The sequence below is a fragment of the Triticum aestivum genome, chromosome 5B (genome assembly GCF_018294505.1).
Source record: "Triticum aestivum cultivar Chinese Spring chromosome 5B, IWGSC CS RefSeq v2.1, whole genome shotgun sequence".
NCBI classification, from domain to species: domain Eukaryota; kingdom Viridiplantae; phylum Streptophyta; class Magnoliopsida; order Poales; family Poaceae; genus Triticum; species Triticum aestivum.
The window spans coordinates 4,513,151-4,585,239 of NC_057807.1; the positions used below are offsets into that span (position 1 = coordinate 4,513,151).

The window sequence follows — 72,089 nt, forward strand, 5'->3', positions numbered from 1 at the left end:
CCTCATGCTAGCTCTCATGTGAAAAAACTTTGTGTTTTTGTCCCACAAAGTCATCCATTCTAGTCTCGACCGCTGGCGGCACATCAGGTCCTCCCGGTGGTAAATCTCAACCAACTTTTCATTGATTTTAAGCTCCGGATGGGATGGTCCAACCCTGGCCGGATCACTTTGCAGTCTTCTAATTCGGAAGTTAGTTGTTTTATTTCTTTGCGCACACTTCCAAAGGTGTCTCTGTTCCAACAACCGGGATTAGTTCATATGTCCTTAAGCTTTGATTGCAGCTCTTGCACACTTGAAAGTGGCTGACCATCCGTCCAACACCGAGCAATTGTATCCTGCCACTGCGCATGCACTTCCCACATGACCTCATACCGGAAAGGCGGCTTAGCTGGTAATGTCTACTACGCAACCTTCTTCTTGTAGACGTTGTTGGGCCTCCAAGTGCAGAGGTTTGTAGGATAGTAGAAAAAATTCCTCAAGTGGATGACCTAAGGTTTATCAATCCGTGGGAGGCGTAGGATGAAGACGGTCTCTCTCAAACATCCCTGCAACCAAATAACAAAGAGTCTCTTGTGTCCCCAACACACCCAATATAATGGTAAATTGTATAGGTGCACTAGTTCGGCGAAGAGATGGTGATACAAGTGCAATATGGATGGTAGATATAGGTTTTCGTAATCTGAAAATGTAAAAACAGCAAGGTAGCAAGTGGTAAAAGTGAGCGAAAACGGTATAGCATGCTTCGAAACAAGGCCTAAGGTTCATACTTTCACTAGTGCAAGTTCTCTCAACAATGATAACATAATTAGGTCATATAACAATCCCTCAACGTGCAACAAAGAGTCACTCCAAAGTCACTAATAGCTGAGAACAAACGAAGAGATTGTTGTAGGATATGAAACCACCTCAAAGTTATTCTTTTCGATCAATCCATTGGGCTATTCTTATAAGTGTCACAAACATCCCTAGAGTTCATAGTAAAATAACACCTTAAGACACACATCAGCCAAAACCCTAATGTCACCTAGATACTCCAATGTCACATCAAGTATCCACGGATTTGATTATATGATATGCATCACACAATCTCAGATTCATCTATTCAAACCAACACAAAGAACTTCAAAGAGTGCCCCAAAGTTTCTACCAGAGAGTCAAGATGGAAACATGTGCCAACCCCTATGCATAGATTCCCAAGGTCACGGAACCCGCAAGTTGATCACCAAAACATACATCAAGTGGATCAATAGAATACCCCATTGTCACCACGGGTATCCCACGCAAGACATACATCAAGTGTTCTCAAATCCTTAAAGACTCAATCCAATAAGATAACTTCAAAGGGAAAACTCAATCCATTACAAGAAGGTAGAGGGGGAGAAACATCATAAGATCCAACTATAATAGTAAAGCTCGTGATACATCAAGATCGTGCCAAATCAAGAACACGACAAAGAGAGAGTGTGAGAGAGAGAGAGAGATCAAATACATAGCTACTGGTACATACCCTCAGCCCCGAGGGTGAACTACTCCCTCCTCGTCATGGAGAGCGTCGGGATGATGAAGATGGCCACCGGTGATGGATTCTCCCCTTCGGCAGGGTGTCGAAATAGGGTCCCAATTGGTTTTTGGTGGCTACAGAGGCTTGCAGCGGTGGAACTCCCTATCTAGGTTATGTTCTAGAAGTTTGGGGCTATATAAGAGGTGTTGGCGTCGAGAACAAGTCAGGGGGTCCACGAGGCAGCCACGAGGTAGGGGGGCGCGCCCAGGAGGGTAGGGCGCGCCCTTCACCCTCATACTTGACTCGGGACTCTTCTGGTCCATCTCCGATGCTCCGTGGGCTTCTTCTGGTCCAAAAATAATCTTCGTAAATTTTCAGGTCAATTGGACTCCGTTTGATATTCCTTTTCTATAAAACTCAAAAATAAGGAAAAACAGAAACTGGCATTGGGCTCTTGGTTAATAGGTTAATCCAAAAAATCATATAAAATAGCATATAAATGCATATAAAACATCCAAGGCGGATAATATAATAACATGAATACTTCATAAATTATAGATACGTTGGAGACGTATCAGCATCCCCAAGCTTAATTCCTTCTCATCCTTGAGTAGGTAAATGATAAAAGAAATAATTTATGAAGTGTGAATGCTAGCAAGTGCACAAGTTTGATCAATGATAATTTCAATCACTTTTTCTAGCATCTCATGATCAATGATAATATATATCATAACAGTAGCTCATATCATAGAGAGCTTCTCATGATCAAGTAACAAGCTATTCACAAGTTAAAGCATAGACCATAAACTTTCTTGAAAACTAACAAACTATGCTCAATCACCAAACAATTGCAATTCATCTTATTTTCAGGAAGGGTCTATGTAAGAGCTTTGATTTAGCAAATCCCACATACTCAACTATCATATAGTCTTCCATTATTGCTACCACTCAAAGCATATTTTTAGAACAAATAGCATCCATCGAACATAGAGAAAGTTAGGGGCTTAATGTTTCGCCTCCCAACTTACTTATCATACAGATAATTGTCAACAAAAATAATTCATGATCAAATATGAATGGCCATATATGCTTAGATCTTTCCCCATCACATGATGCTTGCCAACTAAAGAGTAGGTTGGAATGAGAAGGAACACTACTGACTGTTGCATAAAAGTAAAAGATAGGCCCTTCGCAGAGGGAAGCAGGGATTTGTAGAGGTGCCAGAGCTCGAAGCTTTTAAAACAGAGATGAAAATAATTTTGACAGGTATGCTTTCATTGTCAACATAACAACCAAGAGTTCCCAATATCTTCCATACTATATACATTATAGGCGGTTCCCAAACATAATGGTAAAGTTTTCACTCCCACCACCAACAAGCACATTCCACGGTCAGTCCGAAACAATGGGTACTGTCCAACTATCAACAATCCTGGGGGAGTTTTGCTTAAATATTTGCGATTTTGTTTTTGATCTTTTGATCATAGGACTGGGCATCCCAATTACCAACCACTCTCGTGAATGATGAGCGGAATCCACTCATCGTGAGAATAACCCACCTATCATGGAAGATACTGACAGCCCCTAGTCGCTACATGAGTGATTCGGGCATACAAAACAGATTATTATTTGAAGGTTTAGAGTTTGGCACATGCAAATTTACTTGGAACGACACGTAAATACCGCACAAAAGTAGATATGGTGGACACTCATGGCAGAAACTTGGTTCAAGGATTTTGGATGCACAAGCAGTATTCCCGCTTAGTACAGAAATTTTGGCTAGCAAAGGATTCTAAATAGCAAGCACCACATGTTGGAGGATCTAAACAATATAACTTCTATACAAATATACCCAAACATAACTCATTAAGTTGTCTTCCTTGTCCAACTTCAACTAATTTGATCAAGTTCGAAAATAATTAATGGGGCTCACAATCATAGAAGATGTCCAAGATAGTATATTTATATGTGAAACCTCTCTTCCTTCAATATTATTTCATGAATTGTTCAGGTGACCAATACTATGTTTGCTAACTTTCAATAGATTTACCACCGGATGAACTTTCTTTGGCCATGTTATTTTAAGAAGACATGATTGCTTTGTTAGTATGCTTAAAGTATTATTATTTTTATGTCAATATTAAACTTTTGTCTTGAATCTTTCGGATATGAACATTCATGCCACAATAAAGAAAATTACATTGATAAATATGTTAGGTAACATTCCACATCAAAAAAATCCGTTTTTATCATTTACCTACTCGAGGACGAGCAGGAATTAAGCTTGGGGATGCTTGATATGTCTCCACCGTATCTATAATTTTTGATTGTTTCATGCTATTATATTATCTGTTTTGGATGTTTAATGGGCTTTAATATGCTCTTTTATATTATTTTGGGACTAACCTATTAACCGAGGGGCCAGTGCCAGTTTCTGTTTTTTTGCCTATTTTAGAGTTTTGCAGAAAAGGAATAACAAACGGAGTTCAAACGGAATGAAACCTTCGCGATGATCTTTCTTGGACTGAAAGCAAACCAGAAGACTTGGAGAAGAAGTCAGAGACGTAACGAGAAGGCCAAACCCGAGTCCGCCCCCTGCCGCCTACAACCGCGCAAGCAGGCCAAGCCAGACTCCTGACCCCATTTCCTATCCTATTTTCCCCTTCCTCTCTCTAATCTCACATGTTTTCTCCAAGGAGCCTGCCATGGAGACGCCACCTCTCCGTCTCGATCCGTCCGCCGGCATGGGCCGGATCTGCCGGCCGCTGCTGGTGTCCTCCAAGGAGCCCACCATGGAGATCGCCGCCTCTCCCTCTCATCCTTCCACTGCTGGTTTCCTTCAGGGACCCGCCATGGAGGTTGCCGCCTCTCCCATCTCGATCCGTCCGTCGCCGGATCCACGGCGGAGCATCCGAGATCCGCTGCCCAAACAAGCGCCCATCGATGCCGCTGTTGTCCCTTGGTCTTTGCTTCTTTTAATTATTTTTTTATTTTATTTCTCAAGGGTAAATATGTAGTGCGGGTTGAATAACATAAACTATAGGGTTTTTTTGCAAAAAGGCGTGACGTACGGGCAGAAACCCAGTTCTCTTTATTATTAGGGTTTCCCACGCCGCTCGTCATGCCTGCTCAGCCTCGCTCACTCCCTGGGCAGGGAGTAGGAACCTCTCCGGTCGGCAATCGATTCTGGTTGTTGGCCGGCGAGGGATCCGATGAGGAGGTCGAGGCCTCATTGGAGAGAGAAGGTAATTCTGGAAATCTCTATAAATAATTACTTTCCCCAAATTCTAGAAGGAGGGGGTAAACATATAAAAGATAGAGAGAAGAAGCACAAGGATCTAGGAGTGGAAATAATCAAAAATGCACTTCCCTCGATTGTGTAGGGGAATGTAGCATGCAATTTCAAAATTTGCCTACGCTAACGCAAGATCTATCTAGGAGATGCATAGCAACGAGGGGGAAAAGTGTGTCTACTTACCCTCGTAGACCGTAACCGGAAGCGTTTCACAATGTGATTGTTGTAGTCGAACTTTCTTCACGATCCACCGATCGAGTACCAAACGTGCGGCACCTCCGAGTTCTGCACACGTTCAGCTCGGTGACGTCCCTCGCCTTCTTGATCCAGCAAGACGTCGATGTAGTAGATGAGTTCCATCAGCACGACGGCATGGTGACGGTGATGGTGAAGTGATCTCCACAGGGCTTCGCATAAGCACTACGAAAATATGACCGAGAAAGTAAACGGTGGAGGGGGGCGCTGCACACGGCTAGGCAATTGTCTCATTGTGCTAGGCGCCCCCATCCCACATATGTATAGGTGGGGAAGGAGGGAGCATCCAGGAGGGCGCGCCAAGTAGGCCGAATCCTACTTGGGGTTCTTCCCCAATTCGGTCCCTACCATATTTGCCGGAAGGGAAAAGGAAGAGAGGCCAGAGGAAAGGAAGGGAGAGGCTGACTCCCCCCGCTTCCCTTCTCCCACTTGGCCGGCGGCCTAGGAGGGGTGCGCCAACCCCTTCTGGGCTGGTGTGCCCCTTCCCCTTTGGCCCATGTGGCCCATTAACCTCTCGGGGTGTCCGGTAACCCCTCCGGTACTCCGATAAATACCCGATACCCTCCAGAACACTTCCGGTGTCTGAATACTATCATCCTATATATCAATCTTTACCTCTTGACCATTTTGACACTCCACGTCAAGTCCGTGATCACATCCGGGACTCCGAACAACATTTGGTCACCAAATCATATAACTCATATAACACTATATCGTCAACGAACATTAAGCATGCGGACCCTACGGGTTCGAGAACTACGTAGACATGACCAAGACACCTCTCCGATCAATAACTAATAGCAGAACCTGGATTCTCATATTGGCTCCCACATATTCTACGAATATCTTTATTAGTCGAACCGTTATGACAATATACGTTATTCCTTTTGTCCATCGGTATGTTACTTGCCCGAGATTCGATAGCAGTATCTTCATACCTAGTTCAATCTTGTTACCGGCAAGTCTCTTTACTCGTTCCGTAATACATCGTCCTGCAACTAACTCATTAGTCACTTTTCTTGCAAGGCTTCTTGTGATGTGTATTACTGAGAGGGCCTAGAGAAACCTCTCCGATACTCGGAGTGACAAATCCTAATCTCGATCTATGCCAACCCAACAAACACCTTCATAGATACCTATAGAGCATATTTATGATCAGCCAGTTACGTTGTGATGTTTAATAGCACACAAGGTATTCCTGTGGTATTCGGGAGATGCATAATCTCATAGTCGAAGGAATATGTATTTGACATCAAGAAAGCGATAGCAATAAACTGAACGACCAATATGCTAAGCTAACAGATGGGTCTTGTCCATCACATCATTCTCCTAATGATGTGATCCCGTTCATCAAATGACAACACATGTCTATGGTTAGGAAACTTAACCATCTTTGATTAATGAGCTGGTCTAGTAGAGGCTTACTAGGGACACGGTGTTTTGTCTATGTATCCACACATGTATCAAGTTTCCGGTTAATACAATTCTAGCATGAATAATAAACATTTATCATGAAATAAGGAAATATAAAATAACAACTTTATTATTGCCTCTAGGGCATATTTCCTTCAGTCTCCCACTTGCACTAGAGTCAATAATCTAGATTACATTGTAATGAATCTAACACCCATGAAGTCTTGGTGCTGATCATATTTTGCTCGCGGAAGAGGCTTAGTTAACGGGTCTGCCACATTCAGATCCGTATGTGGGGAAACTCAGGAAGATAGTATCCTGGTTTGTGGAAGAGCGAGATCCGAAGGAGGCGGCGTGGGCGGCGTACAAGAAGCTCACAGAGACGGAGGATCTCCGCCTCACCCTAACGGGCGAGCCAGTGGGAGCACTCAGGATGCTGCTTTGGGTGATGGAGGAGGCTGCGTCAGATGACCCTAGGCAGGCCATAAACGGGAAGGCATTCCGCCCGCGCTGTCGTGCTCTGACCGGAGCATCGGAGTTTGTGGACGGGGCGGTGATGGGTCTCCCTGCACCAAATCAAACGGCGAAGCAGAAGGAGCATGCAGATCTGGAGATACCTGGGCAGAAGAAGTACAAGGAGGAGATGAAGCCTGGTTCAAAGGAGAAGATGAAGATGCCGTTGGTGCTGAGGATGTCTCTTCATTTCACACGCCGCTCGCCACGCCTGCTCAACCTCGCTCGCTCCCTGCGCAGGGAGTAGGGACCTCACCGACCGGCAATCGATTCTGGTTGTTGGCCGGTGAGGGACCCGATGAGGAGGCCGGTGCCTCATTGGAGACAAAAGGTAATTCTGCAAATCTCTATAAATATTTACTTTCCCCAAATTCTAGGAAGGAGGGGGGGTAAACATAGAAAGGATAGAGAGAAGAAGCACAAAGGATCTAGGAGTGAAAACAATCAAAAATGCACTTCCCTCGATTGGCGGAGTGTCATGAGATAGATTATGTTGTGGTGAATGGGGATAAATCAAAATGTGATGGAATAGTTATTCAGAACTAGATGGGAAAGAGACAGTTATCGCTAATCCCTGATTTCTGGTCTGACGAAGATATGGAGATTGGAGATTTAGTGTGTACTTATTGCATAGTAGATAGTGAGAAAATGGATATCTCTAATGATATTCTTAAAGGAGACAAATACCGGTATCAACTGAAAATCCCCGAGCGTGTTTCGACACAGGTGGGAAAAAGTAGATCGGAGAGGGGGCTGGATGAAAAATGGTGAAGGCATATTCGAGTGATGCGCTTTCCCTTTCCTTCACTGGTATAAATGAGCGGGTGGGTTTGATGGGGGTTGGGGAGCTTGATGTCTATGAAGAGTTAGGGTTTCCCCCTCTGCCGCCACCCAGAGAAGAAGAGATGAACATGAACTTTGGTGCCTTTCGTGGCGCAGGTAGATCCAATAGAGGGGGGAGGGAAATATTTTAGCATAGAAGAAGATAGGAAGATTTTGACAGGTATGAAGACGGGAGAAGAAACTTTGTTAGAAGAGATCTGGATCAGAGGGCTTTTGAGGGGGGAGAAGAACAGTTGGAAAAGGAGAGCAAGAACAGCACCATGATGAGAAGCAAGACAGGAGCAGTGTATCAAGACCCGCCTCAACAAAAATAAGGTGATCTGAGTGTCTCTGTTGTGCACCAGGGGGTGATGGAGGTGGCTATACCTCCTCAAACCCTGATGTGGACATTCCCCAACAGCAGCAGTGGTTTGGTGCGTTTCTTGAACAAATCGGCTAGGGGAGCCAGACTCAAAATTCTGCCTCCCATAGCAGTGAACTAACTGGAGTGCAATCGAATCTGAGCAAGGCTGAAGAGATTGCCAGGGGTAAGCTAGCTACATAGCCTATGCCTGCTGGTAATGGAATTGGTTGTGGTGGGAAGAGTGAACAAGCCATCAGAAGTGTTGTGGACCTGGGACAGAATCAAAATCTAAGCTATGCTAGAGAGAGTGCTAAGGGAAGCAGAGGGGGCATGGTTACTGAAATATTCTGCAACGAATGTAAGGATCATAGGCACTTGACTAGAGACTGCAAGCTGGGAAACTGTGTCATCTGTGGAAAAAATTCCCACGTCACTGAAGAATGTGCTTGGTTGAAACAAATGAAGCCAGTCCCCAAATTTGTAGGATATGCAGCAAGAGGATTAGGGGTCCTGGTAGTTCAGAATTTGAAGGATGTGCTCAATATTGAACAGGCCAACCCTATGGGGATTACTAGAGTGGTTTCTGGGGATATAAATGAGACACAATTTCTGAAAGGCTTCAAATATATGTTTAGCTGGAATTGGCAGTGGAGATGCAAGAAACATGGGGAAAATGCATACCTGATGAGATTCCCAAACAAAGGGAGACTTATGGAACTACAAAAGTTTGATGACTTTAATCTGCTGGGAACTAAAGCAATTATCAATGTTAAAACTGGGCCTATGACACCCAAGCAATTGGAAAATTACACACTGTGATGGTGAGGTTTGGACATGTGCCTGAGGGATTTAGACGTTTCTTTGGAATGTGTTAGGTGGCTGCCACTTTAGGATCTGTGTTGGAGATTGATATGAGCAGCATTACATAAGAAAAGATTAGAGCTAAAGCTGGGGTCAGAAACTTTGCAAAGATACCTACTCATATTGAAGTTACTAACAAGGATTTGATGATATACAAGATATCTGTTGAGTTAGAGGAGGTGTTGGAACATTGGGGGTATGATGAGAGTAGATGTGAGGCTATGGAAAAAGGAGATCATGGAATATATGATGATGAACTAAGGAGGAAACTGAGAAAGACAACAGAAGGGGCTAAAGATGCAAGAGAACATATTTCCTTGGGAAGTTTGAGCCTAGCATAGTTTGAAGAGATGAAAAAGAAAAGTGAGGAACTGACAAAACCTCAGAATGAACAAATTTCTGCATTGGGAAATAGGAAGGAAGTGGAAGAAGATCTAGGTGCTATCACTGAGAAAATTAGAGAATTGGAAGAGGATAGAGTTAGGCAAAGTGCTATGAGGACCTAGGAAAAGAGGAAGATAGATGTTTTGGAATAGGAAAATGAACTGTGGTGGAAATGGTCAATAAACAACAAGAACTGATCACCAGATGCATGCACAAGAACAGATGGAGGCGAGGAAAAAAGAAATGGAAGATGTGGCTGCAGAGGAATTTTAGAATCTGGAACATCTGAGCAAGACAGAAGTTACTAATGCTTATGTTGAACTTGTGGATTATGGAGGCAGTAAGAGTTTGTAGAACCCTTTGGAACAAAGGTTGGAGTGACTAAAAAAGGCGGAGACAAACAGGATCAGCAGGGAGAAGGTCCATCCAGAAAAAGTGACAGGAACTTGGACAAGAAAGATGCTAGGATTGAAGACCTGGCTAAAGAAAGAGTTGCTAAGAAGGACAACTATGGTAATCTCAAAAACCTTTCCCTTGAAAAAAAGCTTTACTTTCTATGTGTGAGCTTATTGGGGTGGATTTGGGATGCTCCATTGATATGATGGATCAAAATTTGGACCTGATTGCCAAAATGGAGTTGACCAGGAAAGACATGTACTTACAGAATATTGCTATTAAGAATGAAAAGAAGGAAGACAGCTCTCCAGGTCCTATTGACACCGGAGATGCTCTGTTACAAGAATTATGCTCAGATGAAGATCATTCTGATGCTGAGATAGAAACTGATCATTATGGGCACTTGAAGAAAATTTTCTCAAGTAGCTTTAAAAAGAAAAGAGGGACCCCTCGTAAAACCAGTGGGAGATAACCTGTCTCTATAGGGGGGTTGGGGAAAAACTAAAAGGAAATCATGATTGGCATGTTTTGGAACATGAGGGGGATAGGGCAGGACATTAAGAAAAGATTTATTAGGGAGATGATTGTGGAAAACAAACTTGATTTCATTGGGTTGCAGGAGAATATTAAATCTAATTTTCTAACTCAGAATTACAAAATCTGATTGGTGGGAAAAAAAATCTTTGGGAATGGAGGCCACCTGGAGGGAAGCCTAGTAGGCTCGTGGTGGGTGTAACTCTGATATTTTGATATTGAGCAGTAGAAAAGGGGGGTTTATTGTATTAGAATTCAGTTGTATGACAAAATGGCAAAATTCCATTAGAATTTAGTTACTATATATGGTGATGCCTAGAATGATGGGAAAGCAACATACTTAGCTGAACTTTCCAGGGTATATCAAGATAATCCTTTACCGTGTGTGGTGGGAGGTGATTTTAATATTCTTAGATCCGGCTCTGATAGAAATCCAAGGAGCCTGATCATTGGAGCTTTTTGTTTAATGCAATTATAGATCATGCAAGGCTTAGGGAATTACCACTAAATGGCAGGAATTTCACTTGGGCCAACTGCCAAGCAGACCCCACATTTGAAAATTAGATAGGGTGCTTATATTTGTCCAGATTGGGAGGACAAATACCCTCTAGCTATGGTTACTGCACTGGAAAGAGAAGTGTCTAATCATACTCCCCTGATCTTAGACACTGGGGAGCAAGCCTCCTCACAGCCAATTTTCAGATTTGAAAATGCTTGGATGTTGAGAGAGGGGTTCATAGAATTTGTAGAAAAAACTAGGGGAGAAAATGTCTGGCTCAAGTGTTGACATATGGCAGAAAAAGATGAGAAAAATTAGGCAGAAAATTAGAGGATGGACCCTCAACACAGATGCTTTATATAGGAAGAAGAAATGGGATTTGCTAGACAAACTGAATGAGATTGATAAAAATGTTTAAATGGACTTTCTGCCCATGATAGAAATCTACAAAAACAAATGAAGAGTGAATTAAATGAACTACTTAAACAAGAGGAGATGAAATGGCTACAGAGATATAAAGATAAAGAAATCAAAGAAGGAGACCAGAATTCTAGATATTATCATGCAAAGGCAAATAGAAGGTGAATTAAAAACTGGATCATTTCTTTGGAGCATAATGATGGATTAATTGAGGGAGAGGAGAATTTAATGAAATACATTACTATTTTTATAAAACTCTCTTTGGGCAAGCTGAGAAATCTGACATCACTCTGAATATCTAGAATGCTGATTGCATATCACCAAAAGAGATAGATGATATTACCAAACCATTTTCTCTTGAGGAAGTCAAACATGTGGTATTCTCCATGGAAAAAATAAAGGCACTGGACCTGATGGTTTCCCAATTGATTTCTATCAATTTTTCTGGAAAATGATTAAAGAGGATCTTATGAATACGATTAATAATTTTCATAAGGGGACTCTGGACATATCTAGAATTAATTATGCGATCATAACTTTGGTCCCAAAAACCATGGATGCTAGGTAGATACAAAAATTTAGGCCAATCTGTCTACTCAATGTTAGTTTCAAGATTATCACTAAAGTGCTGATGAATAGACTTAGCAAAGTAGTAAATCCAACTATCTCTCCTGTCTAGACTGATTTTATTAAAGGTAGATACATCATGTAGGGTGTGGTAATTTTGCATGAAGCTTTGAATATCATCCACACTAAAAAACAGAATGCTCTTCTTTTTGAAGTAGATTTTGAAAAAGCATATGATAAGATCAAGTGGTCGTTTGTATATAAAATGCTAAAACTCAAAAAATCCCTGACCATTGGTGTCACTGGATTATGCAAACCATGATGGGGGGCATGTTGGAGTTAAGGTCAATGACCAAGTTGGTCCATATTTCGAAACGTACAAAGGATTGAGACATGGGGATTCCTTGTCTCCACTCCTATTTGATCTAGCCGTAGATGCTCTGGCTATTATCATGGACAATGCCAGAAGATAGGGCTTTGTGAAAGGGGTACTTAATGAAACTTATGCAACTAGGGTTAATATGCTGATGATACAATTTTTCTTTTGCAAGATGATAAGGAGAGTGCTACAAATCTAACATTTATCTTAACTGCCTTTGAACAAATGTCGGGGCTAAGTTTTAATTTCGACAAGAATGATATATATCTGTTTGGAGAGGTTGTGGATAAAACTGACTTGTATCAGAAAATTTTCACATGTGCCCTAGGGAAAATGCCTTTAAAATACCTGGAACTGCCTGTCTCTGACAAAAGGATTAGGAATAAAATGTGGAAAATGTTACTGAAAAGATAGAAAGGAGGTGTGCTTGTTCGCAAGGGAGGCTGCTGAACATAGCAGGGAGAATTATCTTGGTACAATCATGCCTAACTAACATACCCATTTACATGATGTCTTTCTACCCGCTCCGGGTTGGGGTAAGGAAAAGGATATACTTCTTCAGAGCCGGATTAATCTTGCAAGCTGATGAACATAAGAAGAAATGTCACCCGCTGAATTGGAAAACTTGTTGCTTATCCAAATCACCGGGGGAGGGGGGGTTATAAATTTGGATTGCTTTAATAAAGCTTTATTGGCCAAGTGGTTGTGGAAAATTGAAAATGATTCTGGATTATGGCAAGATATATTGTGGAGAAAGTATATCTAGGACAAATGCATCTCTAGGATCAAACATAAGCCCGGAGATTCCCAGTTCTGGTACAACATACTTGGGATCAGAGAGATCTATTATAAATACATAAAGAAAAATATTGGTGATGGCAAAAATACTAGATTCTAGGAAGATTTTGTCGGTAGGTGATAAACCACTTAAAGAGGCATGCCTAAATCTTTATTTCATTAACATGAATCATAATATTTTGGTGGCTGGCGTGCTTACTAAAGGATGGTCGGTGTTTTCTTTTAGAAGATCAATGAATGTAGAGGTAGCTGGTCTTTGGGAGAACCTTAAATCTAGATGTGAAGAGGTGGATGTATATGGGGGCAGAGAAGGTCTTTGTGGATGCTGAATGCAAACAGAGTTTTCTCTGTTAAATCCCTGTACCTCGCCCTGATCAAAAATGAAATTGGTTTTCCACAAAAATTTCTTTGGAAGGTCAAGGTACCTGCCAAAATTAAGATATTTCTCTGGTTAATGAATAAAAGAAATGTTCTAACCAAAGACAACCTTTTAAAAAGAGGATGGAAAAGGGAAATTTTGCATTTTCTATGGGTGTGATGAGACAATAGATCAGCTTTTCTTTCCATGTTCCGTGGCCAGACTGATTTGGAATTTACTTAAATGTTCCTTGTGATTTCTTTTGACACCTGTCACCCTAGATGACTGTTTTGGCAGATGGACTCTGACCTTTGCCAAGTCAGATAGGGGATTGATGCTTGTTGGGGTCTCTGCTATTTTATGGACTATTTTGGAAATGTCATAATGATGTGATTTTTGAAAAAAAAAAGAATAAATGACCCTTTGGGTGTGGTGAAACTAATATGCAATTGGATATTTGACTGGTCTATTTTGCAGATCAAGGGCCCAGAGAGAAGAATCTTGCAGCTGGGAGCAAAGATGGTCGAGCGGGTAGCAAATGAGGTCTTCAGAGCGTCGCAGGGATGGCGTCTAGGGGTGCCGAGGTTGGAAAACTGACAGCAACCCCGGCCGATTCAGTTCCTCACGGGCTTTCACTTCACTTCGCTGGCCGGATGCGCTCTTCGCTTTTGCCTTAGTTTGCTGTCTTTTGCTTTCTGTTATCCCGAATGTTGCTAGATTTCCGTTTGTGCTCACTAGCTGAGTGCTGGGATATGAAATCGGAGAGGGCAAGACTCTCTTCTGCTATAAAAAAAAAATCAGTCGTGATGCTCTGAATTTTGTCATGTTTTTTACTTTTGAGGCACAACTCTATTTCTTAGCTACTAATCGTATGAGAAATTCTTATTTCTAAATCAATCAATGATATTCAAAACTATGTATTCAAACCTTGTACAACCTTAGTACAACAAACAAAATGCCAATTCTAACAAAATATTCGGGACCCTTCTTAATTAAACAAGATTATTTTTTTTGAATACCGCAGGACGCAGACTCTTGTACATGCGCACACACTCACTTCTATGAACCACACACGCACACCTTACTCCTATGAGCAACTCTGAGTAACTGAGCCGGCACGTCATCTTGAGATTGACGGGGACATCGTCTCCCACTGATCGCACATCACCGGAAGGTTAAAATAAATTCAAAAAAATGCGAGCATCAACGTCAAGTTTAGGAGTTGAACTTTGATGGACTTGGGATATCACTATTCTCCTAATCATCTAAGCACAAGTTGATTCGCCTAATTAAACAAGATGGGAGATCGATATTCGCAATAGCATAGAATTAATTTTATTTCTCGATGGACGATCATGGATTATGTATCCAACATTAATAATTGGAGGCTGCACATTTTGCAACGGAGAATACAAATTACTTTTACCCCTCAACTATCTACTGACTGCTCAAATGATGCTCACTTGAGCACCTCCTACCTCTTTATTAAAGTTTGAGTTGCTTACCACATGTACTATATCTAGAACATGTATTTTTTTATTTTTCATTATGCGTTTTTCCTTGTTTGATTGTCTTTCAATGGATACTGCATGCATGTAATGTGCAGCTCCAGAAGTTGAGATGGGCTTCTTGATAATGTTCAAGTTACTCGATTTGAAATATATATGGCCCAACACGTTTTTTGAGGTTGTCTTTGACCATGTGCTAGAGCAATAGTATATAACATGCATGACACAAATCATGTTGTTAATTTCCCATGGGAAAGGAGTTTCAATTGATATAGATTTTCATTACATCTCATATATTATTAAAAAGTAATAGTCAAAGGTGGGCTCAAAAAACTTTTTAGGTCATATATATTTGGACGGGCGAGAATGAATCCAGACTCTAAAATACGTCTATATACATCCGTATGTGATCTATATTAAAATATCTAGAAAGACTTATAGTTAGGAACAGAGGGAGTACATCTCATATATTATTAAAAAGTAATAGTCAAAGGTGGGCTCAGAACGCCGATAACGCCCACACTTGTGGACGTTAAAGGATCTGGCCACACGTTTTGTGTGGTGTCTAAAAGGACCAGCCCACACGCCTACATGTGGGCAAAACAACTAGCGCCCACACGCCTTTTTTTCCTTGTGGTCCCTCTCACACGCCTATGTGTGGGCAAAATGGATAACGCCCACACGACCTCTCTCACATCTACCTCACGGTCCCACATGCCCCGCGTGACAGTCACCACGCGTCCCCGCAGTTCCCATCGTTCGAACCCTCTTCAATGTTCGTTTAACTGCAGTTGTCATGCCGCTGAACTACAGTTGCCATGTCGGACAACTACAGTTGTCATCGTTGCTCAACTGCAGTTGCCATGGTTGCTCAACTGCAGTTGCCATCTCAGGTCAAAGTGTCAGATGCCATTTTGGACAACTGCAGCTGTTGCCATGCATGATCTGGTTTATTGTAGTTGCCATGATTTGAAAACTTTAGGGGTTACCACCTACTAACACTAGGCAGTTGCCATGTATGGTCTGGTTTACTACAGTTGCCATAATTTGAAAACCTTAGGAGTTGCCACCTACTAACACTAGGCAGTTGCCATGTATGGTCTGGTTTACTACAGTTGCCATGATTTGAAAACCTTAAGAGTTGCCACCTACTAACACTAAGCAGTTGCCGTGTAGCGCTACAAAGAGACATGGCAACATAACATGTTTCGGGTAAAGAGAGAGTTGTCATCTGCTTACAAGCACACTAGGGCAGTTGTTGTGTACCCTGCAAACACATGGCAACTGACATGTTCGGGTAAAAAAAGAGTTGTCATCTGCTTACAAGCATACTAGGGTAGTTATTATGTATACTGCAAAACACATGGCAACTGGCAGTTTTGGGTGTGGGAAAAAAGACGGGCGTGTCGGCGAGATGGCAAATGCCCACACATCAGCCTTTATGCGTGAGTGAAAACAGGCGTGTGGGCAAACTGCTAAACGCCCACACACTGGCCCTCCCGTGTGATGAAACGGACATGTGGGCGACCGGATGAATTCCCACACACCATCCCAGTCCTACATGGCATCACAAACATGTCAAAATTCGTGCAACCACAAATGAATGTGGATTCACGCGTGTGGAAGAGATGCAAACGCCCACACGTGTGTGCGTTAGTATTTTCGAAACTTATTAGGCCATATATATTTGGACGGGGAGTAACAGATTTGAAAATGATAAGATTGAATTATTTTTCGTTACACATACAGGGACACTGAGGAGCTAGCACACACAACACAAACACAAGGGTAAACGTGCGGGCCCTAGACAAAGATGGAGAAACACTAGTCGGAGCTAGCGTACGTGTACACGTACGTGCATGCTTATTTCAACATCACATCATCAACACGTGGATACACTTCCTACTGACAATCTTGCATGCATGCATGCATGCAGCGTTGACCCTACTTCGACCTTGACCGTTGCCCCTCCGCTTGCCCCTCCGCATGCATGCATGCATGCATGCAACATACCACGTACGTACTGCATGCACAGCGATCTATGTCACGGTCACGGGTGGATGCAGCCACCGCCGCCGTGTCCGATGCCACCGCCGAGTCCACCGGCGCCACCTCCGAGCCCTCCACCGCCGAGGCCACCAAGACCACCTCCTCCACCGCCGAGGCCACCAAGTCCGCCCGAGCCACCGCCAAGTCCACCGGAGCCGCCGCCCAGACCGCCGAGGCCACCTGCACCACCACCGCCGAGGCCACCGAGCCCGCCCGCGCCGCCAAGTCCGCCAACGCCACCGCCGGCTCCGCCGAGCCCACCGACGCCTCCCACGCCAGCGAGGCCACCAATGCCCCCGATCCCTCCCACGCCGCCCCCGACGCCTCCGAGGGCGCCGCCGATGCCACCCACCGCTCCGCCCAGGCCTCCCACCCCACCGGCGCCAGCGAAGCCCCCGACTCCACCGCCGTACCCTCCGCCCAGGCCGCTGCCCAGGAAGGTTTTCTGGTCGCCGAGGCCGGCCGGTGCGGCCGCGGCCACGCCGACGTTCTTAGCACTCGTGGTCGTCGCAGTTGTCTTTGTGGTCTTGGCGGTGGCGGTGGCCGTGGCAGGCACATCTCTCGCGTCAGCCGGTGCTAGCGGCGCCACCGCGAGGAGGAGGGCGACGAGCAAGAAACGGCACGCCATTGCGGCAGTAACGGTGCTCCACCTCGCCATCGATCGAGCTAGCTAGGTTCTCAGCTAAGTGGAGTGCCAAGCCTTCTATAGATAGCCTATATATAGAGACGGACTACGGACTACGCATGCAGCTAGCCAGAGATCTCGAAGTGGAATGAAGCAATTAATGGAGGAGGCACCGCACAGGTGAGCGGCGGGCGGGCGGCCGGAGTGAATGGGAGGCGCCAAGGCTTGCTCCTACCGCAGAGCCAATGCCTGTCTATCTCAGAATTCAGTAGAGCGGCAACAGAGTTCACGAGTGACATCCTACTCGTCCACAAGTACGCACTCGCAGAGCTTCCATTAACTCACTGACACCATGGATCGGCTGCTGTGCATGGTATGGTTGCATGAAGGGAGGAGAGGACGCGTGTGACCGTGCACAGACAGCTGACGCACCTACCACCGCCGGCGATAAATGGGCCGGCCGGACTTCCTTCTTCTGCGGGTCTAGAAGGGGGAGGGCCATGATTTGTCACCCATGCAACATCCTAGCGGCACGTAAGGGGTCACGGGAGAGCAGAGCCGGCACTGTGCGCTGGCTCACAGACTGCGCGTACGTATGTAAACTATTCTGGGGGATTCAATGCTTTGTCGATCGGATTTACTATATACCGTATGCAACTGAGAATAATTTTCCCCGCAAAAAAAAAAACTGAGAATAATTTTAGGATGTGTTGATTTACTATCACATCCTGGACTACTCGTTGCGCAGGAGCTCGAAAAGGGCAAGGAGGAAACCCGTCCCATCACACGCCGATCTCAGGCGTACACCCCTGCTACTGCTACTGCTACTGGAGAGCTGTAGACGCCGATCTCGACTTTGCGTCAGTAGCTCATCCGCATGCAGCCCAATGGGCAGGTCAAGCTCTCCGATGGTCTAGTACTTGGAGGCTTGAAGCCCCATAATCTGGACGCCGCTGGAGGATGTCGTAGGGAGCCTACTCACAACGCCAAACTATTCTACTCACTCCGTCCCGAAATACTTGTCGTAGAAATCCATAAAGATGGATGTATCTAGAACTAAAACATTCATTCCTCCGGCAAGTATTTCCGGACGGAGGAAGTACTAGTTATACTCCATTCTTCATGGTTTAAGGCCGGGCTTGGATGCGGTGTAATCAAATACAGAGGTATTTAGTTTACACGTCTATCTTACTTGCGGGTCACTAGCAGATTTCCAGCTGGAAACAAAACGATGGACGGAGATCTGTATCTTTTCTACATGTGTATTTCAGACGAAACGGTAATCCAAACAAGGCCTACGGGTCCGAGGCTGTCCTCCCCAGCGACCTTGAGCATGATGCACCTCGAGTAGCTCGCTATGTCGAGGCAGATGCCGAGCAGCAGCATCAGGATGCACTCAATCGCTTGGAAGAAGAAAGAGAGACCGCCTTGGCAAGATCGACTATCTACCAGCAGCTACACCGTTACCACGGACGACAAGTGCGAGGCCGGGCGTTTAACGCGGACGACATCATTGTCGGTGGAGAAGTCTTTGTGCAAGAGGATGGGAGGAATAGGCTATAAAAGGTTATAGGAGTTAAATTTTCAAGGAAATGCTAAATGCAAAAACCTTATTAAACTTCTCAAAAAAAGAAGACGAGTTAAGTTCCAGGGGACGTCTGGAGAGTTATGTTTTATGGGACGCACGAGGAGTTAAGTTTTAGAAGAAAGGTAGCAATGTGAACGTTCATCCAACATTTTTTTCTGAAAGAAAAAGGTAGTATGAAGTAGGATCGCAAGCGGCAGCCAGCTTGATCCCACGAAACTCATCAATCAGCTTAAAAAGTGCTCACCACTTGTGTAAAATCAACACTATATTTGTATTATGATGTTATCCGCTGGCCTGCCCCGATTACATCCCTAGCATGGAGCGAATACCAGTCAGTGACCGTGCACTTTGACCGCAGTAGTTGAACCGTGTGGTTTCTATCTAGTTAAATATAAACCACCATGGCTAACCGACAGGATCAGTGGGTGATATTTCTCTTCAAAAAGGCATGTGACTAATTTCTATAATTTACAAACACGCCATGAGAAACTTCACTGTGTAAGTTGAGTACCAATTCCATACTGCACCATGCTGGGTTTTTTTTTATCACGCATGGCTATCCACTGAAAGGCCACAACACCTTCGACTATAGTACTCCATTTCCCAGCAAATCGTAGCTTCTACGGTAGCAATCACGAACACATCACAAAAAAGGAGTTGTGCTCGAGCGGAGAAGAACTCTGTACGTGAGCGTGGCATGATATACGAGTATGTATCTTTCGGTTAGTGGAGTTAGCATTGTCAACGTGTGCGCTACATATGAGCAGGCTCGGCTATCTTGATGATATAGCTCTCCCGTATACTGTCTGCGTAGATGTATCCCGAGCCGTCGACACCCCAGCCATTGTAACTGTTCAGGTACTCGTAGTACACCTCCTTGTCGGTCTCGTTCTCCAAGTCCTTGTATTCGAGGCCTGAGCTCGTCAAGACAATGCAGTGCGCAGGATGAACCTTGATGTGCTCCTCCGGTGCCTTGTATCTATAGATATCGTGTGGTAGAATGCGTCGGTACATATCTGTCACTCTGAAGCTAGTGATCACCATCTCTGCTTTCTCTAGGCGTTTGGGAATATGCAGCTTCTCCTTTTCAGTGAGCTTCCTAAAGCTCTTGACCTTGTACCTAATAGCCTGGAACAAACACCGTGTGGAATATAATACATATATATTATCATCTCTAGATTATTATGTATTTTTTCTACTCCTAGTTATTAACTTGAGTAAAATGAACACTGGTGGAAAAAGGGCCTTTGGTCGCGGTTCGCAACTGCCATTAGTCGCGGTTGCGCAACCGCGACCGAACGGGCGCGACTAAAGCCCCCCCCCCCCTTTAGTCGCGGTTGCTTAAGAACCGCGACTAAAGGCCCGTCCACGTGGGCGCCAGGTGGCCGTCGGGGCGGAGGACCTTTAGTCGCGGTTCTTCTGGCCAACCGCGACTAAAGGCCGCCGCAGGTTTAGGGTTTTAGCCCCCCCCCCCTTAAACCTGTTTTCTGTTTAATTTGTATTGTTTTATTTCTTTTGTGCTTTATTTTAATTTTGAAGGAGTTTCATATATTCTACGGTACTACATACATGCATATGAATGTACAATTTCAAATAAATTTGAAATTAGAACCAAAAAGAATTCAAGAGGAATATACAATATATATTCAATATCATCGGATGACCATATACAATTTTGAACAAGTTTCCATACATGATTTAATGCATATAAAGTTCTACGTCCTCGTAATAGTGTTCTCCTTTAGGATGGAGGACTTCCCTGCTGAACCATCCAGCTAGTTCCTCTTGAAGTGGTCGGAAGCGAGCTTCTGGACTAAGCATCCACCGGAGGTTATTCCTCTGAGCATTGGTATCACTCGGAACCCGCTCAGAGGTGTATCTCCGGATCATCTCACAGACATAGTATCCACATAGATTGGTCTCCGGTGGCTGAATATCCCCAGCATTCTTAGCCTTTAACATTTTGAATTCTAGCTCTTTTTTGAATTCACCGACCTTTGTATCTACGAACCGTCTCCAAACCCTACGAGGCAAAGAAAATTAAATGAACAAGAGAGTTATTAATTAGTTACTTGATATTAGGAAATGAACGAAATAGGCCGATCGATATAGAGCGCAAATGAATGAAAATAATTACTTCTGCAGCATTCTTCTCATGCCGCCCCAAAGCTTTGGATCCATATTCACAGAGTCGTGGACGAGACATTCTGAGGTGTTAACTTTAATTACTAGCAGAATCCAGTGGAACCTGCAGACACGATACATGCACAGTACGTCATGCATAACTCATCGATTAGCCGGCCACATACCATGCATGGAGTAAACAAAAGAGAATGTGCTCAAGACAGAAACACTCACTCAAAATGGTAAGGAAATAGAATATCACTTTTGAGTTCCTGATTTGAAAATATGCATTATTTAAAATGTTCACAATTATTTTTAAAAAAATCACAAAATTCTCTCTCTCTCTCTGCTCTCTCTCTCTCTGCTCTCTCTCTCTGCTCTCTCTCTCTGCTCTCTCTCTCTGCTCTCTCTCTCTCTGCTCTCTCTCTCTGCTCTCTCTCTCTCTCTCTCTGCTCTCTCTCTCTCTGCTCTCTCTCTCTCTCTCTCTCTCTCTCTCTCTCGATCAACGCCGGCGAGGCCGGCCGCCGGCGAGGCCGACCGCCGGCGAGGGCGGCGAGGCCGGCCGCCGGCGTTGAGGGCAGCGAGGCGGCGCGGTGGTGGGCGAGGGAGGCCGGCGCGGGCGGCGTACTAGGGCGAAAGGGGGCGGCGGGCGCCGTACGTGGGCGAGAGGGGGCGGCGGGCGACGGCGGGCGGCGTCGAGGGCGCGGGCGACGGCGGGCGGCGTCGAGGGTGAGGTCGACGGCGGGCGGCGTCGAGGGCGAGGGCGGCAGGCCTTCGGCGCGGCAGAGAACGAGCGGAGAAATGGAGGCGACGGGTCGGGCGGTTGTATTTATAGCCCCCCCCCCCTTTAGTCGCGGTTGGGGAGGCGACCCGCGACTAAAGGGCCTTTAGTCGCGGTTGGGGAGGCGACCCGCGACTAAAGGAGAACCTTTAGTCGCAGTCGAGGAGGCGACCCGCGACTAAAGGGTAACCTTTAGTCGCGGTTGGGGAGGCGACCCGCGACTAAAGGACTTTTTTGGCGGGTTTTTCGTTCCCGCGCGCAACCACCTTTAGTCGCGGTTGGGCAGGCCAACCGCGACTAAAGGTATTTTCCAAATACTTTTTCTTGTTCAAAATCTTAAAAATACAAATAATATATCAAAAAATTCAGAAAAATAAAACTAATTCAATTCAAAATTCTAAAAATACAAATAATATATCAAAAAATTCAGAAAAAAAAACTAATTCAATTCAAAATGTTAAAAATACAAATAATATATCAAAAAATTTAGAAAAATAAAACTAATTCAATTCAAAATTCTAAAAATACAAATAATATATCAAAAAATTCAGAAAAATAAAACTAATTCAATTCAAAATTCTAAAAATACAAATAATATATCAAAAAATTAAGAAAAATAAAACTAATTCAATTCAAAATGTTAAAAATACAAATAATATATCAAAAAATTCAGAAAAATAAAACTAATTCAATTCAAAATGTTAAAAATACAAATAATATATCAAAAAATTCAGAAAAATAAAACTAATTCAATTCAAAATAATATACCAGAGGCCGGTCGTCAAACTTTGGTATCCATGGAGCGTCATGGACTACATCACTCCAAATTTCATGTATCATTCGAAAATGGACACCAAATGGCTAAGTGTTGGCTGCTGGATGGGTATATATAGGGGAGGGGCTTTAGTTGCGGTTGGCCTGGCAAACCGTGACTAAAGGTGCCCGAAGGCCTTTAGTCGCGGTTGTCCTGGCCAACCGCGACTAAAGACCCTCACGTGCGCCAGCTAGCCACCGAGCGCCCTGGGCCCAGGCCTTTGGTCGCGGTTCACCTCCAGAACCGCGACTAAAGGTCCCATTAGTCGCGGTTCCTACAGCTTCGCGACTTATGGGGCTGGACGGAAGCCTGTTTTTCCACCAGTGGAAGGTTGTAACCTTCGGTGCACACCCAGCATCAAAGTCCTCCTCGCTAACCACTCCATGCCTTTCGGCCATCCGTAGGCAGGTGAAAAGCAGGTCTCCAAGTTTTAAATCCTTTCCTTCTTTAGACTCATAATGGGCTGCTACCATTTGTTTAAGATGCTTAGCCGAGAGGCGGACATTGAAAGTCCTACACTTCCCATCGGGTCGACGAGCAAATAGCACTTTGAGGTGACACTCCATGAGTGTCACCGTGGCATTGTATGCACAGTCGCCTATAAATAAACCGAGATAATTTACTTAAAAATATGGTCTAGGAAAACATCGAGAGTTTACTTTGCCCTTATTAACCGACTAATTGAACTTGAAATCACTATATCTACACTCCCGTTCCGAAACTGTGGCCCAATTAGTCAATTACATACAAAACCCAGACAAGATGTTACGAATAATATTAGTAACAATAGCAGTTGTAATAGAATTGAACATTGAATATAATATAGCAAAGAATAAAATATAGTATACAACAGAAAAAAGGAATCACAATAAATTAAAGAATTTAATACAGCCACAGTCTGCCAATACTAAAATTATACATTACAAAGAGTCAAATATATTGGAATAATATGTTACAAAATGTGTATCAAACAACATCATTTATTACAGAGAGGTACATTGTCAAATTGGTAATAAAAAGGGTGACTCTAGACCTAATACTAATACTCCTTAACATGATATACTTGTTAGCAGGCAAAATACTCAACACCAGCAGCAAACACAGAACGAGCAGAATCTTTGGTGGGTTTTGTTGCTGTCCTCCTAAAATGTTAGCCAAACCATGTAAACCTACCTTTCAACATGGGGCTCAAGGTGGACGTTGTCATATAAATTATCAATTTGATTAATCTGAAGTTCTAAACCACAAAAGGGCCCAATTCTAAGTTTGGTGACGCTGTCATGGGCATGCCGGATGGGATGCCAAACAGGAGGAAGCATTGTATGGTGGTCATCGGTAAGAAATGGGGCAATTGCAGAGGATGGCGAAAAGCCAAGTGTCTCAACAGTCTCCAGCTTGTGCCCCAAGTGGTGGAAGCTCAAGGGGGAGGTAGCTCAGGTGTTCAAGGAGAGGGTATTTAAGGAGGGCCCTTGGGAGGAAGGAGGGGATGCGGACAATGTGTGGATGAAGATGGCGACTTGCATTCGTAAGGTGGCCTCGGAGGAGTTTGGAGTGTCCAGGGGAAGGAGAAGCGAAGATAAGGATACCTGGTGGTGGAATGATGATGTCCAGAAGGCGCTTAAAGAGAAGAAAGATTGCTTCAGACGCCTATACCTGGATAGGAGTGCAGACAACATAGAGAAGTACAAGATGGCGAAGAAGGCCGCAAAGCGAGCTGTTGGTGAAGCAAGGGGTCGGGCATATGAGGACCTCTACCAACGGTTAGGCACAAAGGAAGGTGAAAGGGACATCTATAAGATGGCTAAGATCCGGGAGAGGAAGACGAGGGATATTGGCCAAGTCAAATGCATCAAGGACGGAGCAGGCCAACTCTTGGTGAAGGACGAAGAGATTAAGCATAGATGGCGGGAGTACTTCGACAAGCTGTTCAATGGGGAGAATGAGAGTTCTACCATTGAACTGAATGACTCCTTTGATGAGACCAGCATGCGTTTTGTGCGGCGCATCCAGGAGTCTGAGGTGAAGGAGGCTTTAAAAAGGATGAAAGGAGGCAAGGCGATGGGCCCTAATTGTATCCCCATTGAGGTGTGAAAAGGTCTCGGGGACATAGCGATAGTATGGCTAACCAAGCTTTTCAACCTCATTTTTTGGGCAAACAAGATGCCAGAAGAATGGAGACGGAGTATATTAGTACCAATCTTCAAGAACAAGGGGGATGTTCAGAGTTGTACTAATTACCGTGGAATTAAGCTGATGAGCCATACAATGAAGCTATGGGAGAGAGTCATTGAGCACCGCTTAAGAAGAATGACAAGCGTGACCAAAAATCAGTTTGGTTTCATGCCTGGGAGGTCGACCATGGAAGCCATTTTCTTGGTACGACAACTTATGGAGAGATATAGGGAGCATAAGAAGGACTTGCATATGGTGTTCATTGACTTGGAGAAGGCCTATGATAAGATACCGCGGAATGTCATGTGGTGGGCCTTGGAGAAACACAAAGTCCCAGCAAAGTACATTACCCTCATCAAGGACATGTACAATAATGTTGTGACAAGTGTTCGAACAAGTGATGTCGACACCGATGACTTCCCGATTAAGATAGGACTGCATCATGGGTCAGCTTTGAGCCCTTATCTTTTTGCATTGGTGATGGATGAGGTCACAAGGGGTATACAAGGAGATATCCCATGGTGTATGCTCTTTGCGGATGATGTGGTGCTAGTTGACGATAGTCGGACGGGGGTAAATAGGAAGTTAGAGTTATGGAGACAAACCTTGGAATCGAAAGGGTTTAGGCTTAGTAGAACTAAAACCGAGTACATGATGTGCGGTTTCAGTACTACTAGCTGTGAGGAGGAGGAGGTTAGCCTTGATGGCCAGGTGGTACCTCGGAAGGACACCTTTCGGTATTTGGGGTCAATGTTGCAGGAGGATGGGGGTATTGATGAAGATGTGAACCATCGAATCAAAGCCGGATGGATGAAGTGGCGCCAAGCTTCTGGCATTCTCTGTGACAAGAGAGTGCCACAAAAGGTAAAAGGCAAGTTCTACAGGACGGCGGTTCGACCCGCAATGTTGTATGGCGCGGAGTGTTGGCCGACTAAAAGGCGGCATGTTCAACAGTTAGGTGTGGCGGAGATGCGTATGTTGAGATGGATGTGTGGCCACACGAGGAAGGATCGAGTCCGGAATGATGATATACGAGATAGAGTTGGGGTAGCACCAATTGAGGAGAAGCTTGTCCAACATCGTTTGAGATGGTTTGGGCATATTCAGCGCAGGCCTCCAGAAGCTCCAGTGCATAGCGGACGGCTAAAGCGTGCGGAGAATGTCAAGAGAGGGCGGGGTCGACCGATTTTGACATGGGAGGAGTCCGTTAAGAGAGACCTGAAGGATTGGAGTATCGACAAAGAGCTAGCTATGGACAGGGGTGCGTGGAAGCTTGCTATCCATGTGCCAGAGCCATGAGTTGGTTGCGAGATCTTATGGGTTTCACCTCTAGCCTACCCCAACTTGTTTGGGACTAAAGGCTTTGTTGTTGTATTGAGCCAGGTCTTGGCGGTGTAGCTCATGGGTCATTAGGTTGAGCACCGTCCACACATTTGCAATTGGTGCATCCTGCGTGTACAAGTGAGCTTACTACATTGGCATCGGCTTCTACTTGTTGCCTTGGCATGCACTTTTGGGTTTCATCTCCATAAGAGTGGCTTAGTTTTTACGTTGGCTCGCCAAGCCTATCACAACCCTCCTCCTTTACCCGGGCTTGGGACCGGCTATGTTGAGACAACATAGGCGGAGTCCAAGACCTGGCTCAATACGTTACGAAATGGAGGCATAAAAGCACAGGCGCAGATCTCGGTGAGCCCCATGCAATGCGTCCGTTCAAAAATATTAGGGCCCGCAAAAGAATCAGCTTAGGCAGTAACCATGTTGTAGCCGTCCCCTACTCTACTAGCCTCACTAATCATGCTATCCAGTTAGTGCGCATGGTTACATGCAGTAAACCAACGTAAGCGGCAAACCAAGTAGGCCCCTTAGGCCCTAAAATGATCTCAAGTTCATTTTCTTGTCAGATTTTATCAGTTATGCTTAAACAAACTGCTGTGAGTCAAGCAAAGCGAGCTGTGAGTGAAGGCTTTATCTGTGAGTGAAGCAAAGCGAATATCTAGTGGTGGAATGATGATGTTCAGAAGGCTATTAAGGAGAAGAAAGATTGTTTCAGACGCCTATATCTGGATAGGAGTGCAGACGACATAGAGAAGTACAGGACGGCAAAGAAGGCCGCAAAGTGAGCTATGAGTGAAGCAAGGGGTCAGGCGTATGAGGACCTCTACCAGCGGTTAGACACGAAGAAAGGCGAAAGGGACATCTATAAGATAGCCAAGATCTGAGAGAGGAAGACGAGGGATGTTGACCAAGTCAAATGCATCAAGGACGGAGCAGACCAGCTCCTGGTGAAAGACGGGGAGATTAAGCATAGATGGTGGGAGTACTTCGCCAAGCTGTTCAATGGGGAGAATGAGAGCTCCACCATTGAACTGGATAACTCCTTTGATGATACCAGCATGCGTTTTGTGTGGCGAATCCAGGAGACTAAGGTCAAGGAGGCTTTAAAAAGATGAAAGGAGGCAAGGCGATGGCCCTGGTTGTATCCCCATTGAGGTGTGGAGAGGCCTCGGAGACATAGCGATAGCATGGCTAACGAAGCTTTTCAACCTCATTTCTCGGGCAAACAAGATGCCAGAAGAATGGAGGCGAAGTATATTAGTACCAATCTTCAAGAACAAAGGGATGTTCAGAGTCGTACTAATTACCGTGGAATTAAGTTGATGAATCATACAATGAAGCTATGGGAGAGAGTCATTGAGCACCACTTAAGAAGAATGACAAGCGTGACCAAAAATCGGTTTGGGAGATCGACCATGGAAGCATTTTCTTTGTATGACAACTTATGGAGAGATACAAGGAGCAAAAGGACTTGCATATGGTGTTCATTGACTTGGAGAAGGTCTACGATAAGATACCACTGAATGTCATGTGATGGGCCATGGAAAAACACAAAGTCCCAGCAAAGTACATTACCCTCATCAAGGGCATGCACCACAACGTTGTGACAAGTGTTCGAACAAGTGATTGCGACACTGATGACTTCCTGATTAAAATAGGACTGCACCAGGGGTCAGCTTTGAGCCCTTATCCTTTTGCTTTGGTGAGGGATGAGGTTACAAGGGATATATAAGGAGATATCCCATGGTGTATGCTCTTTATGGATGATGTGATGCTAGTCGATGATAGTCAGACGAGGGTCAATAGGAAGCTAGAACTATGGAGACAAACCTTGCAATCGAAAGGTTTTAGACTTAGTAGAACTAAAGCTGCGTACATGAGGTGCCGTTTTAGTTACTAGGCACGAGGAAGAGGAGATTATCCTTGATGGATAGGTGGTGCCCCAGAAGGACACCTTTCAATATTCGGGGTCAATGATGCAGAAGGATGGAGATACCGATGAAGATGTGAACCATCGAATAAAAGCCGAATGGATTAAGTGGCACCAAGCTTTCTAGCATTCTTTGTGACAAGAGAGTGCACAAAAGCTAAAAGGCAAGTTCTATAGGACGACGATTCAACCCGTAGTGTTGAATGACGCTAAGTGTTGGCCGACTAAAAGGCGACATATTGAACAGTTAGGCGTGGCAGAGATGTGCATGTTGAGATGGATGCGTGGCCACACAAGGACCGTCCGAAATGATGATATACGAGATAGAGATGAGGTAGCACCGATTGAAGAGAAGCTTGTCCAATATCGCCTGAGATGGTTTGGGCATATGCAGCACAGGCCTCCAGAAGCTCTAGTGCATAGCGAACGGCTAAAGCGTGCTGATAATGTCAAGAGGTCGGGGTATACCAAACTTGACATGGAAGGAGTCCGTAAAAAGAGATCTGAAGGACTAAAGTATCACCAAAGAACTAGCCATGGACAGGGGTGCGTGGAAGCTTACTATCCATGTGCCAGAACCATTAGTTGATCGCAAGATCTTATGGTTTTCACCTATAGCCTACCCCAACTAATTCAGGACTAAAGGCTTTGGTGTTGTTGCTGCTGCTGCTTAAACAAACTGCTGAACAAACTTTCGCATAAATTATTAAACGTCTTACATTTGTTTGACAGGAGTACTATGTTTTAGGTCACTACCTAAAACATCTTAGATTTGTTGACAGAGTACTATCATATTAGCATATTTTCTTGCCAAATCTGGACAATTTTACTTTCATTTCTAGTAACATGATTTATCCTATTTAGATCAAATTTAGTAAGAGTAAGCTTTTGTACAAGGGAGGGGCTAGTTCATAGAAAGCTTGCAAAACTAATTTAATCTACTCGTGTCTTCTTTATCCTCCACCATCTCCTCTGCCCTAATTGTGCACCTTTATTTGGGGTCACAACAAATGAGCCTATGAGTGTTTCGCACAACATGCACAGAGCTTCAACGGGATATCATAGATAATGTAGTTTAAAGTCCACGTGTGTGCTGGGGAAATCAAATCAAGAAACTCAGCTTGTTGAGTAGAAGCCATAGTATCTTATAAATGAATAATCATAACACTGAGCACTTACCTGATATTTGCATCCGAGGCAGTGGTAATATGTGCATTTTTTTAAAAAGTCTTTTTCTCCAGCTCAAGATAAATCTGAACGGTGTTTGTTGGAAGTTCTTGTATACTACAAAAGAGAAAAAGATTTGCAGTGTATTTAGTTGGGAACATATTAAAATAAATTCAGGACCTCAGTTAGAGTACCATTAAGGATGCAACATGTTAAAACAGAAATCATACTGTATTCTTCCATATGTCTTGGTTGAGTTACATATATTGAATCTGGACCAGCTCCAAAGATTTCCTGAAAATGTTGCAATTGTTAAAAAAACAGTACAAGAATAGGGAAACCACAGATTGTGTGAGCGGTGTGCACAGATGCATGTATGTGCCAGTAAGAGGGGAGGAGACAAACATCCCAAAAATCTAAAGAAACTGGACATATGACAAAATATATTCATAGATCAACTGAAAGCTAAATAATAACTGAAGCACAAAATAGAAGATTGTTGAACACAAGTAGCTTATCAGTTTTTATTGATACAAAGAAAAATGATTACTAAATGTTTTCACATTGATCCTATGAAATAAAATAATCGATGTTATGATATCCCACCCCTTCAACCCCTGTTCTTGCCGAGTGTTGTACTCCGTAAAGTTAAGTAGATATGCCGCAATCGTGGTGACTCAGGCCCAAAATAAATGAGGCCCAAGCAAGTATAACCAAGTATAGATATAACCAACTAACTTTCCAGAGTTTTTGGTCTAATAGGTTAAGATCAAGGTTCGCTTTTGGTTACAAAGTTCAGTCTCCAAAAATTGGAGCAGCCAAAATTATGTTTAATTTCAAAAAATTAAGCAAACAAACCAAGCTGAGCAATTGCATTCACCTGGTTTGTCTTATAAAAACAACGAAAGCGTTGCGAGTAATAGAAACGAATTGCATGTCTTTTCTTTACCTCTTATGTTATTATTAGAAAAGTATCACAGTTGTCAACCGTTATGTGGACATACGGCTGATCCAACTGATATATATTTTGAGATAAAATTTTATTTTGCAGACAGTTAGAGACTTGTGGCGCAAACATTTAAACAAACGATGCATATATCAAAAAACAACTTGTGTTGCAAGGCACAATCAGTTGCTAGTATTCTATATCCAAACAGCTAGCCCCCAATAACATATTTCATAATATCTAATATCATAAAAGTATATTGCAACCCATTTTCGGCGCAACGCGTGGGATATTATCTAGTTACCAATGTATGCTTTAACAATAGCCGCAGCCACATTTATTTGTTTATTAAGCAATTCATTCAAGCTACTTTATGGCTCAACACTCATGATCAATGTTGTCTGGCTATTACAACTACTCGGTTTGTCATCACTGTCCAGGTATCGTGTTTCTTCTCATACCCTGTTAACTGAAAGAAATGACATATTTTATTTGGAATGTTCTTGTTACTACCAGAATCCCTCTATGGTAGAAAGATTGGTAACACTCCATTTACAAACACATGATGATGCTAAAGAAAAAGCTTTTTACACAAATAACAATTACTTGAAACTTTTTAACACCAAAATCTATAGAAATATGAAGCAGCCTCAATAGCAAAAGATACATGGTAATAAGGGAGTATTCTCATTTTCAACATATAGCATAAATTATGTCACCCTTGAGAATACCTAATCGCTCATAACAATATTGAAGGATTCAAATGCAGAGATTCTGAAGGTTGGAATCAGATAAAGCTTGTGATATCTTACCTGATCTATATCTATCATCCAGTTGTTCAACATGCTGACTTTTACCTGAGAGAAACAATATGCAGAAGAACGTAATGATCATTATTCAGTAAACTACAATCTATCAAAAAACAATATTTGAATGACATAGGTTCATTGCATTAAAACCAAAACAACTACTTCAGTTCGGGAAGAGCATTCATGCATCATGAGCAACAGAGCAGTTAAAAACTCAAAGAATACTACAATAGTTGGCCAATTCAGTCATTTCCCATCAGCACACACTATATAAGGCAATAATACACTAAACACATTAGTACCTCTTGAATTAGGGTGCTTTCTTCATTGCTCATCTGCTCATCAGCCCTATTCTCGTGATTCTGACCCTTTATCTTATCAGTTTTCTCCAAGGCTTCAGCCATATCAATTTCAGGCTCGAAGAAAGCAAATTCAGCAGCCATCTGGCCAGTGCTCAATACCTAACCACAATGACAAACGGGAGTATGTCAGTGCATGGTTGGTTGGCTGCTTCAAACTGTACAGATGCCAGACTAAATGACACGGCATATTACAGTTTTGATCTTGCCAATTTCCTTTAGTGTCTGAGAGCTCGCAATAGCAGCCTACACAAGAAAACCTTGTTCAACCAAAATTCGCAGCCAGATGTAGGGAAATAGAAGATGCTGGTATTTACAACACTACATAAATATAGTAATTGGAAAAAATCGTATACCTCATTACCACCGCAAGTGAAAGTATTTCAGGTATAACTGATCAGGGTTGTTTGTTCTGAAAACAAGTCGGGTGCCCCGAGTGATCTGGGTTATCCTACGTTTTGTCACTGTTTCGATCTTTTTTCGACTATAGGGGTCTTGTAGCACATGACACCTTAGGCACACACTTTACTCGGGCAGTGGGCATGATGCTCTGGCTAGAACTTATGTAGGGCTAAGATAAATGAAAAGTTTGCATTTACATGTGGTGCAGATTTGACTAGATGAAACAGCCAACAAGTTTGGCAGCATGAACATCATGGCATAAACAACCCATACAAAGGGATCTATCAAAGTAAATATCAAGAGCATACCAAACATGCCAGTAGAAGACAAGAGCAAAACAAAATTCTAAATGCAACAGTTGAGTAAAAGGGACTCAGCGAACCTTGTAATGATCAAATGAACAGTATCCAAAATATAAAGAGGGGACTGAAGTACCTTTATAGATGGTACTGGAGAGACTGCTTTAGGGCATGACTTCTCTGTTATATATTGAGCACCCACTGGCTTCATTGGAGTATAAGCTTTGGCAGATGTCTTCTTTACCTCTTCCCGTGCCTCCTTCGAGTGGAACTTATATTCTGCTGTGGTTCTCTCCTACAGAAATCCCGTACATAATTACAGAACCCAAACACACACACTAAGTAATGTGAAAAACATGTCGACTAGAAGCATTCCATGGCAATGGTTCATCTAATTCACAGAAATTCAGTGAATAGAGTTGTATGCAATAGAACTGAAAAGCATGTAAATAACCCATAGATGCATTGCTGCAATATTGTGTGCTGAAGGACTTGATGGTTGCAAACCTGTGGTTTCACTTTCTCGAAGTCCAGTGACATCAAATGTTTCAGCATGTGGATCACATATAACCGGTAGTCTGCCGTCTCAGTGACAGGATTCTCTAATAAGTAGAGAGATTTCAGGTTTGGGAGAGCAGCAAGAGGGTCAATCTCCGCAAGAGTTGTGATATCATTGCTCATGAGCACCAATGTATGCAACTTTGGCAGAAGTTCTACATGAGAGTAAACCAAAGAAAAGTGAAGAAATGCCATGGAGCAAATTATGCAGTTGGTAGAATCACATGCCAACAAGACAAAACAGTGTTCCTCTTACCACCAATATTTGAACAGATGTAGTTGATTCTGTTGTCACTAGCAACTAGAGTTCCTAAGCGATTCAGACAAGGAAAGTTCTCAAGCTTGGCGATCATGTTTTCTGACAGGTCAATCGTATCGAATTCGTCCTGAAAACAGGGACAAGTGCACTGTTATGAACTAAACTTGCAGCGCTGTGGGGGCGCCAGGCTAATAGATCCAGGTTTTCATGTACCAGTTCGAAGATCAAAGGAAATAGGAAGGAGAAGGCGGAGCTCACCTCGGTGCCGCCGAGGTCCTCGATTGAACTCATCTCTCTCCCTGCAGCAGCGAAGCAAAGAACCTTAGACGCCGATGTGGGGGGTGGATGGGGGAGGAGGGACCCATGGGTGAGCGGAAGGGAGCATGGGGCGTGGCGCGGCGAACCTCGGAGATCGAGCAGCCGCTCCTTGACGGCGGTGTTGATGACCTTGAGCACCACCATGGCGCCGCGGCGGAGAGGGGGCGGCGCCGCAGCGGAGAGGGGTAGGCGCCGCGGCGGAGAGGGGGCGGCGCGGGCGAACCCTAACGGGGAGAGGAGACTGGCTCGCCTTACACCCGCGGCCGGCAGCGGAGGGCGAAATGAAATCCGGCCGCGGCGGGGGAGGGGAGGAGGCGGGGCCGCTGGCCGACTCGCTCGAGCCGGGCTGAGCTGGACCCCTTTTTCGCGAAACGGGTCATCCTTGAAGAAACAGTATATTACAGACAGGTCCTTGGGAACATAGAAGGGGAACGAATGCGCCGATCCAAACTGTCCGCGCGTGTTTGTTTGAGTCTAGACGGACACAAATCACAATCCAACGCATCGACCCAAACAGACAAACGCCTGCATTTTGTTCGCGTGTGGCCCATTTCAGTCCAAATTCCAGGGCCGGTTTGCATCATCGCGGACAAGGAATGGATGCGCGCGACACCTACCCCTGGCTGCCTCGGTGGCACATTTGTCATTTCCCCCTCTCCCATAGGCAGCCAACACACCCAGTCACCCCGCCCTCACCGCCGTCCCTAGTTCCCACCGGTTAAATGGATGCTGCCCAGGCCGCTGCCCGCCCCCCCCCCCCCCCCAAAATCTCCCCCAGCAGCTCGCCGCAACCAACTCCCGCTCTTGCCGGCGTTGGTGGACTGTTTTCGCCGCCTTCATAGCACTAACATGACTACACCAACCCCTCGCCACCGCCGCTGTCAGCAACGCTCCAAGCTTGGCGTCCTCGCACACTGGTTGCCGCCACGGTTGCCTCCATGCATGTTGCCTGGTCTGGGAGAGACGCGGGGCTCTTCACCAGTCGGCTTCTAGCTCCACGCCAGCGAGGTGTTAGACGTTTCGCCCGCAAGGTACAAATGCATAGTGACGATGAGTACTTTTTCAACAACTTCATTTGCAATTTGGATGATTCGTTGTTCGACGATGAGGAGATTGTGGTTTTGGCTTTGATCATCCATGATCACATTAGTAGGCAGCAACCGATTTTGAGGGGCTCAACCCCAGGGCATACTCTAGCGTTGAATCACAATGGAGAGAACGACCATGGCCTACTCTGGAAGGACTACTTTAAATCCGCTGACCCACTCTTCAAACACAACATATTTCGGCTCCACTTCCGGATGGCTAGACATGTGTTCAATCCTATCCGGGAGGGGATGGCTTATGATAATTATTTGGAATGTAAGGAGGATGCACCGGGAAAGGTTGACTTATCCTTTTATCAGAAATGCAATGCAGCTATTCAGATAGTTGCATATGGAATATCGGGTGATCTTATTGACGAGTATGTCCGGATGAGCGATTCCACGTGTCTAGAATCCATGCATAGGTTTTGCAAGGCTGTGGTAGCAGTATTTGAACTGGAGTACTTGAGAGAACAACTGCTATAGATACAACTCGGTTGTTGGCGATTAATTTCGATAGGGGCTTTCCGGAGATGCTCGGTAGCATAGATTGTATGCACCGGGATGCTCACCTTGGCAACGAATAGATTTATGGGCTGTTTTTTTCTTTTAAATGTATTTGTGACATTAAAATTTTATTTGATTTGTAAACTATGAGATTTTATTTGGTTTAAGAAACTATGATATTTGCATTTAGTTGAATTATCTGAACTTTGCGCAATGTTTTTCATATGTATGCAAAAAGGAAAAAAATATGGCCGCCCGGGCAAAAATGCGTCGACGTGTTGGACACACTACAAATCTCATGGGAATCATTTCGGCATCCATCTGTTATATCACATAACTGGAATATTTAGTAATTGCTAGTTTAATTTGAACCGACTTTAAGAATTATTATGATGAGACAATCTCATCATAAATCAATTCCTTAATCCTGTCATAAACTATTAGCAATAAGTCAAGTATTATAAAATATTTTTATCTTTGTCAATCTATAGATCCATAACTATACTTTAGACTTTTAAGTCTTTTAGAGGGTGCATCAAGTTCTAAACTTGAATTATGTGTAAGGCTATCATTTCGAATTATTTTGAAGTATAGCCAATTCCGGAGTCAAGGCCCATCAACGCTTCTATGTAAATTATAGCTTCCATATTTATTCAACAATATTTCATCTGCACATTGTGAAAGTCTGCACAAATTTACCCAACATATATGGTTCAGTTGCAAGTTTGACCAAATTCTCTATATCTCATGTAGAGACTTTTCATATTAGTTGCTGTAGGAAATTTTAGAACCATTTCTAGCATTTCTTTTTTCTTTGACCTGATCACGGTGATTCTGCAATCTTGTCGATTTGCACTGTCCTCTCACTCATTCTTTTGTAGAAAACAATTTCTTCAAAATTCCTGCACTCTCTGGCAATACCTTGGCGTAATGGTAGAGGAATACCCAACCATTTGGGATAACCTACAAAATAGCACTTATTTCAACAAATTTGATGGCGCTCTTTTTAGTGTAAAAGCCATAATCACTAAAACATCACATTATAAAGTATATTGGCGAAATAATTAATGTCACCTTTGATCGCACCATGTCATACATAGCTTGATTACATCTAGACCTGGCCATGGGAAGCCCGGCCCAGCCGGCCCGGCCCGACGCTGCCCCTGGGCCGGGCTCGGGCCTAGATTTTGAGCCCGAAGGCCGGGCCGGGCCGGGCCCGGGCCCATCCTTTTCGCATTTCTATGAAGGTCGGGCCAGGCCGGCCTGGAGCCCGACGGGCTTTTATGTGTTCGGGCCGGGCTTGGACCCAGAAAACAGGCCCGATGGCCGGGCCGGGGCGGGCTCGGGCCTAGGTTTTTTTCGTCGGGCTTGTCTAGGCCCGGCCCGAGGTATGGCCAGGTATAATTACATCTACTCACAACAATCTACCCTTATTACTGTTTCTAGGAGGTGCAAGCTATAAAATATTTCTCACGCCTTATCAAACATTCGCTAAATTTGTAACTCAAATATTCTTTCCGGGAGTCCAGCTGTAGAAACATAAATTTTTTTGTTACAATAAATTCCACTTCATTCTGAAAATCTTTTGAAACATTTCAAAAGATCACTACTTAAGTCATCTTTGAAGATAGATAAATCCACTGCTTGCAACAAAATTTATTGGACTACATACATCAATATGCATATTTCCAATTATTTTGTTGGTCGTTCTTTATGGCTTGTGAATGGTATTTTAGTTTACTTCGCTATTGGACGAAAGTTGCTAGTGTCAGATGGTTCGTAATCATATGACTCCAAAATCCATCATTATGGAATTTCTTACATATGTGGTCTTATTTTATGAGCCTTGGCAGTTGACTTGCAATTCATGAAGGAAAAATTCCCTAGAGGCAATAATAGAGTTGTTATTTTATATTTCCTCATTCATGATAAAGATTTATTATTCATGCTAGAATTGTATTGATCGGAAACTTAAATACATGTGTGAATACATAAACAAATACTGTGTCCCTAGTAAGCATCTACTAGACTAGCTCGTTGATCAAAGATGGTTGAGGTTTTCTAACCATGGACATGTGTTTTCATTTGAAAACGGGATCACATCAGTAGGAGAATGATGTGATGGACAAGACCCATCTATTAGCTTAGCATATGATTGTTCAATTTATTGCTAGCTTTCTTGATATGTCAAATACATGTTCCTTCGACCATGAGATCATGCAACTCCCGAATACCGGAGGAATACCTTGTGTGCTATCAAATGTCACAATGTAACTGGGTGATCATAAAGATGTTGTACAGGTATCTCTGAAGGTGTTTGTTGAGTTGGCATGGATCGAGATTGGGATTTGTGATGGCCCACAAGTATAGGGGATCAATCATAGTCCTTTCGATAAGTAAGAGTGTTGAACCCAACGAGGAGCAGAAGGAAATGACAAGTGGTTTTCAGCAAGGTATTCTCTGCAAGCACTGAAATTATAAGTAATGAGTAGTTTAATGGTAAGGTAATTTGTAACGAATATGTAACGGTAACAGTAACAAAAGTGCATCAAGGTAGCCCAATCCTTTTGAGGCAAAGGACAGGTCAAATCAGTCTCTTACGATAAGCAAAGTGTTCTTGAGGGTACACGGGAATTTCATCTAGTCACTTTCATCATGTTGGTTTGATTCGTGTTCTCTACTTTGATAATTTGATATGTGGGTGGACCGGTGCTTAGGTGTTGTCATTACTTGAACAAACCTCCTACTTATGATTAACCCCCTCACAAGAATCCGCAACTACGAGAAAAGTATTAAGATAAAATCTAACCATAGCATTAAACTTTTGGATCCAAATCAGTCCCTTATGAAGTAGTGCGTAAACTAGGGTTTAAACTTCTGTCACTCTCGCAACCTGTCATCTAATAAATACTCCACAATGCATTCCCTTAGGCCCTAATAAGGTGAAGTGTCATGTAGTCGATGTTCACATGACACCACTAATAAGGGAATCACAACATACATATCATCAAAATATTGAACACTATCAAGTTCACATGATTACTTGTAACAAGATTTCTCCCGTGACCTCAAGAACAAAACTAAGTACTCACAAATGATAATCATGCTCAAGATCAGAGGGGTATTAAATAGCATAATGGATATGACATATAATCTTCCATCAAATAAACCATATAGTAATCAACTATATATAAGATGTAATCAACACTACTAGTTACCTACTAGCACCAATCTAAGGTTCCGTTACAAAGATTAAACACAAGAGATGAACTAGGGTTTGAGAGGAGATGGTGCTGTTGAAGATGTTGATGAAGATTGCCCTCCCCAAGATGGGAGAGTTGTTGGTGATGATGATGACGATGATTTCCCCCTCCGGGAGGGAAGTTCCCCCGGTGGAATCGCTCCGCCGGAGGGCAAAAGTGCTCCTGTCCAAGTTTCGCCTCGAGACGGCGGCGCTTCATCCCGAAAGTAATCTCCTAATTTTTCTAGGTCAAAATGACTTATATACCAGAATATGGGCACCAGAAGTGGGCCGAGGAGGGCACAACCCACCAGGGCGCTCATGGGCTCCCTGGCGCGCACAGGTGGGTTGTGCCCACTTGGATGGACCCCCCTCTGGTAGTTATTTTCTCCAATAATTCTTATTTATTTCATAAAAAATCCTCGTGAAGTTTCGACTTATTTGGAGTTGTGCAGAATAGGTGGCCTAACAAAGCTTTTTCAGGTCCACAATTCCAGTTGCCGGTATTCTCCCTCTTTGTGTGAACCTTGCATATTAAGAGAAAGGCATTAGAATTACTCCAAAAAGCATTATTATGCATAAAAACTTTATAAATAACAGTAGCAAAACATGATGCAAAATGGATGTATCAACTTCCCCAAGCTTAGACTTCGCTTGTCCTCAAGCGAAAAACCGAAATCGAAAAACATGTCCACATGCTTAGAGAGAGAGGTGTCGATAAAAACAAAATACGGACATAGAAGCATCATGCACATTATTATAACAGCAAGGAACTTAAACATAGGGTTTTTATCCCGTAACTTTTAGCATATAACTTGTGTCATATAACTTCTGATGAACAACTAACAATTCATCACAACATTGAAGTATAAAGCATTGTTGGGGAACGTAGTAATTTCAAAAAAAATCCTACGCACACGCAAGATCATGGTGATGCATAGCAACGAGAGGGGAGAGTGTTTGTCCACATACCCTCGTATACCGAAAGCGGAAGCGTTAGCACAACACAGTTGATGTAGTCGTACGTCTTCATAATCCGACCGATCCAAGTAACGAACACACGGCACCTCCGAGTTCAGCACACGTTCAGCTCGATGATGTCACGCGAGCTTCGATCCAGCAAAGCTTCGCCAGAGAGTTTCGTCAGCACGACAGCGTGATGACGGTGATGATGATGCTACCGACACAGGGCTTCGCCTAAGCACCGCTACAATATGATTGAGGTGGATTATGGTGGAGGGGGGCACCGCACACGGCTGGGAGAGATTAACAGATCAACTTGTGTGTCTATGGGGTGCCCCCTGGCCACGTATATAAAGGATGGAGGGAGGAGGAGGCCGACCCTCATAGGGCGCGTCCAAGTGTAGAGTCCTACTAGGACTCCCTAGTCCTAGTAGGATTCCACCTCCCACATGGAATAGGAAAAAGGGAAGGGAGAAGGAGAAGGAAGGAAGGGAGCGCCCCCCTCCCTAGTCCAATTCGGACCAGTCCATGGGGAGGGGTGCGGCCACCCTTTGAGGCCTTTCTCTCCTTTCCCGTATGGCCCATTAAGGCCCAATACGAATTCTCGTAACTCTCCGGTACTCCGAAAAATACCCGAATCACTCGGAACCTTTCCGATGTCTGAATATAGTCGTCCAATATATCGATCTTTACGCCTCGACCATTTCGAGACTCCTCGTCATGTCCCCGATCTCATCCGGGACTCCGAACTACCTTCGGTCATCAAATCACATAAACTCATAATACAAATCGTCACCGAACGTTAAGCGTGCGGACCCTACGGGTTCGAGAACTATGTAGACATGACCGAGACACGTTTCCTGTCAATAACCAATAGCGAAACCTGGATGTTCATATTGGCTCCTACATATTATACGAAGATTGAGGGAGTCCTGGATTAAGGGGTATCCGGACAGCCGGACTGTACACTTTGTCCGGACTGTTGGAGCGTGAAGATACAAGACTCAAGACTCCGTCCCGTGTCCGGATGGGACTCTCCTTTGCGTGGAAGACAAGCTTGGTGATCCAGATATTATATTTCCTTCCTTGTAACCGACTCCATGTAAACCCTAGCCCTCTTCGGTGTCTATATAAACCGGAGAGTTTGGTCCTTAGAGGGACGATCACAATCATAATCATCATAGGCTAGCTTCTAGGGTTTAGCCTCTATGATCTCATGGTAGATCAACTCTTGTACTACCACTACAAGAAATATGTCAACTAGTGACCTTCTCTTAGTGACCCTAGCTGAATTGGTCGTAAATCCACGGCCATTTCGCTTAGAAGGGCTCAAACCCTGAATTGCCTTAGACCAAATGGTCATAAAAGCAGACAACAGTGGTCCATGACCTTATTTCTACCTGATTACGACCAATAAAAATGGTCATGAGGTTGTGAACGTGGATGCATTAGTACTTATTGCTATGACTAGGCGCCACCTCATCAGTTTTGCCTATGTGTCATGTCCATGTGGCAGTTTTTGCCCTAGGTTGTGAAGCAACCTATATTTCTGTCATTCCAAAAATTCCCAAAAAAATCTCATAAATTGTTTGGATCATATCTTCATCAAATATGTCAAAAACCTTCCTTGCCTAGTTCAAAAATAACTCAACAATATTCATTTTCCTATTATGTTCAGAGCAGCACTTTGTGAAGGAAGTGTTATTTATATATTCTTGATTTCCCTAAAAATTTGTGAAGACGGTCTTCTTAGTAACTGATCATCCTCAGCCAAAACTCATGCCCATTAGCCATGTGCATTTTCCGTACCGCAAATCAAACACTTGGCTGCTTATTCATGTTTGAGCATCGATCGGTCTCCTCGTGAGAATCTTATGTTATAATTTTCTTCCTAGCATCTACCTGGGGAGTGAACAATCCACTAGACATGCCTAGGCCTCCCAGAACGCATGGCAACACCACAGTCACGCGGTGACCACGCGGTGGGCATGCGAGCTTATGCGCTCTAGAGTTGGGGCCCTTAGCCACCTCCAAACCTCGATGTCTCGCCATCAAACCATGTATTTCTGATTAAATAGATACTTATTTACCTAGAAATAATTTTTGGAAAAAATAAATAGCAAACTATGAGGCACCTGCAGTTCAAATTTGACCCGCTTCCAACTGAATCAGCGGGAATTTGTCTTTTTCACCAGAGGTGGATCAAAACTTCTGACACCCAACCATTTTGTCAATTGTGCATTATATATGGCCTAGTATTTATAAAATTGATTAGGTCCAATTTTGCAACAATCATTTGGTAGTTCCTTCATAAAAAAACCTCCTTTTGGGCACTCGGAAAATGAAAAATGAATTTTCCGTGCAAAGAAAATGAAAACTTCCTTAGGCAACATTGTTTGGAATTCCAAGATGCACCCTCATGCACAATATGAGATCATTTGAACAAACTATGCCATGAATGTGGCCATAAGATTGATCATTTGGCTTGAAAGCCATGAATCTTCACGCATGATAGCTCATTTTTGAGAACACTTTTTTAAAATAATTACCGTATTACAAGTTTATTATTTTTCCTGGAAACTTGGTCACATATAATGACACAATGCGAAGGTTTTCGATTTTTTTTGATTTTTTTGAATTTTTTATGCCCGTTTCAAAATGCGGTCAAAACGGCGGGCTTGACCGTTCCTAGCTAGTGGTTGAATCTTGGAATTTTTTTGGTGTTTCTATGATTAAATAGATACTTATGTATCTAGAAATGATTTTTGGAAAAAATAAAGAGCAAACTATGAGGCAGCTACAGTTCAAATTTGACCCGTTTCCAACTAAATCGACGACAATTTGTCTTTTTCACCAGAGGTAGATCAAAACTTTTTTCACCCAACCATTTTGTCAATTGTGCATCATATATGGCATAGTATTTTAGAAAAATGATTTGGTCCAATTTTGCAACAAATATATGGTAGGTCCTTCACAAAAAACCCTCCTTTTGGGCACTCAAAAAATGGAAAATGGTTTTTTCGTCCAAAGAAAATGAAAACTTCCTTAGGAAATATTGTTTTTCATTCCAATATGCACCCTTGTGCGCAATATGAGATCATTTGAACAAACTATGCCATGAATGTGACCATAAGATTGATCATTTGGCTTGAAAGCCATGAATCTTCACACTTGATAGCTCATTTCTGAGAACACTTTTTAAAAATAATTTCCGTATTACAATTTTATTATTTTTCCTGGAAACTTGGTCACATATAATGACACAATGCGAAGTTTTTCCAATTTTTTGATTTTTTTTGAATTTTTTATGCCCGTTCCAAAATGCGATCAAAATGGCGGGCTTGACCGTTCCTAGCTAGTTGTTGAATCTTGGAAAAAAATTGGTGTTTCTATGATAAAATAGATACTTATGTACCTATAAATGATTTTTGGAAAAAATAAATAGCAAACTATGAGGCAGCTGCAGTTCAAATTTGACCCGTTTCTAGCTGAATCGGCGGCAATTTGTCTTTTTCACCAGAGGTGAATCAAAACTTTTTACACCCAACCATTTGGTCAATTGTGCATTAAACATGGCCTAGTATTTTCTAAAATTGATTTGTTCCATTTTTGCAACAATTATTTGGTAGTTCCTTCACAAAAAAACCTCATTTCGAGCAGTCGGAAAATGGTAAATGAATTTTTCGTGCAAAGAAAATGAAAACTTCCTTAGGCAACATTGTTTGGAATTCCAAGATGCACCCTTGTGCACAATATGAGATCATTTGAACAAACTATGCCATGAATGTGGCTATAAGATTGATCATTTGGCTTGAAAGCCATGAATCTTCACGCATGATAGCTCATTTCTGAGAACACTTTTTTAAAATAATTACTGTATTACAAGTTTATTATTTTTCCTGGAAATTTGATCACATATAATGACACAATGCGAAGGTTTTTCAAATTTTTGATTTTTTTTTGAATTTTTTATGCCCGTTACAAAATGCGGTCAAAACGGCGGGAATCACCGTTCCTAGCTGGTGGTTGAATCTTGGAATTTTTTTGGTGTTTCTCTGATTAAATAGATACTTATCTACTTAGAAATGATTTTTGGAAAAAATAAAGAGCAAACTACGAGGTAGCTACAGTTCAAATTTGACCTGCTTCCAGCTGAATCAGCGGAAATTTGTCTTTTTCACCAGAGGTGGATCAAAACTTTTGACATCCAACCATTTGGTCAACTGTGCTTTAAATATGGCCTAGTATTTTAGAAAAATGATTTGGTCTAATTTTGCAACAATTATTTGGTAGGTCCTTCACAGAAAAACTCATTTTGGGCACTCAAAAAATGGAAATGATTTTTTTTGCGCAATGAAGAAGAAAACCTCCAAATCAACATTGTTTGTCATCCCAAGATACACACATGTGCACATTATTGGTTAATTTTAACAAACTATAAGAAGGTAATATGTTGAATGTTACTCGAAATAAGAGGGTAAAAAATATAAGAGAAACAAAAGAAAAAAACCAAATTACGTAGGCTTAATCCTGATTGGTGGAGTCAGTTGTGGCATGGATCGCTGACATGGCGAACATCCGTCCATCCATACATCCATCCATCTGTCCATCCTTCCGTCCATCCATCCCACCCCCGCGAACCCCACCCCTCTCTCCTGCGCAAACCCCATCCCTCTCCCCTCTCTCTTGCGCGAACCCTAGCTTCCTCCCTTGCCGCCGCCACCTCCAGCCCCCGATCCCCGTGACCAGCACACCAACGTCCGGCGAGATCCCGAGGGCGCAGCAGCCGCCCTCCCCACCGCGGCTCGGGGGCAGGCAGCAGCAGCCCCTCCCGCTGCCCAGGCTGGTAGCAGCCCCTCCTGTCGCCCTCCCCGATCCAGATCCCTCGCCGCCACCCACCTCCACCACATCTCCCCTCTCCACCTTGATGCAGAACTCCCCCGTCCCCTCGATGCGGAGCTTGCTACCGTCCATGGCCTCCCCCACGCCCTCCTCCTCTCGCCCCTCCCCTTCCCTCACCAGAAGGGAGAGAAGAACCCGAGGGAGGGAGATCCAACGCGATCCAGCCTCGGTCTCCGCTGCCTCGGCCTCGCGCCTCGCCGGAGCAGCTCCGCCGCCGACCGAAGTCCCGCAGGTCGACGTGTTCCCCCGCTCTTCTTCCTCCCTCTGTTTGTGTCTCCCTTTTTTTCTCTCAAGTCTCAATCCCCTTTGTACTTCTCTATGCAAGGAGGCCGCCATGGACGCCTGAGGTCCTTCGCTCCGACCCACAACCCGGCGGCCTTGCCGACGTCGTCACCCTGGTGAGCCGCAACCTCGATGGAGGTCTGGCTTCGGATCCGAGCCGCAGGCACCCACCCGTCGTTTTCGTGCTTCCGCTCCTGCTCCGTCGTTGTCACGCGACCATCTTGACTCCCTCCCGCACGCACGAGCAGCAGGAAGATGCAGTTCTTCGTCAAGACCTCATAGGTGCGCTGCCGGCCCTGCCTCCCTCCCCCTCCCGATCCTGTACCGCTGATTGGTCTTGTTTGATTTTGCTGGGCCGATGTGCCCATTAAATCGTTGATGCATGCTGCTTGGCGTGAGAGAGCTAGCCCACTACCAACAGATTGATCACGATGGCTAGATGGGGCTGCTATGGGCAGCAGGTAGCATGGTTTGGTTAGTTAATTACCAACTGACAGTACAAGTAGTCTGGTCAATGCGTCTTCTCCTCTGTTTTGGTATACTGTTGCTGACAGTACAGCCGTACGTAGTGCCATTATCGCCTGGCGATTAGTCTAAACCTCGGTTGATTTGGACACCGGTGAAAAGCATGGCTGGAAGCAGCCGCTGGCTCTACTGAAAATTCTGTGATGGTGAAATAAGACCGGGCTTTGTTTTTTGCTGCTCTGTTTAATGCGTGTTGTACAGATATCATTGACATTTGCACTGAATGCGTGGTTGAGCACTCTTAATTTGTACAACTAATGCGTGATTGAGCACTGTTAAAAGTGTTGTACGCATGATTGAGCACTCTTAATTTTTTTAATATTAGTTTTAGTTGTTTTAAGATGATACTTCGTGACAATTTCATTGATTTTATGTTCTATGTAGAAGTATTGATCTTTTCAGCACTGTCATGATTCTTGTGTCATCACATTTTGCTCAGAGTTATTTGTTCATGTCTTCTGCTGCTGTCTCTGTAGGTTCATGAGGGAAGATATACCATATATATTCACTCCTCAAGGGAAGCTGCAACCCGCAGAACGCAAGAAAGGGCTGTTGTGTGTTGCGTCCTCGCCATGTCTGGACATCAAGGTTGGGCAGACCTACCAGATGTCCTGCTTCATTCGATTGTTGCTCTGCTGGGCTCCTTCTCTGACCTTCTTGCCTTCGTAGTCAGTAGGTTCTTGTCATCGTCATGTATGAGCTGCCAACAGCTCATCCATCTCACCAACCTAACAGGGTCTGCTTCTTCCAGGATGAGCACCGGATCAGCGTCGACGTGTGTGCCCGCAAGGTCGTGGGTTGCAAGGTCTATGAGTTGGTTGAGCCACCGCGCGAAGACATCACTTCCCGCTTCGTTCACGCTTGGCCGCTGCCATCGGCTCTCTGCTCAGGTAACTCACTGTACATTTCTACTGCATGACCCTCTAATTATTTGCCACTAGCTTGTTAGTGATTGTAAATGGTGAGGTTCTGTGGCATTGTGAAAGGGCTAGCATTTCAGTTGTTGCTGCAAATGTTGATATTCTCAAAGGCTAGCTTGTGTTTATTGATGCTCCAGGTAGTGGTTATGTTTGAGAAGTGTAAGGGAATATTATGCTGTCAAGTTCGTGTCTTAGTGCGTCTGAGAATGTTGTTTCTTTCTTTCTTCCTTTTGTTGCAAACCTGAAAAGAAAGTGCAATGTGAACCTGGAAGGTGCATGTACTGCTGCTACTTTCGTGTGCCAACTGCTATACTAGTTGGTTTGTGATGATCCAAACAAGTCTGACAGCAGTAGTACTGTTGGCAGTTGGTGTTTAATTTCATTGCTGCCATGGTATTTATTCTTTCGGCATGTCATGTATATGCTTGGTTCCTGATGGGTGCACTTTCTAACACGCGTAGCTGCAAGACAGAGACACGCCACCATGCGATGATTCTTCTTCCACTCGCAGGCCTCCCACTCTAGTAACTCTTTTTCTACTCCAGCATAGCATAGCTGGTAAGCAACCGCTCCTCTCTTTTTCTGCTCCAGCCATGGTGATTTATGTCTAGTGCTTATGATGCTTTGGACTTGTAGTTTAGTGATGCCAAGTGTTGCATCGATAATATTTGATCAAAACCACCCAATTGAGTTGAACAATCGAAGAGAGCCTGCTGCTAACAGACATGTTTTCTTTCCTAATAAAGATTGGATTGTTGTCCTGGCTCTGAAACATGCAACTTTTTTACCCGTCTATAAGTCTTGATCAAATCCAGCTTGTATCTACTTGTAGATGTAGACTGTTCTATATTTTTTGTCGATTAAAAACCTGCTTGCATGTATCCATTTTTTGTCCTTTACAACCTGATCGATGTACAACCTATTTTCTTGAAAGTAATTTTAGTTGATTCTTTGTTGGAGCGCTAAGACTATGCGTGGAACATTAGTTTTTATTATCTCAAACTACCGCCATGTGATTATGCAGGTGCCTAGTTTGCTTTTATTATATAAAACTACCTCCCTGGAACATTAGTTTGTCACCTTGTTTCTACTGAGTGAACATTATATTTTATATGCTTCTGATGCGTGATCCTTCTAATGCTAGGTGATTTGTTTCTTGGAATTTGGAAGAGGAAGACGATGAAGCGTGGTGGTTATCTATCAATATGCCTTGTGTTCTGGTTGTACTTCATAGCTAGTTTCATTGTATTTTGTACTGGTCTGGTTGTATGAACAGTATGTAAAGATTGTAATAGGCTACACTTATTGGTCTGGTTGTATTTTGTACTGGTCTGGTTGTACTGGTCTGGTCATTTCAAGTATATAGTTTTGTTTCATTTGAAATATTTGTCATGAAATAGTTCTGTTTCTTTGTACTGTGAAAATGTGAGAAATAAAAGTTGATGAGTTGGACTTACTTATTGGTAGAGGCCAAGGCCCAAAACGTGAATAGCATGCAAAAAGGCCCAAAAAAGAAGTCAACTTTTAAAAGGCCGAGGCCCAAAAAGAAATGGACCGTAAAGTTCTATCTTAGAAACTAAAAAGCCCGATTTGCTGGGCTTGGCCCATGTAGCTAGCGTAAATTGACAGGAAAAACATATATAAAAGGCTGAATTAATGGGCTAGGCCCATGTAAAACACTCAATTGGACCGGGCTGAATCTTGTGCCATATCAGCTTGCCACGCTGGATGCCTACGTGGCCTGGGGAGGTTGCTAGTGACCAAAAATTTGGTCAAAGAACCAACGACCTTTTACATATCACACAGAAGGTCGCTATAGTCAGTTAACACCCCTCAGCTTTTGACCTTCTGTTTTTGGTCACAAAAAGGTCGCAAATGAAAAACTATGACCTTTCAGTGACCAATAGTGGAGGTCACAAGATAGCATATTTCTTGTAGTGTACTCATATCATCAATATCAATCAAGAAGGAAGTAGGGTTTTACCTCCATCGAGAGGGCCCGAACCTGGGTAAATATTGTGTCCCTCGCCTCCTGTTACCATTAGCCTAAGACGCACAGATCGAGACCCCCTACCCAAAATCCGCCGGTTTTGACACCGACATTGGTGCTTTCATTGAGAGTTCCTCTATGTCGTTGCTGCAAGGCTTCATGGCTCCTTCAATCATCAGCAACACGGTCCAGGGTGAGACTTTTCTCCCCGGACAGATCTTCGTGTTCGGTGGCTTCGCGCTGCGGGCCAATTCGCTTGGCCAACTGGAGCAGATCGGCAGCTACGCCCCTGGCCACTTGGCCAGGTTCGGAAACCTGAACTACACGACAGATATCCGCGGAGACTTGATCTTCAACGGATTCGGGCTTGTGCCAGGAATGCCGGACAGTCACGATGAGCACGGCTTAGACCTGTTGTCAGACAATGCTCGGGATATGACCCCCGCAGTAGCCCCGGACCTAAATCTGGAGCAGATTACGTTGCCCAAGGATGGGTGGATGGACCCCGTCCCGCAGGCCACCCACTCATTGGCGTTAGAGCCGAACACATGCCTCACCCCTAAAGAAGCCTGTGACACCGGACCCCCGGACTCGTATCCGGCAGTAGGTTCCAGTCCGCGCGCTTCTAAGCCCGCCGAACCTAGATGGGCTCCCGTAATGGAGTTCACCGCTCCGTATATCTTCCAGCACTCGCCCTTTGGCGACGTGCTGAACTCGTTAAAATCTCTCTCTTTGTCAGGAGACTCTTGGCCGAACTATGTCCGGCTCGAGTGGGAAGCAGGCGACGAAGGAATTCGTTGCCCACCCACCACCCACTTCATTGCCACTATCGATGATGTATCAGACGTGCTTGACTTCGACTCTGAAGACATCGACGGTATGGACGACGATGCGGGAGAAGATTCAGAATCACTCGGGCGCTGGACTACCACCTCGTCATACGATATATACATGGTGGATATGCCCAAGCAGGATGACGGCGACAATCCGGACGATAAAACCCCTGGGCAAAAGCCAAAATGACGGCGCAGACGCCGCTCCAAGTCCAGCAACAGTAAAGATAGCGACAAGGGCGCTAGAAAGATCGACACGCGAGTCAACTCCGAAGGCAACAACGACCATATGGACCCAGCAATGGAGCAGGATGAGCCAGGTCACGCCGAACACAGCTCGGAGCAGACGCCCGATCACAATGATCCCGAGGGACGAATTAATCAAACCGCCCCAGGACAAGAACACAGTCCAGATGACGATGCATTCGTCATCCCGGAAACACGCTTGGAACGAGATAACCTCCATAGAAGGCTTATGGCCACTGCGAGAAGTCTAAAGAAGCAGAAGCAACGGCTAAAGGCCGCACAGGAAATGTTCAATCGCAGATGGAATAAAGTGCTAGACACTGAAGAAAAGTACGGCAACGATCGCCATACAAAGAGCTACCCAAAAATCAAGCTGCTACCAGAATTCGATGACGAGGCCGTTCCACCAAAGGACAACACGACTAGGAGGCCGGACAAACCACTTCATAACTGCAACAGAGCAGCTACCGACGCTGCACACGATTTACGCGAGCTCTTGGATAAGAAAGTCGGCGCGACTAGGTCCATCTATGGATCTAAAGGACACACCCCGGCGCAGGACTATGGTCACCGAAACGATCACACTGATCGGATACCAGTTCGGAATCAACACCGGACACAACAATAGCCGATGGCATGCCACGGCACGTCCAGACACAGAGGGGCTGCTCACCCCCTGTGCTTCATCGAAGAGGTACTGGACCACGAATTTCCACAGGGTTTTAAACCTGTGAACATAGAGGCACACTAGTAGAAAAAGGACCTAATATGAGACACATTAGTGCCGGTTGGGTTTTGAGCCGGCACTAATGTGTCCATTAGTGCCGGTTCCAGCGGCTAGCCGGCCGTTCTCATTAGTACCGGTTTGTGGCGAACCTATAGTACCGGTTCGTGCCACAAACTGGTACTGAAGAGGGTGGTGGCAGGGTGTTGTCAGTCTGGGGCCCGTCCAGCACCTTTAGTACCGGTTTGTGGCACGAACCGGTACTAAAGGTCGACGTACATAAACCCTTTGTCCCCCCGAGCCACTCTGTTCTTCCCCTTTCCCCTCACTTCCTCTGTTCTTCCCCCTCTCTCCTCGAGCTCCTCACAAATTTTGCCCAAAATTTGTCAAGATTTGAAGGCCCCCATCCATTCAAATGATCACAAAGGTTAGCAACTTTGTCATTTCAACTCTCATTGCTAGATTAGCTCTTGCAATGCTTTGTATAGTGATTAATTTGGGAGGAATAATTATATTTGCTAGTATGTGATTTATATGCAATTTGAGCACAAAAATAACACTTAGTTTGCATATGTAGGTGTGGTTTACTTAGTGCCTTCTAAATCTCCGTCGTAACCACCGTCGATCGCCCGCACCGTCCCGTCGCCGGCACCACCTTCTGGTGAGGCTCTTGTTCATGAATGTTTTACATTACCAAATTGATGTTTATGTGATTTGGATATATAGTTACTCGTATAATTATCTTACCCGTACGTTGTTTGTTATACATAGTGCCATGGTTTTGATATCCGTCCCCGTCGGCCCTCGTCCTTGTTATGATTCGGATGTGGTATAGTCTCTTTTAAAACTAGTTGTTGCATTTCGTGTTTATGACAAATTATGCCCATCAAGTTGACATAGATATTTTTATCTAGGAGGTATGTGAACTGAAAATTCCAACTGACCCTATTGTCGAGAGGTTAAATTTAGTTGAAAGAGAAAATGAGTATCTGAAAGAAAAATTGAAAAGAATTGAGGGGGAGAAGATGGAATTGGATTTGCATGTTGCCGATGTCGTCGATGATCACAAGATCAAGATGGAGAAAATGAGGTTGAAGATTAGAAAGATTAGAAAATATGCCATTGATAGTGTGGCTTGGTATCATTATGCTGTTGGATCAATTGTTACCTTAATTGCGATCTTCATCGCATTTGTTGTTGCATTTAAATTCTTTAGCTAGAGAGTTATTTGTATGTTGCATTTAATTAAGTGTTGTATATGAACTTTATGTATGAACTTGTATTAATTTGGTCTATTCGGTGTTGTGTAATGAAGATGAGCCGACAATGGATGTATGATGACAGATGCTCTCCCGAGTTCATTAATGGCGTGCATACTTTTCTGCTTTCCGCTGAGGCAAACAGCGGGCGGATGGTTTTATGCCTTGTCCATGTGCTGGCTATAAGAATGGTCACAGTTACTCTACGTCAAGAACCATTCACGTCCACCTATTTGAGTCCGGTATCATGCCCCACTATAATGTTTGGACCAAGCACGGAGAAATAGGGGTTATGATGGAAGACAATGAAGAAGAAGAGGACGACGACGGCTATCCTGGCCATGGGTTCCCTGAATACGATGATACAACAATGGGGGAAGAAGCTGAGCCGGCAATGCAGAAAGAAGCTGAAGAAGAGGCATCAGATGAGCCCGCTGATGATCTAGGTCGGGCCATTGCCGATGCAAAGAGAAACTGCGCAAGTGATCTGGAGAGGACGAAGTTGCAGCGCATGTTAGAGGATCACAAGAAATTGTTGTGCCCGAATTGCGAAGATGACAAAAAAAAGTTGGGCACCACACTTGAATTGCTGCAATGGAAGGCAGAGAATGGTGTATCTGACAAGGGATTTGGAAAGTTGCTGGTAATGATAAAGAATATGCTTCCAAAGGACAACGAATTGCCCAAGAGTACATATGAAGCAAAGAAGGCTGTCTGCCCTCTAGGGTTAGAGGTGCAAAAGATACATGCATGCCCTAATGACTGCATCCTCTACCGCGGTGAGTACGAGGATTTGAATGCTTGCCCGGTATGCGGTGCATTGCGTTATAAGATCAGTCGCGATGACCCTGGTGATGTCGAGGGTGAGCGCCCCAGGAAGAAGATTCCTGCCAAGGGGATGTGGTATGCTCCTATAATACCACGGTTGAAACGTTTGTTCCAAAACAAAGAGCATGCGAAGGCGATGCGGTGGCACGCAGAAGACCGTAAGAAAGACGGAAAGTTGAGAGCACGCGCTGACGGTTCGTAGTGGAGAAAAATCGAGAGAAAGTACTAGGAGGAGTTTGTAGGTGACCCAAGGAACGTATGGTTTGGTCTAAGCATAGATGGCATTAATCCTTTTGGGGAGCAGAGCAGCAACCATAGCACGTGGCCTGTGACTCTATGTTTGTATAACCTTCCTCCTTGGTTGTGCATGAAGCGGAAGTTCATTATGATGCTAGTGCTCATCCAAGGCCCTAAGCAACCCGGCAACGACATTGATGTGTACCTAAGGCCATTAGTTGAAGAACTCTTACAACTGTGGAATGGAACAGGTGTACGTGCGTGGGATGAGCACATGGGGGAAGAATTTGACCTAAAGGCGTTGCTGTTCGTGACCATCAATGATTGGCCTGCTCTCAGTAACCTTTCAGGACAGACAAACAAGGGATACCGTGGATGCACGCACTGTTTGGATGATACCGACAGTATATATTTGAATAGTTGTAAGAAGAATGTGTACCTGGGACATCGTCGATTTCTTCCGAGCAGGCATCCCATAAGAAAGAAAGGCAAGCATTTCAAAGGTGAGGCGGATCACCGGACGAAGCCTCGCCACCGTACTGGTGCTGATGTACATGATATGGTCAAGGATTTGAAGGTAATCTTTGGAAAGGGTCCTGGCGGACAACCTGTTCCGAAGGACGCCGACGGACGCGCACCCATGTGGAAGAAGAAATCTATATTTTGGGACCTGCCATATTGGAAAGACCTAGAGGTCCGCTCCGCAATCGACGTGATGCACGTGACGAAGAATCTTTGCGTGACCCTGCTTGGCTTTTTGGGCGTGTATGGGAAGACAAAAGATACACCTGAGGCACGGGAGGACCAGCAACGTATGCACGGAAAAGACGACATACATCAGGGTCAGGCTAGCTACGCTCTTACCAAAGAAGAGAAGGAAATCTTCTTCGAATGCCTGCTCAACATGAAGGTACCGTCTGGCTTCTCGTCAAATATAAAGGGAATAATAAATATGGCAGAGAAAAAGTTCCAGAACCTAAAGTCTCATGACTACCACGTGATTATGACGCAACTCCTTCCGGTTGCATTGAGGGGGCTTCTACCGGAAAACGTTCGATTGGCCATTGTGAAGCTATGTGCATTCCTCAATGCAATCTCTCAGAAGGTAATCGATCCAGAAATCATACCAAGGTTACAGAATGATTTGGTGCAATTCTTGTCAGTTTCGAGTTGGTGTTCCCACCATCCTTCTTCAACATCATGACACATGTCCTAGTTCACCTTTGCAAAGAGATTAACGTTTTGGGTCCTGTATTTCTACACAATATGTTCCCCTTTGAAAGGTTCATGGGAGTCTTGAAGAAATATGTTCATAACCGTGCTAGGCCAGAAGGAAGAATCTCGAAGGGCCATGAAAATGAGGAGGTCATTGAGTTTTGTATTGACTTTATTCCTGACCTTAAGCCGATTGGTGTTCCTGAATCGCGGCATAAGGGCAGACTGGAAGGAAAAGGCACGCTAGGAGGGCATCAAATAATATGTATGGACGGGCATTCTCTCACTGAAGCACACTACACAGTTCTACAGAATTCCGCCTTGGTGGCTCCGTATATGGAGGAACACAAGAATTTTCTACAGTCCAAACACCCGGAGAAGTCTGACGATTGGATTACACGCGAACAAACGAGGACTTTCGCCGGTTGGTTGCAGAAACGTGCCCTGAATGATGGTGATATTCAAAATGACATGTACTCGCTGTCCCAGTTACCATCTTCGAATATAATGACTTTCAAAGGGTACCGGATAAATGGGAATACATTTTACACGATCGCCCAAGATAAGAAGAGCACCAACCAAAATAGTGGTGTCCGCTTTGATGCAACAACCAACACGGGAAAGGAAACATATTATGGTTACATAGAGGACATATGGGAACTTAACTATGGATCAGGTGATTTGAAGGTCCCTTTGTTTCGGTGCAAATGGGTCAATATGACACGAGGCGGGGTAACGGAAGACCCGCAGTACAGAATGACAACAGTGGATCTCAACAATCTTGCGTATGCAGACGAACCATTTGTCCTAGCTAATGATGTGGCGCAGGTTTTTTATGTGAAAGACATGTCTACCAGGCCGAGAAAAAGAAAAGATAAGGAAGCGAATGGATCATACGACGAGCCAAAGCGCCACATAGTTCTTTCAGGAAAAAGAAACATCATGGGAGTGGATGACAAGACAGACATGTCAGAAGATTATGAAAAGTTTGATGAAATTTCTCTATTCACAGTGAATATTGACCCGAGCATCCAGTTAAATGATGAAGATTTTCCCTGGCTACGGCGCAAAGGGACACACGAGAAGAAAAAGTTTCACACCCAAATATCTGGGATGTGATCGGCTTCACTATCATCACTTTCTTCTGTGTTTCACACCCAGGAGGGAATGTCTGTAATAGTTCGGGTAGTTAATTATGTGTTTTGGCATTTGAAACGCGAAGAAATTTTATGTGCAAACAAATTCTTTTTCATGCATTTACTGATTTTTTTTCCAGCTAAATGACCCTGAAATTGAAAAGCATTTGAAATGAACTCAGAAAAGGTTGAAAGTTGGCATGGTATCATAATTTCATACAAATAGCATGTGCAAAAAAGTAGAGAGGGTTACGGCAAAAACTGGATACACTTCGTGTACAAAATGGACAATCTTTTTCGAAGTATCAGGGTTTCCGACGAAAACTGAAATGTTACAAAGGCATTTCATTTTTTAAATAACCTAAGCATTACCAAATTGAATATAATGATAAAACACACTAATATTAAACATAAGAAAAAAGAATCACTGAAAAATCTTTTTCCAAAGTTAAGTTATTCACAAACTAGTGATTCACACAAATTTCAAATAATTCAAAATTTAAACTATTCAAATTTGAAAACTACCGGCACTAACAGGTCAAAGTTTGTAAATTTTTGTACCTAAAGCAAAAATATTCACAAAGAAACTCTAAATACAGCAAAAAACAACTCAAAAATAAATAAAACAGATAAAAAAGCAAAAAAAATTAAGAAAATAAAAAAAGCCCGCCTACTGGGCCAAAGCGGCCTGCATACGACTAGAAACTCAACCTTTTGTTGGGCCAGGATGCAGGCCCGCAAAGGCCCAGTAGGCCCACATGGCAGTAATGAATTGGTAGGCCCAGTAGGCCTGCTTAGGAGAGGAGCTCGAGAGAGCTACCGCACTGGGGCTTATAAACCAGTGCGGTAGCCCTTCGACTAGCGAGGTGGGACTAAACTTGCCGCACCGCACTGCGCCAGCGCACCACCTTTAGTACCAGGTGGTGGCACAAACCGGTACTAAAGGGGGGGGGCCTTTAGTACCGGTTGGAGCCACCACCCGGTACTAAAGGGGGTGCGCTTCCCGCCGCTTGGCCTGGCCAAAACAGACCTTTAGTACCGGTTGGTGGCTCCAACCGGTACTAAAGGTCCATCCTATATATACAACACTTGAAAAAAATTCAATTTCCCTCTCTGTTCTTCCCTTTGTTTCCTCCCTCCGTCGCGCCGCCCTGCCCCGATCGTCGCCGCCCCCGCCCCTCGTCGCCGACCCCGGCCGTCCCCCGCCCCTTGTCGCCACCCCCATCGACGTCGCCGCCCCGGCCGTCCCCGTCCCCGTCGTCCCCGTCGTCCCCGTCGCCACGCCCTGCCCCGCCCTGTCGTCTCCGCCTCGTCCCGTCGCCCCGGCCGCCCCGCCCCGTTGTTGCCGCCCCGTCCTGTCGCCCCGTCGTCGCCGCCCGTCCCGTCGCCCGTCCCGTCGCCCCGTCCCGTCGCCCTTCGTCGCCGGTGAGCTCGCCACGGCCGCCAATGTCCACACACACACACACAGTACTACACACACACACACACTACACACACACACACTACACACATTAGTTTGTTTGTTATAAATTTTTCTGTTTTTTAGTTATAGAAATGTTAGAAATTATTCTGTTTTTTAGTTATATAAATATTAGAAATGTTAGTTTTATAGAAATGTTATAAATGTTTTCTGTTTTTAGTTATAGAAATATTTATAGAAATGTTAGCAATTTTTCTGTTTTTTAGTTATATAAATATTAGAATTGTTATGGAAATGTTAGTTATATAATCATGAAATTTTAGAATTAGTTTTAGTTAGATGAATTAGATTAATGTCAAATTGTTAGAATTTGCATATATATAGAATTTTAGTTATCACAATCCAATCATTTAAAAAATGTTACTTTTTGCGGGCATATAGTATTTGTTCTCGACGATATGCCCGGCCCGCATCCTCGCCGTCGACCCGTTCGCGACGACGTCATGCTTCAGGGGACCCATGTCCGGGACTGGGCTCCGCCGGGCTGGCACTGGGAGGTGCTACCTGGAGGGGCGCGCCGCTTGGTGAGGAACCCGACCTCGGGTCCCGTCGTCGACCCTGATCTTCTTTGGTGGCGTTCGCGTGGGCCACATTCGGTGCAGAGGCAGCCGGCCCCGCCGGAGGTGGTGCGTCGCCGTGTCAGGGAGGAAGATGAGCACGTCCATCGCTACATGGCTGCTATGGACGACGTCAGGTTCTCCACTACTTGGCGGGTTCTTTGGGCAGATGACCGGAGATATGATCCTGTGATGGTTCCTTCTCTTTGGGTGTGCACCGCCCGCGCCCCAGGAACCGCGAGTGGCGCCCTAGATTCTTCTGTAGTACTCGATCTTTATTAGGTACCTAGCCAGTGATGTATTCGATATATAGTATTCGAGACGATGTATTCGAGATTATATATATTAAGACGATGTATTCGAGATTATATTCGAGGATGTTCGAGATTTTCCTTATTGATTAATTGCATCCATGCATTGTAATTTGAATACTAAATTGTTTTATATTTCTTCTGTATTATTAGTAAAGTAAAAGCTATGGCGGACAATACCGGCAGAGAGAGAGAAGAGGAATTGTTCGACATCATACGCAGCCCTCACAGGCTAGATGATCTGAATGAAGCAGATGACGGCTCCCAATATCTTAACAATACCGGAGAGGGTGATGAAAAGATATTCGATCTCGACGACCGGGCTGATGAAGTCATGAACTATGATTATGATTATGACACAGACAATGCTGATCTTCAAATAACAAACACTACCGGCGAGGTATATTTATATAAGCATGCATCATGGTGATCATCACATGTTTTTTTATTGAAGATATATTAACGAATCGATCTTTCTTCTTTCAGCCCTCCGGATCGAGCAAATCTGCTTCTACAGACAGCAAGACAAAGCGAGGCCCGGGCAGATTGTTGAAGGATGGTGTAAAGTACCACATCGAATCCATCAAACCTAGTGGCGAACCCCTCACGCCTAAGAACATTGCGAACAAGTGGACTCGTCAGTGCGGAGTTCTTGTGAAGGACAAACTCCCGATCTCCATTCAAGAATGGAAAGAGCCAAAGACTAAACGTCCAGGTGTTACTTGGGTCGATGGCAGAGCCAAAGAAGACCTGGTGAAATCTCTGATGGAACATTTCACCCTACCAGATCATTTCACTAAAGCAGATGTGGACAAAGTCAAGGCCGCTGCTCTTAAGAAGATGGCAATTGCATTCAACACCCACAAGAAAACTGTATGGGCCAACTACCTCGCTAATGAAAGGAAGACTCCAGATTTCAAGGGAACACTGGAGAAGCAAAGAGAACATTGGGACGATTTCGTGACCTTCAAGGATTCAGAAATATCTAAGGAACGGTCGATGAAAAACAAGGCAAATGCCGCAAGAAAGACGCAGTTCCATAGGCTGGGTCCAGGTGGCTACGCGGTGGCATTGCCTAAGTGGGATAAGTCTGAGCAAGAGATGGAGGATGCAGGGGTCACTCCGGTTACCCGGCACTGGCCCCCCAGGTGCAGAACTTGGTTCTATGCGCATGGGGGGGCGTTGGACCCGAAGACAGGCATGGTTTCGAAGAAGGCAAGTCTAAAAGGAGCCGAACAAAAGATAATTGACGCAATAGAAGAAGCTCGAGCGGGGGTGTTCACGCCCAACAGAGAGAACGACGAGCTTACGCGCGCCCTGGGAAATCCTGAACACCCGGGAAGAACACGAGGCATGGGTGTTATTCCCTGGTATGAGGGCTTTTCGGACTGGAATGACGACTACAGGTCCCGTGCAAGAAAGAAGATGGAGGAGGAGAAGAAGAGGAAGCTGGAGGAGGAGCAGAGGAAGCAGGACGCAGAACGCCTTCAAGGCCTAGAAGCAAGGCACGCGGACCTGGCACTCAAATTCCAGCAGCAGCAGCAGCAGATCGACTCACTTAGCCAGGAAAGGGGGTCTCAGCAGCGGCAGCAGCAAGCGGATGATCGTCCAGCATTGGATAGCACCGTCCCATCCATGCCGAGAAGCAGCGTTGGTTCTGCCCCGGGCGACACACTGCTGGATAAATACCCTGTGGATGACATCATAGAGAACACTAACTGCGAGCTACACTCCAAAATGAAGAACATATCCATGAAGGTGGCGGACGGCGTTGCTTTTCCAGTTACCCCCAAAGCAACCTACCATTGCATCCCGATTCCAGAGGGCTATGCTCGTGTCATGGTTGATGAAGTGGTGGACCCATATTCGGGGCTAACGCTTGACATTCCTGGAGGTGAAGACGAGCGCACACTCGGAGAGGCCATACATCGTATCATCCTATGGAGAAAGGATTGCATAATCTTTCGAAGTCCACCGACACCGCGTCGTCTGCCGACTCCTCGATGTCCGCCACCGAGTCAGCAGACTCCCACTCCTCCAAGTCCACGAACGCATCAGACGACTCCTCCTCGAAGTACACCACCTCCTCCAAGTCCCCGGACGCGTGAGCTGACTCCTCCGGTTTCAAGCCCGGCACAGCGTCATGCCACTTCTCCGGTTGCAAGTCCGGCACCGTGTCAGGCCACACCTCCTGCTTCAAGTCCGGCACATCGTCAGGCCACTTCTCCTGGTCCAACTCCACGTCAGCCGTCTCCGCCGTCTCAGCAATCGCAGAAGAGACATCCCGCAGCTTTGGTGCGTAGCGGTACGAGTCGAGGTAGTTCAGGAAGTACAGGCGAAGGCAAGCGATATAAATATGGTCCAAGCCTCGCTCCTCTTCCTCAGAGGCCTTACGACATGACTAAGGAGCAAAACACAGCCATAGTGCAAGCCCAAGTGGACGCCCATTTTGGACCGAAACCGGCACCGCCGCCAAAGGAGAAAGTGCCTGAGAAAGTAATTGACCACTTCATTCGTATGGCTAGAGAACCAGCTCCCAAGCCTGTTGACTCGGACTATGAGCGCCAAATCAGGAAGGCACATCGAGCACGACTACAGAAGGAAGCGAGCTCAAGCTCGAGCCAACAAGCAGCTGGCAAAAAATGCGGGAAAACCGTTCCCCAGTTGGGAGAACAGGCGGCGCAAGCGATCCCCCCGCTTGTTGTGCCAACAACACATGAGAGGAGTAGTACGCGCGCCAAATATTATTGTGGGCAAACCGTTAGCGTTCCCCAGCATGGCGATGTGGTAATAACAGAGGATCATATAATGCAGGCTCAAATGCTCAATATCTCTGTTGGACAACTCCTCGAAATCGAGCCCATGCCTACGCTTAAAGAATCGGAAAAAGCATGGCAATATGTCCGGGGCAAACCTTTGGTCCATCCAGACAAGGTCAAGGACCTCCCAACGAGAATGTATCAATTGCATCAATGGTACATGAACATTACCAAGATTTCCAATCGAGAGTCCCTCATGGTGAATGTCAAGCATGAGCATTATTACCATGAGAAAGCTCTGGCCATTGAGTATCCAGAACTATTTCAGTTATTTAATCAAGACGCACTCGACAAGTCTATCGTCAGTTGCTATTGTCTGTAAGTGATTTCTTTCTGTAACTTAAGTCTCAAGCTAGTTATGTAGTGATAATTTTGATCAATCATTACATGTAATTATCCTCACTATATTCTTTTTCTGTGGTATTATATGCAGGATGAAGATGTATGAAATGAAAAAAGCTGGACGCTATGGCGTTGGGTTCATTGACCCAAATACCATTAATCAGGACATATGGGAGATTGACCATTGTAAAGCTGCTGTAGAGGAAAGCATGCTAGAGTTCTTGAAGCGCCTCAATACCTTCGAAGATATACTACTTCCTTACAACTTCCCGTGAGTCACACTGTCTTGTACTACAAATTCTGTTTTTGCTTACTAGCTAGCTAGATGTTAATAATTAAGTGTATACGGTTTACGGTAGTTGATTAATTTTATGCACATGCCCGCTTAATTAAGACATGCAAACGTGTGCGTATGCAGTTGGCACTGGGTCTTGATAGACATTAAAGTTGAGGAAGGAAAAGTTGAATTACTGGACTCACTAACTAAAGAAGATAAAGACTACACCATCGTGAAGGGGATAGTCAACAGGTAATTTCAATCATTATTAACTATTAGTTCCTGATATGAACTATTTAATAACCCCTTTATTAATTTTCTTTGCCGGCGGGCAGGGCATGGGCAAAGTTCATCGCGGTGACTCCAGGAGAATGGCCAAAAAATTGTTTTGGCATCGACCCAAGGTAAGTAATTAAGTAGTACTAGCTAGCTACCATCTCTTTAATTCTTGTTTCAATATCATTAATTAATTATTATGCTTGATTAATCATTATCTGATTCAATTCCATTCTCGTAAAGGCCCTGAGGCAGGCGAAAGGGAATAATCTGTGTGCATACTACGTTTGCGAGAACATTCGCATGATGACGTGCGAAAGGAGAAGATCTGATAGACAAGACTGGGTACGTTTTTGTCAGAACACTATTCACACTATTATCGATATCTAGTCACACAACTAACACACATGCATATTGATCTCCTTCTTAACAGTTCAGATCGGTGTGGGATAAGCTCCTACCATCAGACCGCATACAAGCACTTCAAGAGGAAATAGCCGGATTTTTGCTCGACCAGGTCATAGATCCGAAAGGGGAATACTATTATCCGCTACCGCCCCCATGAACCACTTGTCATCGTGCTCCGAAGGCACCAAGGCAACATGTAGTAGAAATTGTATATGTATATACATGTGTATATGTGTGAATAGTTAATGGTGTTGGCTGTGAGACATTCGATGATATATATATTATATATATATGCGGTTCTACGTACGAGAAAATCTATTTAATATATATGCATAACATGTACAATTTGTAGTATCGTGAAATACCAGCAAACAAAAAAGAATTAAATGAAAAATAAAGCCAAATTGAAAACACAAAATTAAAGCAAAAATTAAAAAAAAACACCCAAACATTTAGTGCCGGTTGGTGTTACCAACCGGTACTAATGTCCTACTCGCACACGGGCCTGGCTCGTGCCACGTGTTTGCACTTTAGCGCCGGTTCGTGATGAACTGGTACTAAAGGGGGGGGCTTTAGTCCCCACTCTTTAGTGCCGGTTCGCCAACCGGCACTAAAGGCCGTCATGAACCGGCACTAAAGCCCGGTTCTGCACTAGTGGCATACGACGGAACGACAGACCCAGGGGTCTGGATCGAGGATTTTATCCTTCATATACACATGGCTTGTGGGGATGACCTCCAAGCCAACAAATACCTTCCCCTCAAGTTGAAGGGGCCAACTCGACACTGGTTGAAAAGCCTCCCCGAAAATTCAATCGGAAGTTGGGAGGAACTCGAGGATGCTTTCAGGGCCAATTTTCAAGGGACTTATGTCCGGCCTCCAGATGCGGACGATTTAAGTCACATAATCCAACAGCCCGGAGAGGCCCCCCGCAAGCTTTGGAACAGATTCCTCACTAAGAAGAATCAAATTGTCGATTTTCTAGATGCCGAAGCCTTAGCGGCCTTCAAACACAGCATCCGCGACGAGTGGCTCGCCAGACACCTCGACCAAGAAAAGCCGAGGACAATGGCAGCCTTAACAAGCCTTATGACCCGCTTTTGCGCGGGCGAAGATAGCTGGTTGGCCCGTAAAGGCACCAGCGACCCAAGCACATAAAAAATAAGGGATGGCAATGGGAAGCCACGGCGCAATAAAAACAAACGTCAAAACAAGGAAGAGAGCCCGGACAACATAACGGTCAACGCCGGATTCAGGGGCTCTCGACCCGGTCAGCAAAAGAAGCCATTTAAAGGCATCAAAGAGGGACCGTCCGGTCTGAACAGAGTCCTGGATAGACTGTGCCAAATTCATGGCACCCCCGACAAACCTGCAAACCACACTCACAGAGAATGCTGGGTCTTCAAGCAGGCCAGCAAATTAAACGCCGAACACAAGGGAAGGGAAACACCAAGTGAAGACGAGGATGAGCCTCGCCAGCCGAACACTGGGGGACAGAAAAAATTCCCACCAGAGGTAAAAACAGTAAACATGATCCACGCGACCCACACATCCACGAGAAGGCACGAATGCGCGCTCAGAGACGCATACGCTATAGAGCCCGTCGTATCCACACCCAACCACTGGTCGGCTTGTCCGATCACCTTTGTTCACACGGACTGCCTGACTAGTATTCGACACGGAGGATCAGATGCCTTGGTGCTCGACCCAATAGTCGACGGATACCATCTTACTCGCGTCCTCATGGATGGCGAAGGTAGTCTCAATTTAATATACCAGGTCACTATCCGCAGGATGGGGATAGACCCATCCAGAATCAGACAAAGTAACACCACCTTCGAAGGGGTAATACCAGGCGTTGAAGCCTACAGCAGGGGCTCCGTCGTACTGGAGGTAACATTGGGTTCCCCAGGAAACTCCAGAAGCGAAGAACTACCCTTCACCATCGCCCCCTTCCAAAGTGGCTATCACACATTTCTTGGGAGAATGGCCTTCGCCCGCTTCAACGCGGTACCGCATTACGCCTACCTCACACTCAAGATGCCCGGTCCACGAGGCGTCATCACCGTTAACAGAAACACGAAGCGCTCCGCACGAGCGGAGGAACACGCGACGGCTCTAGCAGCCGGATTCTAAGCGGCCTCTAACACCAGAAAGCATGGCTGGTCGTTAAGACCACGGACTCGGTTAGACGAGTCCGGCAGCCCGGATAAACCTGAGCTGGGGTGCCATATATGTAATCCCATAAAGGACACCAGGGGCTATAAATATTTAATAAAGCCCCACTGTTGGCTTGACCTTATTTACAGGCCAACATTTCACACTTTCACTATCCATCGCACACTCACGTTATGCTCCTCTACATGAGTTTTTCTTTTACAGACACAATTCGTGCGATACCCTTCCAGGAAACGGCACAACAGAGACAAAGGCGCAGACGTGCAGCAGGGCCCCGCTCAAAGGGTTCTCTTTAGATTAAGCCCCTGTGTAAACCTTTTTATTGTCTCTTGTTGTTTACACATCCCATGGGTACTATACCCACAGAGGGTACTGCTGTTATTGGTATTTCGCCATGACAGACTAATGCACGTACCTGGACACATAGGGTACATAATGAAAGGGCATTCTTCAGCCCATTTTATGTTATAAAGTCCGAATACCTTCGGGAGTGTTCGGCGTCACGAGTTTGGCCTTATATGCATCAGCTCCGAATCATGTCTTTGGTCAAATGTTGGGTTTGCCCGGCTCCTGGGTTTGTCGTCTTACGTTCCGTTCTTATCGGCTAAGGCGGCCAAAGGAGAACTACTGCGATTGTGCCCTTGTTATTCCGGACGAGCACCTCAGTAGAGAAAGCCTAAAACTGACTGTCATGATACAGCGAGAGACTGTTCAACCACTCGAAGACCTATCAGACTCTTTAGGATCCTGCCGCATTAATGAAGGACCATTTTTTTGGTCATGTACACACACGTCCGTATTCGGATGCACGCGAAGGTACCAGGGGCTATATAGCAGCCCCACCGTCAAACTCCTATGGCTAAGTGAAAGTGTTACAGCTATATAGTCTGGTTGCCTAGTTCGACGTGCGATCACCTCCTTAACGGACCAAGACGTTGGATCAAGTGTGATTACGCATATTTTTCTTGAACACCCCCGCATTGTATGCGTGGGGGTTGAAGCCAACGACTGCTAACTTTCAGATTACACATATACATAAAAACGGCCGCACAGGAGGCACAATAATACTTTCGGGCACAAAGTATAAATATAGCCCCATAATCAAAAATAACATTGTTTTTACAATGACACGATTTGTCACTCGAACATGACATTCTTTGAGCACACAACCTCTATCAAACGAGCACCTTCTGTTACCTGCTCCAAGTAGTGCTCGGCCGGATCCTGGCCTCCCGCCGGATTCTGGGTCGCAATGATGGTGGCCTGCATATCTGTCTAATATGTTTAACACGGGCAAGAGCCATTCGTGCACCCTCTATGCACGCCGACCTTCTCATGGCATCGATCTGAGATGCGTCACCAAGGAATTGTTGCACCAAACCAAGATAACTGTCCGGCTTAGGACCCTTCGGCCAAAGATGGTCTATTACAGACCGCATTGCAAGCCCGGATAGCCTATGAAGCTCAGCCACAGCAACCATTTTCTCACTCAACGGCAATGGGCGCGCAGGAGCATTAAATTGAGACCAGAACAGCTTCTCCACTTCTTTATCACCTTGATCCTCGAAAAACTTGGCCGCATCAGATGTACTCTTCGCCAAGTCCGCATACGCGTCTGCAGGACTCTAGCGTCGATCCAGGGGAGCATACATCGGATCCAAAAAATTCATCCGCAATAAGTAGGGGCTCCCAGCCACGATTTTCCCGGCCTGTCGAAGCTCCTCCCGCACATCCCGGATTTCGGTCCACATCTCCTTGGCTGCATTAAGTGCCTTGTTCAGGTCAGCCGAATTAACCTGGTTCTCCTTTTTAAGGAGCTCATACCAGTCGGTGGCATTTTTCAACTCCACAGCCATTTCGGCTATCTTGTCCTTGCTTCGGTGATGAGCAGCCTGTTCGGCTCTCAACTCTTCGGCCGCCTTTAGGGCAGCCGCATTGCTAGCCCGAGCTTGTTCCTTGGCCTGGGCAAGTTCCGCCCTCAGGGCTTCCACGGCAACAGCACCGTCTGCAGTCCAAGCATATCGCATTAATATCATGCCCCTCCCAAATTTTCCTATAAAACATATTGAGGAAAGCAGAGCACATACCTTGTGACTCGTTCAGCCGCTCGTTCACCAGCGTGATATCGGCATCAATAGCTCCAATCTGCCTCCTTAGTTCGGCAACTTCGACGGACTGGTCGGCTGCCAGATCCTTAGACACCTGCGCATACTTACACAATATGATCCTCCGTTTGCCGCCTAGGGCAGGCAACCAGAGTCTCAGGGGCTACTATCCATATGGAGCACACTTAGCGCGTGCCTCACAGCCAAAAAATTATGTATTTTTCATTACATACCTCAAAGCCTCTAAGCAGGCTCGTAAATGCTTCATTCAAACCGCTTTTGGCTGATGAAATCTTCTTGAGCACCGTGCTCATTAATGAGAGGTGCTCCTCCGGGAGTGCATCTCGTTCCAAAAGGCCCGTCAGTATGTCCGGCCGGACATCGACCTGTGCCAGACCCTTCTCATCGCCCCGGCTCAGGGCGGCCGAAGGAGTAGCTTCTGGCTTCAACACATTCGGACTCCTCCGTGACGACACCTCGGGGTCGCCCGCCTCGTGAGGCGGAGAGGTTGGTGGGGTCTCACTCTCCATCATCTTCGAAGGGAGGTCCCCCGAAGAGGAACTCTGTCGAGAAGAGCTGCTAGCTGGACTGCAAAGAATGGGTCCTGGTTATTGTACTCGGAGAAAAGCAGTACCTTTGAATTTACGGTTAACTTACAGCTCGGTGGAGGGCTGGCCCGTTGGCGGGCATGACGCGGTGAGGGAGCCCGTCGGGGCAGAGCCCCCTGGTGACGCTTTCTTCCCCTGTTTGGGCATCTCTGTCTCCAAGTCTTTGGAGGCGCCCCTTTTCTTCCCACGTGGGGAGGAGGCCTTAGATTCCCCCCCGACTCTCCTCCTTTGGGGAGGAAGCAATTCCCCCGGTTTGGATGCGCAGTGTGTGGAGTTCGGCTTCTCTGTTCTTCCCTCCGTCTTTCCCTGAGGGCATTTTGCTAAGCACCCGGCCAAGCATCTTGGCTATGGCAGGACTAGGCGAGCCTTCGGGAAGTGGCGCTGAACACCTGATTCTCTCTGCTTTGCTGAGCCATTCCTGGCCACGGAGGATTTTCAGAATGATGATTATGATAAATATAAACGAAGTGTCCGGTTTCAGGGTTACTTACTTGGGTATCTAGGCGATTATAGCTTAGGCCCGCATCCTCGATGGTGTCCGGACACTTTACTTGTGGTCCGAAGAATAATTTACACATCCCTTCGAGCTTCAGGCCGAAGAAGTGCTCAATAGTTCGCGGACCCTCTGGATTGAACTCCCACATCCAGAGAGGCCGGCGTTTGCATGGAAACATCCATCGGATTAGCATTACCTGAATTATGCTGACAAGGTTAATGTCCCTTTCAAGAAGCTCCCGAATACGGCTCTGTAGTGTTGGTACATCACTAGTAGACCCCCAATCCCATCCTACATTGGTCCATGATGCCAGTTGTGACGGAGGGCCCGAGCGGAAGTCGGGGGCAGCCACCCACTTTGTGCCTCTGAGAGCCGTGACGTAAAACCACCTCCGCTGCCATAAATCGGATACCTCTGGGAAAGAACCCTCTGGCCATGGGGCATTGGCGTTCCTGCTTATTATGGCACCTCCGCACTCCGCATGTCGCCCCTCGATCATCTTCGGCTTCACATTGAAGGTCTTTAGCCATAAGCCGAAGTGTGGAGTGACGTGGAGAAAAGCCTCGCACACAATGATGAACGACGAGATATGGAGGATAGCGTTCGGAGCTAGATCGTGAAAATCTAACCCGTAATAGAACATGAGCCCCCTCACAAAGGGATCAAGGGTGAGGCCCAAGCCACGGAGGAAGTGAGGAATAAATATGACGCTCTCATTAGGCTCGGGAGTAGGGATGACCTGCCCTGGAGCCGGAAGCCTGTGCTGGATGTCGGCAGTCAGATATCCGACCTCCCTAAGCCTCGCAATGTCCTCTTCTTTGATCGAGGAAGCCACCCACCGGCCTTGAAGGTTGGATCCGGACATATTGGAGGATCTGGGGTGTTTGAGTTTGGGTCTCGGGTGTTAGAACTTGAGATGCGAAAGGGCGCAAGGGTGGTGGAAAAGAAGTATAGGCCTCGGCCCCTTTATAAAGGGGGTGAATATCAAGAGTCCTCAGCGTGACCGCTTGGGACTTATTTAAAAACACGGAGTCATACCAATAGTTGTCGTGGGGTGGCGCACGCCCGTATTAATGGAAGATCCCGTAATAAGGGGAACATGGTCTTTGCTTTGGCAGGGCGTGCCAATAAAACCGCCTCGCAATGTGTATCGAGGTGGGCTAAGAAAAACCGGTTCGTGTTGGGCCGGGCCACGATACAAGGGCACGACGCACAAAGATTGCTAGTAGATCAGATTTATGCTATGCCCCCTACGGTGGTATGTGAAGATCATCTTGCAGATCCGGACACTGTTCAAGTGTTTGATGATTACTTTGGAGTATTCGGAGATGGAACCCGCCTTGCAATGCCGAAGACAAGACTGCGCCCCCGGACTCATCGTCATTGAAGCCTGGTTCAGGGGCTACTGAGGAAGTCCTGGATTAGGGGGTATCTGAACAGCCAGACTGAAGATACAAGACTCAAGACTCCGTCACATGTCCGGATGGGACTCTCCTTTGCGTGGAAGACAAGCTTGGCGATCCGGATATTATATTTCCTTCCTTGTAACCGACTCCATGTAAACCCTAGCCCTCTCCGGTGTCTATATAAACCGGAGAGTTTGGTCCTTAGAGGGACGATCACAATCATAATCATCATAGGCTAGCTTCTAGGGTTTAGCCTCTACGATCTCGTGGTAGATCAACTCTTGTACTACTCATATCATCAATATCAATCAAGCAGGAAGTAGGGTTTTACCTCCATCGAGAGGGCCCGAACCTGGGTAAACATTGTGTCCCTTGCCTCCTATTACCATTAGCCTAAGACGCACAGATCGGGACCCCCTACCCGAGATCCGCCGGTTTTGACACCGACAAAGATCTTTATCGGTCAAACCGCATAACAATATACGTTGTTCCTTTTGTCATCGGTGTGTTACTTGCCCGAGATTCAATCATCGGTATCTCAATACCTAGTTCAATCTCATTACCGTCAAGTCTCTTTACTCGTTCTGTAATGCATCATCCCGCAACTAACTCATTAGTCACATTGCTTGCAAGGCTTATAGTGATGTGCATTACCGAGAGGGCCCAGAGATACCTATGCGACAATCGGAGTGACAAATCCTAATCTCGATCTATGCCAACTCAACAAACACCATCGGAGACACCTGTAGAGCACCTTTATAATCACCCAGTTATGTTGTGACGTTTGGTAGCACACAAAGTGTTCCTCCGGTATTCAGGAGTTGCATAATTTCATAGTCATAGGAACATGTATAAGTCATGAAGAAAGCAATAGCAACATACTAAACGATCAAGTGCTAAGCTAACGGAATGGGTCAAGTCAATCACATCATTCTCTAATGATGTGATCCCGTTAATCAAATGACAACTCATGTGTATGGCTAGGAAACTTAACCATCTTTGATTCAACGAGCTAGTCAAGTAGAGGCATACTAGTGACACTCTGTTTGTCTATGTATTCACACATGTATCAAGTTTCCGGTTAATACAATTATAGCATGAATAATAAACATTTATCATGAAATAAGGAAATAAATAATAACTTTATTATTGCCTCTAGGGCATATTTCCTTCAGTCTCCCACTTGCACTAGAGTAAATAATCTAGTTCACATCATCATGTGATTTTAACATCAATAGTTCACATCTGTATGTGATTAACACCCATAGTTCACATCGTCATGTGACCAAGACCCAAAGGGTTTACTAGAGTCAATAATCTAGTTTACATCGCTATGTGATTAACACCCAAAGAGTACTAAGGTGTGATCATGTTTTGCTTGTGAGAGAAGTTTAGTCAACGGGTCTGTCACATTCAGAGCCGTATGTATTTTGCAAATACTCTATGTCTTCAATGCTCTGCACGGAGCTACTTTAGCTAATTGCTCCCACTTTTAATATGTATCCAGATTGAGACTTAGAGTCATCTGGATCAGTGTCAAAACTTTCATCGACGTAACCCTTTATGACGAACCTCTTGTCACTTCCATAATCGAGAAACATATCCTTATTCCACTAAGGATAATTTTGACCAATGTCCAGTGATCTACTCCTAGATCACTATTGTACTCCCTTGCCAAACCAAGGCATGGTATACAATAGGTCTGGTCCATAGCATGGCATACTTTTATAGAACCTATGACTGAGGCATAGGGAATGACTTTCGTTCTCTTTCTATTTTCTGCCGTGGTCGGGATTTGAGTCTTACTCAATTTCACACCTTTGCAACACATGCAAGAACTCTTTCTTTGACTGTTCCATTTTGAACTACTTCAAAATCTTGTCAAGGTATGTACTCATTGAAAATCTTATCAAGCGTCTTGATCTATCTCAATAGATCTTGATGCTCAATATGTAAGTAGCTTTAGTGAGGTCTTTCTTTGAAAAACTCCATTCAAATACTCTTTTATGCTTTCCAGGAAATTCTACATTAGTTCTGATCGACAATATGTCATTCACATATATTTATCAGGAATGTTGTAGTGCTCCCACTCACTTTCTTGTAAATACAGACTTCACCGCAAGTTTGTATAAAACTATATGCTTTGATCAACTCATCAAAGCGTATATTCCAACTCCGAGATGTTTGCATCGCTAGAGCTTGCACATTTTGTTAGCACCTTTAGGATCGACAAAACCTTCTAGTTGCATCATATATAACTCTTCTTTAAGAAGTCCATTAAGGAATGTAGTTTTGACATCCATTTGCCAAATTTCATAAAATGCGGCAATTGCTAACATGATTCAGACAGACTTTTAAGCATCGATACGACTGAGAATTGTATTCAACACCTTGAACTTGTCGAAAACCTTTTTCGACAATTCGAGCTTTGTAGATAGTAACACTACTATCAGTGTCCGTCTTCCTCTTGAAGATCCATTTATTTTCTATGGCTTGCCAATCATTGGGCAAGTCAACCAAAGTCCACACTTTGTTCTCATACATGGATCCCATCTCAGATTTCATGGCCTCAAGCCATTTCGCGGAATCTGGGCTCATCATCGCTTCCTTATAGTTCGTAGGTTCGTCATGGTCTAGTAACATGACTTCCAGAACAGGATTATCGTACCACTTTGGTGCGGTATGTGCTTTGGAAGACCTACGAGGTTCTGTAGTAACTTGATCTGAAGTTTCATGATCATCATCATTAGCTTCCTCACTAATTGGTGTAAGAATCACCGGAACTGATTTTTGTGATGAACTACTTTCCAATTTGGGAGAAGGTACAATTACCTCATCAAGTTCTACTTTCCTCCCACTCACTTCTTTCAAGAGAAACTCCTTCTGTAGAAAGGATCCATTCTTAGCAACGAATATCTTGCCTTTGGATTTGTGATAGAAGGTGTACCCAACAATTTCCTTTGGGTATTCTATGAAGACAAACTTCTCCGATTTGGGTTCGAGCTTATCAGGTTGAAGCTTTCTCACATAAGCATCACAACCCCAAACTTTAAGAAACGACAACTTTGGTTTATTGCCAAACCATAGTTCATATGGTGTCATCTCAACGGATTTAGATGGTGCCCTATTTAATGTGAATGCAGTTGTCTATAATGCATAAACCCAAAACGATAGTTGTAAATTGGTAAGAGACATCATAGATTGCACTATATCCAATAAAGTACGGTTATGACATTCGGACACACCATTAAGCTGTGGTGTTCTAGGTGGCATGAATTTGTGAAACTATTCCACATTGTTTTAATTGAAGACCAAACTCGTAACTCAAATATTCGTCTCCGCGATCGAATCGTAGAAACTTTATTTTCTTGTTACGATGATTTTCCACTTCACTCTGAAATTCTTTGAACTTTTTAAATGTTTCAGACTTATGTTTCATCAAGTAGATATACCCATATCTGCTCAAATCATCTGTGAAGGTCAGAAAATAACGATACCCGCCGCGAGCCTCAATACTCATTGGACCACATACATCAGTATGTATTATTTCCAACAAGTCTGTTGCTCGCTCCATTGTTCTGGAGAACGGAGTCTTAGTCATCTTGCCCATGAGGCATGGTTCGCAAGCATCAACTGATTCATAATCAAGTGATTCCAAAAGCCCATCAGCATGGATTTTCTTCATGCGCTTTACACCAATATGACCTAAACGGCAGTGCCACAAATAAGTTGCACTATCATTATTAACTTTGCATCTTTTGGCTTCAATATTATGAATATGTGTATTAGTACGATCGAGATCCAACAACCCATTTTCATTGGGTGTATGACCATAGAAGGTTTTATTCATGTAAACAGAACAACAATTATTCTCTAACTTAAATGAATAATCGTGTTGCAATGAACATGATCAAATCATATTCATGCTCAACGCAAACACCAAATAACAGTTATTTAGGTTCAACACTAATCCTGAAAGTATAGGTAGTGTGCGATGATGATCAATCAATCTTGGAACTACTTCCAACACACATCATCACTTCACCCTTAACTAGTCTCTGTTTATTTTGCAACTCCCGTTTCAAGTTACCACTCTTAGCAACTGAACCAGTATCAAATACCGAGGGGTTGCTATAAACACTAGTAAAATACATATCAATAACATGTATATCAAATATACTTTTGTTCACTTTGCCATCCTTATTATCTGCCCCAACAACGGCCGCTGCATCAACCTGATTTGACCAGAAAAACGCGGCGCCTCTCCGCTACTGCTTCAACCTCAGTAAGTCTTTTTCCTTTTTACCTCAGATCTACCACTAGGGTTTCGGTGTTCTTCGGTGTTCATTGCTGTACTTCACTGCCACATGAGCACTTGATAAGAACTCGACATTTTCCCTATGCGGCTGTAGCTATAATCCATTTTCCTCATCACAACGTCTCTTCTTCAGTGAAAAGATCCCATCTGGTTTTTAACTATTCTGCTGTCACCATTTAGGGCTTTGGAATTTTTCTCCTTTTTAGAACT

At 44.7% G+C, this 72,089-nt stretch overlaps 2 protein-coding genes and 1 long non-coding RNA gene across 4 annotated transcripts; 1 reads left to right on the top strand and 2 right to left on the bottom strand.

Moving 5' to 3' along the window:
* Positions 1-16,553: 16,553 nt before the first annotated feature.
* On the bottom strand, positions 16,554-17,618 carry LOC123115390 (glycine-rich protein 23-like). The gene has a single exon (XM_044536551.1). The coding sequence runs from the start codon at positions 17,572-17,574 to the stop codon at positions 16,918-16,920; it is 657 nt and encodes a 218-aa protein (XP_044392486.1). The 5' UTR covers positions 17,575-17,618; the 3' UTR covers positions 16,554-16,917.
* Positions 17,619-21,339: 3,721 nt separating this feature from the next.
* Positions 21,340-33,754, bottom strand: LOC123110046 (U2 small nuclear ribonucleoprotein A'). 2 transcript variants are annotated; one of them, XM_044530451.1, is made up of 11 exons: positions 33,492-33,754; positions 33,346-33,386; positions 33,085-33,214; positions 32,778-32,983; positions 32,407-32,565; positions 31,765-31,815; positions 31,513-31,671; positions 31,214-31,258; positions 29,686-29,749; positions 29,468-29,572; positions 21,340-21,377 (listed from the first exon to the last, which is right to left on the bottom strand). In XM_044530451.1, exons 1-11 carry the CDS (start codon positions 33,547-33,549, stop codon positions 21,358-21,360), a joined length of 1,038 nt encoding a protein of 345 aa, XP_044386386.1. In that variant the 5' UTR covers positions 33,550-33,754; the 3' UTR covers positions 21,340-21,357. The 2 variants fall into 2 exon arrangements, with proteins under 2 accessions (XP_044386386.1, XP_044386385.1); XM_044530450.1 differs by lacking the exon at positions 21,340-21,377 and adding an exon at positions 29,058-29,381.
* A 10,091-nt stretch (positions 33,755-43,845) lies between these two features.
* On the top strand, positions 43,846-47,222 carry LOC123110048 (uncharacterized). The gene is made up of 5 exons (XR_006453122.1): positions 43,846-44,667; positions 45,387-45,498; positions 45,662-45,800; positions 46,292-46,388; positions 46,975-47,222. It is a non-coding gene; the product is annotated as an uncharacterized lncRNA (long non-coding RNA).
* The last annotated feature ends 24,867 nt before the right edge of the window (positions 47,223-72,089 follow it).

Coding starts and splice junctions, on each gene's coding strand:
- LOC123115390 (XM_044536551.1), bottom strand. CDS start 17,574: ATGGCGAGGTGGAGCACCGTTACTGCCGCAATGGCGTGCCGTTTCTTG.
- LOC123110046 (XM_044530450.1), bottom strand. CDS start 33,549: ATGGTGGTGCTCAAGGTCATCAACACCGCCGTCAAGGAGCGGCTGCTC. Junction 33,387..33,491: donor GCGGCTGCTCGATCTCCGAG/GTTCGCCGCGCC, acceptor TCGCTGCTGCAG/GGAGAGAGATGAGTTCAATC. Junction 32,984..33,084: donor CATCTGTTCAAATATTGGTG/GTAAGAGGAACA, acceptor ACTCTCATGTAG/AACTTCTGCCAAAGTTGCAT.